At 35.2% G+C, this 71,238-nt stretch overlaps 7 protein-coding genes and 1 long non-coding RNA gene across 13 annotated transcripts in view; 6 read left to right on the top strand and 2 right to left on the bottom strand.

The window, feature by feature from the left end:
* The window catches only part of LOC132630207 (putative late blight resistance protein homolog R1B-14), a 7,463-nt gene extending 7,112 nt beyond the window's left edge, over positions 1–351 (top strand). For all 3 annotated transcript variants that reach the window (XM_060345794.1, XM_060345805.1, XM_060345798.1), the window contains exon 3: positions 1–351. This exon is cut by the window's left edge. The gene's annotated coding sequence lies outside the window, so the exon portion shown is untranslated.
* A 148-nt stretch (positions 352–499) lies between these two features.
* On the top strand, positions 500–5,487 carry LOC132630203 (putative late blight resistance protein homolog R1A-10). Of its 2 annotated transcripts, XM_060345791.1 has the most exons (4): positions 500–1,100; positions 1,768–1,818; positions 1,987–5,324; positions 5,451–5,487. In XM_060345791.1, the coding sequence occupies exons 3-4, from the start codon at positions 2,060–2,062 to the stop codon at positions 5,459–5,461; spliced, it is 3,276 nt and encodes a 1,091-aa protein (XP_060201774.1). In that variant the 5' UTR covers positions 500–1,100; positions 1,768–1,818; positions 1,987–2,059; the 3' UTR covers positions 5,462–5,487. The 2 variants fall into 2 exon arrangements, with proteins under 2 accessions (XP_060201774.1, XP_060201770.1); XM_060345787.1 differs by lacking the exon at positions 1,768–1,818.
* An 11,225-nt stretch (positions 5,488–16,712) lies between these two features.
* LOC132630194 (ADP,ATP carrier protein 1, mitochondrial-like) lies at positions 16,713–21,569 on the bottom strand. 2 transcript variants are annotated; one of them, XM_060345780.1, is made up of 4 exons: positions 21,434–21,569; positions 19,249–19,732; positions 17,830–18,201; positions 16,713–17,294 (listed from the first exon to the last, which is right to left on the bottom strand). In XM_060345780.1, exons 2-4 carry the CDS (start codon positions 19,708–19,710, stop codon positions 16,995–16,997), a joined length of 1,134 nt encoding a protein of 377 aa, XP_060201763.1. In that variant the 5' UTR covers positions 19,711–19,732; positions 21,434–21,569; the 3' UTR covers positions 16,713–16,994. The 2 variants fall into 2 exon arrangements, with proteins under 2 accessions (XP_060201763.1, XP_060201760.1); XM_060345777.1 differs by lacking the exon at positions 21,434–21,569 and adding an exon at positions 20,933–21,086.
* A 664-nt stretch (positions 21,570–22,233) lies between these two features.
* LOC132630183 (protein TPX2-like) lies at positions 22,234–29,499 on the bottom strand. Of its 2 annotated transcripts, none has more exons than XM_060345767.1 (19): positions 29,114–29,499; positions 27,553–27,643; positions 27,057–27,439; positions 26,773–26,950; positions 26,575–26,671; positions 26,387–26,497; positions 26,176–26,289; positions 25,913–26,092; positions 25,514–25,576; positions 25,363–25,440; positions 25,117–25,275; positions 24,723–24,857; positions 24,527–24,607; positions 24,318–24,437; positions 24,047–24,213; positions 23,849–23,957; positions 23,703–23,762; positions 22,820–22,914; positions 22,234–22,703 (listed from the first exon to the last, which is right to left on the bottom strand). In XM_060345767.1, exons 1-19 carry the CDS (start codon positions 29,256–29,258, stop codon positions 22,583–22,585), a joined length of 2,487 nt encoding a protein of 828 aa, XP_060201750.1. In that variant the 5' UTR covers positions 29,259–29,499; the 3' UTR covers positions 22,234–22,582. The 2 variants fall into 2 exon arrangements, with proteins under 2 accessions (XP_060201750.1, XP_060201742.1); XM_060345759.1 differs by having other exon boundaries at positions 22,235–22,703; positions 26,773–26,953.
* A 4,127-nt stretch (positions 29,500–33,626) lies between these two features.
* On the top strand, positions 33,627–34,748 carry LOC132615167 (uncharacterized). Its single transcript, XR_009572689.1, has 2 exons — positions 33,627–33,903; positions 34,573–34,748. It is a non-coding gene; the product is annotated as an uncharacterized LOC132615167 (long non-coding RNA).
* Positions 34,749–39,933: 5,185 nt separating this feature from the next.
* On the top strand, positions 39,934–46,599 carry LOC132614388 (nicotianamine aminotransferase 1-like). The gene is made up of 7 exons (XM_060329150.1): positions 39,934–40,296; positions 43,237–43,576; positions 43,875–44,093; positions 44,659–44,718; positions 44,836–44,991; positions 45,077–45,170; positions 46,145–46,599. The coding sequence occupies exons 1-7, from the start codon at positions 40,028–40,030 to the stop codon at positions 46,258–46,260; spliced, it is 1,254 nt and encodes a 417-aa protein (XP_060185133.1). The 5' UTR covers positions 39,934–40,027; the 3' UTR covers positions 46,261–46,599.
* Positions 46,600–50,598: 3,999 nt separating this feature from the next.
* Positions 50,599–53,772, top strand: LOC132627334 (probable aminotransferase TAT2). The gene is made up of 4 exons (XM_060342621.1): positions 50,599–50,873; positions 52,581–52,920; positions 53,454–53,672; positions 53,764–53,772. Exons 1-4 carry the CDS (start codon positions 50,599–50,601, stop codon positions 53,770–53,772), a joined length of 843 nt encoding a protein of 280 aa, XP_060198604.1.
* Positions 53,773–58,504: 4,732 nt separating this feature from the next.
* On the top strand, positions 58,505–64,009 carry LOC132630174 (uncharacterized protein At4g28440-like). Its single transcript, XM_060345753.1, has 2 exons — positions 58,505–58,856; positions 63,598–64,009. The coding sequence occupies exons 1-2, from the start codon at positions 58,574–58,576 to the stop codon at positions 63,783–63,785; spliced, it is 471 nt and encodes a 156-aa protein (XP_060201736.1). The 5' UTR covers positions 58,505–58,573; the 3' UTR covers positions 63,786–64,009.
* Positions 64,010–71,238: the final 7,229 nt, after the last annotated feature.

Below are 71,238 nucleotides of genomic sequence, written 5' to 3'. Positions count from 1 at the left end.
CCCTTTAGCTCCGCCTTGAGGATAGGGTCGGACATCCTCTTAAACTTGCTAGTCCATTGTTCTTTGCCCATTTTTATATGCTTTGTATTTTCACTATGTCCCGACTTCTTGATGATGCCGTTAATATCCACAAGGTGCAAAACGGAAAAAGATAGAGGAAATTGACTTGGAAAACAACATCAATAAATTTGTAGGGAGACTGTTGATGGACTTCTTTGCAATGTATATACAAGTTGAAGATCATTTTCTTTCCTCACTTTGATTTTATGGTTTAATTGTCCTTATTCCTAAACCTTGTGAACGGATATTTTTCTCCCTTATTTTAGAGTGTGTTTGGAAATTATTGTATAATTACTGGCTGCACATCTTATTAATTACGCAGTATAGTACTCTCTCTATTTCAATTTATGTGGCGCTATTTGACTGGACACAAAGTTTAAGATTGAAAGGAAGACTTTTGAAACTTTGTGGTCTAAAACAAGCTTTAAACATTTGTGAGATATAAGTTATTTCATTACTTGTAAAATAAGAATTTTCAAGTTAAATTATTTCTGAATATAAATAGGTGACATTCATGTTGGAGCATACCAAAAATGATAGTATGCCACATAAATGAAGATAGAGGGAGTAGTTACAAAGACATGGTTATTTGTCACAACGTTATTACAATGTAATTATTGACATCACCTTTCATTGCACAGATATAATTACATAATTAAATATTTTTTAATTTTAAAATGAAATTTAATTATCAGAAATAGAATAAACTTCTTTTAGAGAGAAGAAAGATAACAAAGAAGAAAAAGGAGAATGACTTGCATAGTGTTGCTCAAGTCAAAGGATGAGAAATCTAATATTGTGTGGGGTGGAAATTGAAAGTGATCTTTATCTTTGTTTTTTGTGGAAAGTGATCTCATTTCCTCATCAACTTGAAAGAGAAATAGCAATTATTCATTTCTATCCATCATTTGACTTCATCCTCTTCCGTTTCTCTTTCACAGAATTATTTTTTCTCTGTAACACTTGTTAACTTTAGATCCACAATATACTTTTTTATTCCACTTCATTACAACTTCCACTTGGTGTTCCAAGAACTAATGGTATGTCTCTTCTGAATTTGAAATCTCTGATTTTATATACAAAATGATTGCTATTTTCTCTTTGCTGTTTCTTGAGTGGTTGGATTCTCTTACTTACATAATATTAGTTGCTTGCTGTTTTATGTTCTGCTTAAGAAAAAGTTTTGAAAACAATGTCGAGAGAACGTTTTCTTTCATTTTTCTTTTATTAAGAGAATCCTGTTTTGGCTTGTTATTGGTTTTTAGAGAACATTTCTGATTTAATTTCCTTGAATCGAAAGTTTCTATATTCAACAGCTGTTGTTTTTGTTTTGAAGGTATTTCTCTTTTTCTTCCACATCTTTTTTCTAATCAAAGGGTTTGCTACTAATAAATGAAAACAAATATAGTCACAAAGAGAAGATACCTTAGGCACTCTCAAAGTGTAGTGAGATAAATGAGATCTCGAGTTCGAAGAGATTCCGAATTTGAGCCTTTTGTTTGACTGATATCTATAATTTTGTAGTCAAATTTGGTCCAAAAGGACTAGGATATTCAAGGGGTTATGTATAGATTCATAAGCTAGAGTGAGGCAGCTTTAACTTACCTTTGCTTTTTAAAAGCATTTCTTTTTTATTTATTCCTTCATTTTTGTGTTTTTACTTTTGCTTTTTGCTATTTGTTTGATTTCTCGACTTCTCTTTCTCAGAAGTCCACAATAAATCCCAGCGGGGTTAGCTCCTAGCTTGAATGTCGCAGAGTAAGAGTTTAAACTTGTCCCCTCGCGTGTAATTAGTGGAGATATTTAGCTCTTGTCATCATATATACACTAACATTATGCATGTTAATCTCCTATTTCTTTCTTCCTTTTTTCCTTTACCCTTCCGTTTTTTTTCAACGAAAATCAGTCTAAATTGAACATTTGCAGGGTCAATTTAAAAACAACGTAGAATAATCTCAGACAAACTGAAAAATCAGTGTGTGGGAGGGAAGACGAGTAAATGGCTCACGCTGCCGTCGTATCTCTTCAACAAAAGCTGCAGGAAATGCTGAAAGACTCCAATTCTCGTTACTGTGAACTACGTCAACTACGTCAAATGATCAGTTCCTGGCACGCTTTTCTGGAGGACTCTTTGTCGAAAAGAAATGCTCCAGAAGCAGTGGAATATTTGGAGAAGCAGGTTAATCATTTGGCAACTCAACTTCTAGATAGTATCAACTTATATGAATTGAAAAAGAGATCACCTGGTTCCTATCCAGAAAGTTGGAAAGTGTTCCAGGAAGAGGTAGTGAGAGCAGGTTCCGATAGCATAAAGGAATATTTGATGAAGGTTAAGAATGCTCGGAATGACATTGATGCTCTGCCAACATGGGAACACATCGAGAATGATTCAGAATACCGTCCCCATCTCCAAGCTACTGTGTTAGACCTTGATAATGACTTAATGACTGTTAAATCTCGGCTTTTATGTCCTCCTTCAAAGCTAGACGTCATCTCAATTGTTGGCATGGGAGGAATTGGCAAGACGACTCTTGCTAGGAAAGTTCATGATGATATTTACATGGAGCATCACTTCTATATTCGTGCTTGGATTACTGTATCTCAAATGCATCAACGTAGAGAAATGTTGTTGAGCATTTTGAGGTGTTTATCACTGGTCAATGACAACACCTACCTAAAGAGTAATGAGCAATTAGCAGAACAAGTTTACAAAAGTTTGAAAGGAAGGAGATATCTTATTGCAATGGATGATGTTTGGGACACCAATGCATGGGATGATGTGAAAAGATCTTTTCCAGATGATAAAAATGGAAGCCGTGTCATACTGACTAGTCGGCTAGCAAATGTCGGTAACCATGCTAGCTCAGGCAGCCCTCATTACATGCGGTGCCTAAGTGTGGAACAGAGCTTGAAGTTGTTCAACTTAAAGGTGTTTGGAAGGGAGACTTGCCCCTTTGAGCTGGAGAAAGCTACCAAGCAAATAGTCGAGAAATGTCAAGGACTACCACTAGCAATAGTTGTGGTTGCTGGATTTTGTTCCAAGATCAGCAAGACGGAAAACTGTTGGGAAGATGTAGCACATAAAATTGGTCTGGTTATGAGTAGGAACACAGAAGAATGCCTGGACTTACTCGCCTTGAGTTATAACCATTTGCCACGTCACTTGAAGACATGCTTCCTGTATATGGGAGTTTTTCCAAAAGACTTTGAGATTAGTGTTTCAAGACTAATCAAGCTATGGATCGCTAAGGAATTTGTAGAATGGACACCTGCAAAGGACTTGGAAAGTTATTTCTCAGAAGAAGAAAAGGACCTCGGAGATTATTTCTCAAAAAAAGAAAAGGACTTAGAAGAAGTTGCTGAGGGATACCTGAGAGATCTTATAGATAGAAGTCTAATTATGGTTAGGAAAAAGACCTCAAGTGGCAAGGTCAAAACATGTGAGGTTCATGATCTATTGCATGATTTAATCGTAAGAGAGGCATGGAAGGAGAGATCAATCTACTTTACTAAATCTAATTTGATAGTTTCTCCACCAGTGGCATCTTTTGAGCATCGCATCATTTTCAATTTTCGCATAGCCCCAGAGTTGAAGTATGATTATGGTGGACCTTCACTTCCTTATGCAAGTTCTTTTCTTTGTTTTGGAAAAGATGGAACTCCTGGATCCTGTACTCAGATTGATTCGTTTATCACCTTTACCAACTTCTCATGGTTAACGGTATTGGATATATGTTTTCAGCCATTTGACCATCTACCACGTGAAATATGGCAATTATCCCAACTGAGGTGTCTTGCCCTTGCCAGTTTTAATGTCCTCCCTCCATCAGTGAGCAATCTTTCGCATCTTCAGACACTAATTCGTTACAGTCACCAGGCTAGTATTTGTTTGCCGGCAGAGATATGGGAGTTTAAACAATTAAGGCATCTCTATTTCAGGAAGTGCTGCTACTTTCCTGATAATGCATCATCTGAACCAGAACGATATCTGGACAGGTTACTCTCTAAACTTGAATTAACCGAGCTGCAAGCCCTGTCTTCTTCTCTGGGCAGCTCTAGTCGCTCTAATCTTGCATTAACCAATCTGCAAACCCTTTTAAGGCATCTCTATTTCAGGAAGTGCTTCTACTTTCCTGATAATGCATCTCAACCAGAAAGATATCTGGACAGGATTCTCTCTAATCTTGAATTAACCGAGCTGCAAGCCCTGTCTTCTTCTCTGGGCAGCTCTAGTTGCTCTAATCTTGCATTAACCAATCTGCAAACCGTTTTAAGGCATCTCTATTTCAGGAAGTGCTGCTACTTTCCTGATAATGCATCTGAACCAGAAAGATATCTGGGCAGGTTTCTCTCTAATCTTGAATTTACCAAGCTGCAAGCCCTGTATTCTTCTCTGGTCAGCTCTAGTCGCTCTAATCTTGCATTAACCAATCTGCGAATCCTTTTAAAGCATCTTCGTTTATGGAAGCACTTCGACTGTCATGATAATGCATCTGAACGAGAAAGATATCTGGACAGGTTTCTCTCTAATCTTGAATTAACCGAGCTGCAAGCCCTGTCTTCTTCTCTGGGCAGCTCTATTCGCTCTGGCAGCTCTAGTCGCTCTAATCTTGCATTAACCAATCTGCAAACCCTTTCTTACATTACCTTCGGTAGTATTACATGGGGCGTCTTCATAGGCATGCCTAACCTGAAGAAGTTAGGAATTCGCGAGAGTGAAGAAGAGTGCTTGACTGCTGAAGCAATGTCTGGAAACCTCAAGAAGCTGATTCTGCTGGATCACCTTCAAACACTAAAGTGTTTCTTTATCAAACGTTGGATACTTCAACAATGTGATGTTTTCCCACCAACCCTCAAGAAATTGACACTGCGGGGGTGCCAACTACCATGGAACCAAATGACAATAGTGTGCAAGTTACCCAAACTCGAGGTGCTCAAGCTCAAGGATTATGCTTTCCAAGGATCAGAATGGGAGCCAACTGACGAACATTTTCAGCAGCTAAAATTCCTACTGGTGGATGGGACTGATCTTATCCACTGGAAAGCCAGTTCTATTCAATTCCCTAAGCTTCAGAGTCTGGTCCTGAAAAACTGTTATCGCCTGTCTGAGATTCCCGATGAGGTAGTGGAAATACCTACATTGCAGTTCATTGAATTGTATCACTGTAGCTCTTCTGCAGACGACTCGGCAGATAGGATTCAAGAAGAACAACATAGCATGGGAAATGACGATCTTGTGGTGCGGATCCACAAATTTTTCAACTGTGAGTTTTACATGCATTCATTATATTTTATTTTGCGCTACGATCAACTGATACCATCCTATAGTAGCTTTTTTGCTCTATGTAAACTCAAGTACATACTGTAGAATAATAGTTATTGTGTTGCAGCTGAACCTTAAGGCCTGCGTTCTTTTGAAATTTAGCGCACCCCCTCGACAAGCAATGATGCTAATGCAGAGGTTTTGACTTGTAAACTTCTACCTCTTTTGTGACTGCTGAGGGAATCAAGAGTTAATCAGGTTGCATTGATGATACAATACCTTTTTTTTTTTCTCCAGGGAACTCAAGCTTTCCCCAGGAATGGTTCATCAGCTTGATTTTTTTTGGGGATGTTACTATACACATACAATGGCGGACCTACATATTGAAGAGTGGCGGAACCACCTTTGTGCAAGGTTTGCTGGAAAATTATAATGTGTACATAAGTAAAAATTAATGTATATGTTGAATCCCCCTGACTTTTCCGTGTATGTATATTTTATATTTTGACTTCTCTTAGTGAAATTCTGACTCCGTGGTTATATTGGTTATTTGGTGCTATATAATTTGTTCAGTCTGCACACATAGAATGGGATAGTCTTCTGATGCATTGGGTTAAGAGGACTGATAGAGGGGTGCTAAAACACTTTATCAGGGGATAGAATCCTCTTTGAAACAATCTTGTCATTTGGAGCTTTTGGCTTATTTGTTTGTGTTGAATGTGCTGAGTGATTCCATCATACATTTGTCTTTGTCTAAAAGTTTAAGCTATTATGTATTTAACACGCATGCATCCTTGCTTACGGGCCTAATTCTTTTTCATAATCTAGCACTTGAAAATTCTCTTTGATAATGGTGGTGATAGACTCGAACCCAGAACCTAAAATTCTCTTTGATAATGGTGGTGATAGACTCGAACCCAGAACCTCAGCCTGCTCTATTTTGCCTACAACTTGATGCTATTACCAATACATCTTGACTTCGAAACAGATGGGAACTTGCCAGTCCTAATATGAACTTTTCCTTTCTATTCCGTTCCGAGAGCCAGTGGGCGGAGCATTCCTTGTCCAAGGGGTGTCAATTAACACTATTTCGCTGAAAACTTATGTTGTGTAGATAAATAACTATAGTAAATTTCTTTTATGTCTAGTTATTATCTATTGTTCCGCTTGACTTCTTCATATGTTTACTTCTCTTAATTACAGTAAATAAATAGTTGCTGATTTATTGTTTTCTCTTAACTAGTGTTCGGTACATGCGCGATGCACGGATATTATTAAAGAATATCAATTATGTGAAATTATTATCCTACTGTTTTAGCACATTAAATCATACCGTTTTAACAATAGTACATTGAGATATATAGCTATAGCAAAGCTTTGAAATTAAGTCGAAAATTTGTGATCTTGTACGTTCATGGAGTGAGTAATTCGTACCGAATAATATAAAATAGATACATATCAAACAATAGGTAAACAAAGATTTAGAAAATCATAGTAGTATTTATAGCCAGTGAATGAAATTGGCCTTCTCTCTGTGGGAAAAAGACTCCGTATTACTTTAATAATTTGATCATATATAGATATATGATTACCACACAACATAATAAGACGCTATGTTATATCTATGTTCACTTCTTCGTGGTAGAAATTTCAAAGTACTATTAATGTTGTTGTGTTCTTATGTGGCAGCTAAAATGCAATAATAAAGTTATTTGGAAGCATAAATAAATTAATCAAATGCACAAAAATTAAGTTGTGTAAAGAACCAAATTACGATCTGTTAATTAAAAATGAAGACTTACTAAATGTTTGAAGTGATATTTTTTTGCTTAGGGCAAGCACGCCGATAAAATGAAATTAATACCATACTATATTTGGATCTTCAAATTCATGATGAAATTATACATATAATTTCGCCGTGAATTTAAACCTTACCTCCTGTTCTATCCCTGATTTTATGTAGAATGCACCTTTGCCATTACCATACCATTTAACTACTTTTCTATATGTACTACACAAATAAACACAAAAAGACAACATATATTATCCATACCAGATTTCTTTCGTCGTTTTCATTCCACGCACAACCTTTAACACTTCACCAATCATAAGAAACATGAATAAAAGAGATAAACAAAATAATAAAAAGACAATTAAAAGAAGAGAAGCAAAGAAACTCAATGCTGGACAGTATATGAGATCAATCTATCATGAAATTCATACAGGGAACTCTAATCGGAATATTCTAATCGGTTATACAAATTTCATTCTCCAAAGATGTAGCAATTCCCTTCCTTGAATTTTCTTTTGCCCAATAATTAAAAATAAAAGGGAACTCTAATGCTTTACCGTGTGATATCTCCAAGGAAAGGTCGCAGACCATCGACGTTAGTACTGCTGACCTTAAAAAACTTACTAATCCTATATTCATCTAATCCTGTGACGAAATTCTACACACTATAAGATAATAGATGAACTATGTTATCTGAAACTCAGAATAGAAGATGATATCAGTGTCAGACTTTAAATCCTGAACAATGCTCTACTTGTATGATGTCAAACTTTATCCACGCTTGTTTAGATTAATTAGTTATTAATCTAATACTGCGAGAAAATCTACGCATTATAAGATAATGGACAGAGAATTAAGTTTATTGACATTGTGAAGGTATATAATGTATCATCCATAAACAATTACCGTCTAAATCTAAACTCTTCTCTTACCAAACTACTACTAAGGATAAAGGCTAGTCCCGTTTCAAGAGGTTAAGAAAATCTTATGATTTGAACTCGGTTGTGGCACAAGCAGGAGTACTCACATATTGAATGAGAGTGTCTTTCAAGACTCTTATAATGCACAACTGGGAGATTGACACATACCTGATGGCAAATCTCACAAGTAATATTCCACTTCTCATTGCACAGTGTTGAAGACATGTTCGATGTGTGTACTGCAGTAAATGTTCTCCACCAAAATAATTAGCATAGAGACAGATTGAAAGAAAACAAAGCAAGAGAGATGGGGAAAAAAACAACTCTTAAGTTATCAGGCAATTAAAGAAAATCACATAACTCCTTTTCGGAAATGAAGTTGAGACCAACGGCCTTATTTTTTCCCCTGATCTCTCCACCCTTTGGGTCTCCCACTACAACGTCTTCTCATTTGAGGAGCAACAAAATAATGGACTTGTCGTTAATATTTATTCTCCTGCTACCTCTAAACTCAGAAGAACGTGAACTAAGGATTATCATTCTAAAATTTAGTCAGATGTCCAAAGAATAAAGATCCATCAATTAAGTTTCTATTTTAGAAACATGTACGTGACAGCAGAGCATGGTAAAAGAATAAATGAATATCTTTTAGCAGAATGTGGTGGTGGTTTTTAGTTCATTATGGAGTTAACTGTGAGCGGAAATTCTGGAGAAAACAACTTAGTACTCAATTTAAAATTTAAAATTCAAATATTTATTATAATGATCCACAAAAAACTTAAAACTTGTGTTTTACTTGCTACAAAGAAGGAGACTATTCCAATTTCTTTTTTATTGCTTATATTTTTCTTAAAAATAAAATTTACTACAAAAAAGGAGCCAAGCAACAGGAAACGTATTTTTATTGAATTTTAAAATTTATTGGTTTTAAGAGTTTAAACCGTGCATGTGTGTGTTTGTGAGTTAGAGGGGGCAATGGGGGATATGGGACGTGCAACATTAGTTTTACTTATTTATTTTTTTCTCTAATTATATTTTTGTCTTTCCTCTTTTTTGTTTGTCCTTTAATTGTTATTTTTTAAAATAGAAATTTTTTGGTGATGACACTTGTCATCACAACATTCTTTTGCTTCTCTTATTCTATATAGATTGATGATCGTGAAAAGAACTGAAGTGACAGTTAAAATAACTTTTTTAAAATATTAAATTTTGAGCTTATAATTCAAAAGTCCAATTGGTTTAGTAATGAGAATCTAAAGATTGAGTTTGACCAATGTATCAATGGATGAACGCGTAAATGGTGTTTCATGCACTAATAGTACAAATATTTTAAACTATCAAATTAACTTGACCTACTACAATAATAATAACTTGATAATATAATAATAACCTACTATACCTAGTTCAAATGTCTTATGTATCACCTAGTAGTAGTGGTGCTACTGTTTATGTTATGTTCAAAGTGCTAATTGAACTTACAAAAATGCATTGGCATTTCCCGATCGACAAGAGATAACTCCTACAAACTAGAATGTCCAATATCCAATACTCAACCTGCACAGTGGTATATCGGCTAATACTCAGTAAAAGTAATAGTTGTAGGAGAATGTAGCTTACTGTTACAAATAGAGATACAGGTTAAGTTTTATCATTATAGTTTGACTGCCTTAGTTCTACTATTACAATTTAGTCCCAATTGAAGGTCTATTTTCATTAGTACCGTCTTAGGTTTGCTTGATATATTCTGTAAACAGATGTTCTAGAGGCATCTTGAATGAAAATACTATCTTATTCTAATGAAGATCCAACCATATCGAGTTTGAATGATGCGTCCATGGTTACAAATGGAAATAATTAAACAAAGAAGAAGAAGAATGGAAAAGAAAGAGAAAAGGAAAGAGAAAGAATTTCAGACAATGACTACATGTCTTCCACTTGAAAAAGGAAAAGAAAAAGATGCCTAGACAAAAGTAGCATGCCTTACCTTCCACTTCAACGTGTTCTACAATTTTAGACAAAAGTAACATGTCTCCGACTTCAATGTGTTTTATGTTGGATGCCACATGAAGCAACCACAGCATGCCTTCCTTCACGTGCTAGTCATGTGAAGGAATATTTTCTATTATATCATTGTATAAATCATAAGTAGACAAGTGTATAGGATTTTAATTTTTAGTATTTTTTCTGAGCCTATTTTATTTACAATAACATGTATATATAGGAATGAACAGATTAATAAAATAAGGGGGAAAATCATTAAAATTAGTCTCTTCTTTTATGGTATCAGAGCAGACTTCAGCTCGATCCGAAGCCTTCATCAAAATCACCTTCAATCTCTCAATAAATCAAAATGGCTGATGCAACACCAAATGTACAGTCAAGCAATGTAAACAAAACTATCACCTACGATAACAGTCATCCTTATCATCTGAATAATTCTGATTCACCTGGAATGGCTTTAATCAACAATGTGTTTGATGGCAAAGGATATCCAGGTTGGAGGAGATCTATTCTCCTAGCCTTATCAGCCAAGAGAAAACTTGGATTCATTAATGGAGCTTGTAAGGCTCTAGATCTGAAATCTGAAGAATATGAACAATGGAGTTGTGTTAATGATATGATTATTTGTTGGATCTCAAATGCACTAACAAAGGAAATTGCAGATAGTGTAATGAGTTCTAAAACAACAAAAGGAACTTTGGGACAGCCTAGAGCAAAGGTTTGGCAAGTCAAATGGAGCCAAACTCTATCATTTGCAAAAGGAATTATCGGGACTTCTTCAAGGAAATAATGACATTGCTGGGTATTTTACCAAACTGAAAAGAATATGGGATGAACTAGATGCACTTGATGTTGTCATATGTTGTTCATGTGTATGTGTGTGTCAAGGAAAAGCCAAACTAATGAAGTCTTTTGAGGACCAAAGATTGATACAATTTTTGATGGGGTTAAACGATATATACACACAGGCAAGAGGAAACATTCTCATGATGAACCCATTACCCAGTATGGATCTGGCATACTCTTTGCTTTTACAAGATGAAAATCAAAGAGAAGCATATGCCAATGCTAACCACACTACTGAGTCTGCCTCGTTCATGGTGACTTCACAAGGCAGAAATTATCAGAGAAATGGGAATCAAAACTTTAAAGCATCAAATCAACCACAGCAAAGGTTTGGCAACTACACACCAAGGAACAACAAAAAAATTTCGAAGTATAAACCTAGGAAAAAAAAATACAACCCAACTGTGAGCTGCACATACTGTGGGAGGACAGGTCATACAGAGGATGATTGTCACAGGCTTCATGGTTTTCCTGAGGATTTTGAATTCACAAAGGCTAAACCCTATCAAGCAAAGGCTAATGGAATAGTTACTAAGGAGGACACGATATTTGCTAAAGGAGAGGCATCCAACAACCATCACAATAATCCTATTCCACACATGAGCAAGGATCAATATGCAGATCTGGTTCAGCAAGTGATTAAAGAAGTAAAGATGGGACAAACACGAAGTTCAAACAGTTCAAATGGTGGGTTCAATGCAGGAGCAATTGCTGGTACAATTCTAAAGTATTCAGGCACTTGCTTATCTGTTTTTAACACTTCCACCTGGATTATTGATTCGGGAGCATCAGAACACATGTGTTTTGATTCTAAATCCTTTATTTCTTTGTCTATCCTTCCTGTTCCTATTAGTATCACATTACCTAATTCTTTTAGGATCATTGTTACTCATGCAGGAAGTGTCTCTATTCTTCCTAAAATTACCTTAAAAAATGTCTTCCATGTCCCAGACTTCAAATATAACTTAATATCAGTTCATAAGTTATGCAATCAGTTTAGATGTGATATGTTGTTTACTCTTAGTGTCTGCATATTACAGGACCCTTTAATGAGGAACACTCAAGCTTTTGGTGAGGCAAAAGAAGGACTCTACTTGTTGCAGCCTAGTCCTAAGTCTAAGTCTATTTCATATGACAGTGTAGTTTCATATCAAGAAGTAAGCAATTTCATTCCTCAGTCTAAGTCATTTTCTTTTCCAGATTCAGCAAATATAGTTCCTAGCATAAATCTATGGCATGTAAGATTGGGACATGTCCCTTATTCAGTAATGAGACAGTTTCCTTTTATCAATCTTCCTTCAAATTTCCAACATATTTGTGATGTGTGTCCTAAAGCCAGGCAGACTAGGCTACCCTTTCCCCTAAGTCAAATCCAGTCTAAAAGACACTTTGATCTGATTCATATTGACACATGGGGACCATATAAGACATGTACTCACAATGGATACAAATACTTCCTCACTATAGTAGATGATTTCAGTAGGGGAACTTGGACCTTCTTATTGAGTTCTAAGTGTAATGCTTTTCCTATTTTAAAGGATTTTCTGATCATGGTTGAATTAAAGGCAATTCAATGCTAAGGTAAAAGTTATAAGATCTGATAATGCCCTAGAATTGGGTAAAGGAACACAGGAAGCCCTTTTTCTCAAATCTCAAGGGATAATACACCAAACATCATGTGTAGGGACTCCACAGCAGAATGGAGTAGTTGAAAGAAAACATAGACACCTCCTGGAAATTGCCAGGGGTCTGATGTTTCAGTCTCACTTACCTAGTCCCTTTTGGGGAGAGTGTATATTGACTGCAACACATCTTATCAATAGGTTTCCTTCCAGGGTGTTGAGAGGAAGGACACCATATGAGGTTTTATTTGGAATTAGACCACAGTATGATAGCTTGAGGTGTTTTGGTTGTTTGTGCTATGCCTCAACCTTAGCACAACACAGAACAAAGTTTGATCCTAGGGCAGTAGCTTGTGTTTTCTTGGGGTATCCACAAGGACAAAAGGGGTACAAAGTAATGGATTTATCCACCAAAAGGGTTTTTGTCTCCAGAGATGTTAAATTGTTTGAGCAACAATTCCCTTTTGCATCTAATTTGAATTCTCCATCTACCATTTTTTCCATGCCACAACCTACTCCATCAAATTCAGACTCACCTCAACCTAGTTTATTCCCTTTTCCTACTTTACCTACTAGTCATCATTCCACTACTCTACAACACACCCCACCATCATGTTCTATTGATCAGCCCTCCAATTCCACTGATGACACAGCTACCAATTCCACTCCAATTTCTAACACTCCAACTTCTATTCCTACTCCCATTGTGTCTAACAACCCACAAAATGAAGTCATCACTAGAACATCAGGGAGACTTAGTCAAAGACCAGCATATCTAGATGACTATGTTTGCAATCATGTCATTTTGACTGATCTAACTACTGCCTGTTTCATTCACCCCAATCCTCCTACTGCTTTTTCCTTTGGATCTCTATCACTACATAACCAACAAGTTTTCCTTTGGATCTCTATCACTACATAACCAACAAGTTTTCCTTTCTCTATCCACTATTACTGAACCAAACTCTTTTGCACAAGCTTCTCAACATCCAGGATGGAGCAAAGCTATGCAAGAAGAGCTAGATGCTCTCAAGGTCAATCATACCTGGGATATTGTTGAATTGCCCCCAGGCAAGAAACCACTACCTTGTAAATGGGTTTACAAGGTTAAACACAGATCAGATGGAACAATAGAAAGGTTAAAGGCAAGGTTAGTAGTGAGGGGGGATATCCAGCAGGAAGGTGTGGATTATACAGAGACATTTTCCCCAGTGGTAAAAATGACCACAATCAGATGTCTCTTAACTGTTGCTGTGAAAAAGGGATGGCAAGTACACCAACTTGATGTAAGCAATGCCTTTCTACACGGGGACCTTCAGGAAGAGGTTTACATGAAGTTTCCTGCAGGTATGGACTGTCCTAATCCTAAATTGGTTTGTTTATTGAAGAAGTCATTGTATGGTTTAAAACAAGCATCCAGACAGTGGTATGCTAAGTTGGCTGGTGCTTTAGCTTTTAAAGGGTATTCTAGTTCTCTTAATGATTACTCACTATTTTCAAGAAAAATGCCAATCTTATCTCCATCATAACAATCTATGTGGATGGCATCTTGATTACAGGTAATGATCTTGTTGAAATACGACACATCACTAATTTTTTACACACAGCTTTCAAGGTCAAACATTTAGGTGATATTCATTATTTCCTGGGTATGGAAATCTTAAGAGAAAAACAGGGGTTCATCATAAATCAGAGAAAGTTCACTCTGGACCTTTTACAAGAATTTGATTGTTCAGGTGCTACAGTTTCCTCTCCTCTTGACCCCTATTCCAAACTAAATGCACACGATGGTCCTTTGATATCCAATCCCACTTTATACAGGCACCTAGTGGGAAAACTCAACTATTTGACCCATACTAGACCTGACCTTAGTTTTGCAGTTCTGAGTCTTAGTCAATACATGCAACAACCACGAGAATCACATTTATTAGCTGCTACTAGAGTTTTGAAGTACTTGAAAAATGATCCAAGTCAAGGGATCCTCCTCTCCTCCGATTCATCTTTCGAATTACTTGCTTTCTGCGATGCCGATTAGGCATCTTGTACTGACTCTCGACGGTCAGTCAGTGGTTTTTCATCACCTTTGGTGGAGCACCCATTTCCTGGAAATCAAAGAAACAAATTTCAGTATCATTATCGTCTGCGGAGGCTGAATACCGTTCAATGCGTAGAGTGACAGCAGAAACTACCTGGTTAGTGAGGCTTCTATCAGATCTTGCCGCTCCTCCTAGCTTGCCGGTGACTGTTCAATCCGATAGCCAAGCGGCTATCCATATTGCGAAAAACCCGGTCTTCCACGAAAGGACGAAACATGTTGAATTGGATTGTCATTTTGTACGACAACAATTCGTCTCCGGTCTCATTACTTTGTCCTTCGTCCCTTCAAAGCAGCAGATTGCGGATCTATTCACAAAACCCCTATCTGGGGCATCTCACCGATTTTTGCTAGACAAATTGGGGGTTATTTCACTACCCTCCAATTTGAGGGGGGATAATGAAGATCCAACCATATCGAGTTTGAATGATGCGTCCATGGTTACAAATGGAAATAATCAAACAAAGAAGAAGAAGAATGGAAAAGAAAGAGAAAAGGAAAGAGAAAGAATTTCAGACAATGACTACATGTCTTCCACTTGAAAAAGGAAAAGAAAAAGATGCCTAGACAAAAGTAGCATGCCTTGCCTTCCACTTCAACGTGTTCTACAATTTTAGACAAAAGTAACATGTCTCCGACTTCAATGTGTTTTATGTTGAATGCCACATGAAGCAACCACAACATGCCTTCCTTCACGTGCTAGTCATGTGAAGGAATATTTTCTATTATACCATTGTACAAATCATAAGTAGACAAGTGTATAGGATTTTAATTTTTAGTATTTTTTTTTAGCCTATTTTATTTATAATAACATGTATATATAGGAATGAACAGATTAATAAAATAAGGGGGAAAATCATTAAAATCAGTCTCTTCTTTTATATTCTCTCCCTCTCTTCTTCCTTCTTTCTCTAATTTCAGCTCACCGGAGCTTGTCATGTCATTACACTGAGGTACATACAAATGCATGCAGGCAAAGCATTTAAATTATATTCCTTCGAGTCTTCTTTCTTTGGAAAGATACAAGAAGGTGAAACCTGCATACTACTGACTTGTCACAGAGGAATATAAGAATATTCTAATATGTTGAACGGAGTTGCTATAAGCAAAATGATAGATAATACAATAATTGCAGTCAAAAATGACAGAGGTGCCATGTGATAATGACATTTGTTATGGACATAAGTAATCAAATGAAAAATGCAGGTCCATTTTACTTTCCTCCGATTGCCACAACAAAAAATTTATGAACAATCGACAGTACACATTATTTTTTGTACATTTATGAAGGTGTGGTCAATGAAGTAGGTTGAAAAACATAAAATGTCTGATTCAATTTCTAGTGGACAATAAACACTAGGTGATTTCTTCCGTCTATCCAAACTTTGGTGGATAGAATTATCAGGTACCTATGCTGATGGGAGGTAACAGCAAGTATCCCGAGCAAAAAGTCAAAAATTAAACCATCACAAAAGCTGAGCTTGAGCCTAAATTTGATGCTGATTGGAGTCATTAGAGGGGAACTATTGGCAAAAAGTAAAAAAAAACTATTACTATAATTTTCTTTATCTAACCATTCCTTATTGGCTTAGTCAATACCCACTGGTTCGACCATCCAGAAACAATTACCCCAAGGTCATGCATCTTTTCAATTGCACTTGCTTTTTAACCAATTACTTTGTTTACTCACGTTATACATATGTAAGACCTATAAGTTACGAGTTCAAATTGTGAAATCATTCACAGGCTACTATTTTTTTAAATATTTAATACTGCCAGAGAAAAATTTGAAGTAAGTTGTATTATTGAAGAAACAACCATTTCTTTTATGAAGAAGAATAATATAGATACAGATCGAGATGGAGAAGAAAGAAAGGAAAAGAAATGTTCATCAGACAAGGGAAAACACTTCGACAAACCTACGTTTGGAAAAGACTTGTCCCTCAGCCACGTGGAGAAATCATAGCCTCAGATCATGAATTCACAGATCCAATCTCAACCGTTTGATTGATGGCAGCTGGATAAAATATGAAGTTGATAGGATCCTTGGTCATGTGAAGGAATATAAGTTTGTTATTTTGATTAGCTAGGTGTACAATCATAGACAAGTGTATAAGGACAATCTACTTCTCATTTATTTTTTGCATAGAATACATGTATATATAGAAGTTTACAGATTGAGAAATACAAGCAGAAAATTTCCCAAATCAATATCTTTCTTTCAAGTGATCTCTAAACAAGTGATCTCTAACCAGGAACCACTGAGGATCTCCAGAGTCTATATCCCCAACAACATTGTTCGCGAAAATTATTCAAAAGCCAAACTCGGACAACAGAAAGAATCTATAGTACAACCCTAACGATCATCTTCGTCATCATCACTCGATCTACTTTATTAACTGCCACCACCAGATCCATATTTCTTTCCAAAGACAATGAGCTGCAGTTTATCGTACCCGGCTAGCACACCGGCACCAGCAACAGCACGTAGAATATTAGCTCCAGCACCTTTAAAAAGTGACTTGATGCCTTCTTTCTTCATTATCTGAGAAAATGCATCTAATGAGCCCTTGTACTTGACTGCTTCTCCTGAAGTCATCATCATTCTTCTACGTACTGTATCAATCGGGTAAGACGCTAATCCAGCACCGATAGTGATACCCCATCCGAGCAAAAAACTCGCAAAGAAACTATCCTGTGAATGCCAAAAATTAACAATGTTGTTATTAACCACCAATTTTTTGGATTCAAATACTAATCACGCGTGATTCATACATATGCATCTAAAGAGTTAGTTCTACAATTTCTAAATATGCATGATAAATCTTGAATGGGTGGTTGAAAGCTTTGTCGCTCAAAGTCTTCAAAATTAATGTCGCACCCGTGTCGGATCATCCAAGAAGAATCTGACACGCACCAATCAACATTTTGAAGAGTCCGAGCAACATATTTTGTAAGTGCATTGGAAGGCGGACAAATCCAGCATATAGAGTAATTCACTACTAAAAAAGCAAGAATTAACGATGACAAATTCTGTAGCTAAACAACGAAATCTATCGCTAATCCTATGACGACGAATTACCAAAAAAATTTGTTAGCTACGAGTAACTTAGTGCTGGATTAGCAACGAAGTTCCAGTTTTTTTTTTTTTTGGGTAGTGGCAAGGGAGCATCCATTTAGGACTTCATGAAATAAAAAGTACATACATGCAGAGGTCAGATTCTCCATACCTGCAAGTTACCAACTAGAACCACAGGTTTAAGCGAATCGTATATTCCAAAGTACAAACCACGATAAACAACTATTCCCACACATGAGATGGTGAAGCCACGGTAAAGACCAGGAATACCATCGGATTTGATGGTTTTCCGGTAAACATCGAGCAAGCCGTTAAACTGCCTCTCACCACCCTGTTTCACAGCCTTCGCATCATTAGCGAGCCGTGTTCTGGCATAATCCAGCGAGTACACGAACAAAAGGGATGAGGCACCAGCAGCACCACCAGATGCCAAGTTTCCTCCAAACCACTTCCAGTAGCCATCCCTGTCTTTCTTGAAATTAAACAGACTCTTAAAGTAGTCTTTAAAAGCAAAATTTAAGGCCTGCAAAAACAAATCTTCGGTATTAACAGTAAAGGACTCAAAATGATATGTAGTGATTACAAAGAAAATACCTTTATCAACTCAAAACTACTGATGCAACTCTAGTCCCTTCTTTTCCATTTCCCATCTCTAGAAAGAAACAGTTTTCTTTTGAGAAAAACACAGTAAATAGAACAACATCGAAATGAGACTAAAAAATTATGGTGAAACCTATTCAGACGCAGTGGCGGATCCAGGATTTTCATTCAGGGTGTTCGGAAAAAAGAAAAAGCTAAATATACACTGTAATTTTTTGCTGAGGGTGTTCAAAATTTAATAAATGCACATAAATACAAAAAATTTACCCTATATATACACTGTAATTTTTTACCGAGGGTGTTCGGCTGAACACCCTCGGCTACACGTGCATCCGCCCCTGTTCAAACGTTTGATGGGGAATGCATTAAATATTCGGTGTTGTTGGTAGCATGAAATTTTAGCCATTTCCTTCATTTTTGCAAGGTATAGTACCGTAATTGGCTAAGAAGAAATCAAAAGCATTAAGTATTATGAGGGACAAACATGTTGCTCACACTCTCCAAAAATGTTATAGCACCCACGTTGGATCTTCCAAAAATACACTACTTTTGCATTTTTGAAGAGTCCGAGCAACATAGATACTTGAACAAGAGACCTCATCTATGAAGTAAATTATCGCACCAATGGTCCAACCAATTGGGAGAGAATCAGTAGATTCCTTTTCGTTGTAGTACACAGATTTAATTACGGATCAACCAACAGAAAGTACATCATGAAGTGTGTGACCATTTCATCTAAAAGCTTAAGCTGTTAAAGAAAATACTCTTTTATTTACTTAATTATATGGCCAACAGGTAACATCAAATTTTATCCAATTCCTTTATTTCTGCTAGGTATAGTACCCTCAAATTTGTCTAAGAAAAAATCAAAACAAAGTATTATGAGGAAAAGTTACAGTAACACTCGAATTCAATTATGATAGAAAAATTTAATTATGAATCAACCAACAGAAGGTAAGCGTCAGTTAACCTGAGTTGGGAAATATCTGATGACATTTGCAGTATTGCCTCTCCAAAGAGAAAGGACACCTTCATCCTTGATAGTTCTTGTAAAGCAGTCAGTAATCCCTTTGTACGGTTCAGAAAGTCTACCGGATTTGATCATCTCATCCTGATTCTGAATCAAAAGCTTGACTCTCTCAATCGGAGCAGCAGCTGTCTTAGATACAGCAGCAGAAACCCCTCCCATGAGAAAATCCACAAAAAAACTCGTCGTTTTCTTCTCCAACGGAGCCTGTATAAGAACAGGAGCACGCAATGGATCGAAATGCAGGATAGTAGCTTGGCGATTCATCATAAAAGGACTCTTTATAATCTCATTGACATAAGCACCAGCCATACTGCATGAACCCGTATGCTTAGAATGTGTACCGAACAGCCATGACTGCTCGTGTGTTTTCCGAAGTACTGACTGATGTGATCTATCCGCCATGTTTTGAGATCAATGTAGTGACCTGTAAAGAAGATTAACATATATTACGGCATCTCCCAAGAGCACAAACAAGAGATTAAGAACTTTCAATGAACCAAAACAATGTTAGTTTTAGTTCAACTAGGGAGAAATAAAGTTGCTGTGAAGGTCTTACTACTCTGTTTTATTCAAACGGGTTTTAACTTCTATGCACAGACTGCGTAAAAGATGTCTACACAATCAGACATAGACGGATCTAAAATTTGAAGTTTATGAGTTCCTACAACTTCTTTTAAGTTAACATACAATAATAATTGAGTTCACAATAAATATACTGATATCTAATGCATTTCTTAATATATATACAGTAGGCAAAAGCTACTGTTTCCATGAACCCATATGTTGTACTCTAAAGCCGCCTTTGCAATTAGTTAATCAAAAGGTAACTACAGGTAGTTACTATATGGTAATGGCGTAAAAAGTTTATTACGCTGCCAATGTATATAACTTAAAACACAAACACAAACAGCATCTAGTTGTATGGGATTAGGTTCTTGTGAAAGCTGCTTGATATTAGCAATTTCCTAAAAAAGAGGCAATCCGGTAGTTCACAAACATCTTTCTAACAGTTGATATGAATAAGTTGTCACTACAAAAGAACTATCACCCATAAGAAATTAAAAATAAAAAGCGAAAAGGAATGAATTATTTTAATATTTTCTTGAAGCAAATCAGTAGTTGCTAATACTTCTTTTATTCCAACTTTCTTGAAATTATTCTTCCATTATTTAAATTTTATTTCCAAAAGAGTAGTAACAATAAATTTTAGTCATGTACTTCCAACTCTTTCATTTTTTTCTTTGAACAGAGAAACTATAAAAACCTTAACAGTAACAACTAACAACTCGCGTTAAGACACCAAAGGCGAGCTAGAATTTTGAGATTATGGATTCTAAATTCTAATAAATTATTTTAATTAACTTTTAACACAAATACATTGTTTGTGACAAAACAACTGAGTTTAGCCAACCTGTAAGAAGAACTGTAGCTCTTCAGCTAAGAGGACAACAATAAAATGAACTGAAGTTGATAATCTTGATTTTAAAAAAAAAAAAAAAAAACACACACACACACACTCACCCTCCTTGCAAACAGAGTGATCACTAACAAAAACTAAGCAAGCAAAGTTGATATACATAAATTACATTCAGTTTGTGTGTGTGGAGAAATAGAAAGAACTAACCTTATGAGAAAGTTGGCTACTGAATTTTGAGGAGATGAGAACAGAGTATTTAAGAATAGAGTAGAGAAAATGGGAAAAAGAAAAGGAAAAAACAAAAGGAGAGTTTTCTAGAGGGTGCTAGGTGGAAGACTTTTCTTTATTGACAAATTTGACCCTAGTTTCTCCACAAAAATTTGTCTTTTCGGCTGAAAATTACACTATGTATATAGAGTGGTATATATATATATAGTAGATGTTGAACGTTAAGCTTTTTTGTCATATTTTTAACCTCTTAATGAAAATTTTAATTCCGTCGCCCAATTAAATATTATATATATGGCAACATCATGAACCATATAAACTTCACAACCAATGATCAAATGAAGATGAATGAAGTTGACAAGCAAAAAAAACATGATCACTATTATGCACTAACAAAAACCAAGCAATATGCATAGTTGATACACATAAATTACACATAGTAAAGGTGTTTGTGTGTGTAGAGAGATAGAAAGAACTAACCTTATGAGAAAGTTGGCCACTGAATTTTGAGGAGGACAACACAGCATTTGAGAAATGGGAAAAATAAAAGGAAAAAACAAAAGAAGAGTTTTCTAGAGTGTGCTAGGTGGAAGAGTTTTGTTTATTGACAAAGTTGACACTAATTTCTTTACGAAACTGTTATTGGCAGGATTCATCGAGGAGCTAGAGAGTTCTTTATTGACTGATCAACACTTATTCACTACTTTCTTTTTGCAATTTTATTTATGTGGCACTTTTATTATTTGTAGAGTTAAAAAGGTTTTTTTCTTTTTTCTTTTTTTCCCTTGTCCGGACTCTGCTAATGAGAATGTTTTGTGCATTGGACTGTTTTTTTTTTTTTTTTAAGTTGAAAAGGTTTTTTGTTACTATATTTTTATTGAAATATTTTAAATTATTAAGTAACTATTACTCTGACTTATGATATTTTTAAATATGAAAATTTTATTTTTATCACATAAAATGGAAGCAGCAGAAAACTGAAAACTCATTTATTTTGGATTACTTTTGTTGATGGGTTTCATTGAACTTGTTTTTTTTTTTTTCTAAAAGAAAGCAAAGTAGGTCCACTGATTCAAACGTAGGCTCCATGTCAGATTTTCAGTGCCAGAGAGTGGTTTTTCCGGTTGGAGTTACTTTCAGGAGACACAATTTAAAATAAGTGACTTCGTTAATATAAAAATAAGATTAAGTGACTTTACCATGCATTTCACCAATTGAGTGCCATTTGAGAAATTTACTCAGTTAAACACGTGTATATGTTAAACTGGAGAAGATTAAAAATCCTGAACTGAATCATGAGCTATGTAGTTGTAGTTTGTTTAGCGCAAAGCTAGCTTTCAGTACTTGTTATACAATCCAGACTAGTGTGGATTCTATTGAAGACAAGATATACCAACTGAATACTAGAATATATATACGTGAAAGAACATTGGAGGTGCAATATCTTAGCTCCCATTTTACACAAGTTTTACAGACATTTTATAAATACAACAATGAGCTAATTTGGAGTAAAACAAACTTTAATTTGGAGTGCCTGGAAAGCAAAGCAGTAACCTCTCTCTATGGAATTCAAGGCTTCTTGAACAACTAATTAGCTCTCCAATTTTTGAATTGATCGCGCTGGTACTATCACCTCATTTGGGAGGCAGCACTAGAAACCGGCGCATAGGGGCATGCCGTTGCCCTCCTTTCTTTTCTTTTAACAATCTGTAGCTTTGGTGATTTTGGTTTCGTCACTTGTCTGGAAGACCTGTGATTGTGCGCGAAGGATTTAGAAGAAGTGCAAGAATGTAGAGAAAAACAGGAACAGAAAAAATACTTTTGAGAGAGAAAATAAGCAGAAAACTCCCAACTTTCTTTACATACTTTTGAGGTAGGAAAGGATGATCAAATTTAGGCACAGGTCTTGCATGGGGCACCAAAGTTCTCCGCAATTGTTTCCGCGCCTTCTCTTCTTCCATCTATCCATAAATGAACAAATTAATCTGATATCATCACAAGATTACATTAAACAACACAAAATTGTACATATCAACATAGTGTAAGGCAGTTGGTGGAGCTAGAGATTTTATTAAGGGATTCAACTTTTATTAAAAAAAAAATAGGTTATATCAAGCTTTCACCCTTATATTCAAGTCAAGGGGATTCACCCTTATATTTATCATGGGCTTTTTATTTTTGGCTTATAATATGCATGCATAATAAGTAAATATTTTGAGCAAAGTATTATATATAAATCCCCTTGATTGAATGTGGCTCCACCACTGGCTTAAGTTATTACGCATGTATATCAACATCATATACGTCATGTCAGTGCCAAAACTAGGATGCCATGCTTGTTTTACAGAAATCATGTATTTAAGGCATGTTCTCATATCTCAATAATATCATGTTATAGTCATTAAAGAGTATAACATTGCTGGGTAGGACGAAGGAGCTAGTCTCAAAACATGGCATTTTAACTCAAATTATCATACTAACCAGTACACAGTTTTTTTCCTTTATTAAGCACTAATCAATCAGCAATTTTGGGAAAAATTCATCATTGACGTCCTAGTACACAGTGGCACCACAACATATCATACACGTTCAAGTATGTATGCAAGTTCCAAATGATGCTTTATAGTAAAACCAAGCAATCAGGAGGTTTCAAACTTACTCACAAGCAACCTTGACATAAATGAAATAAGAATAATCCAATATCATCACAAGATTACATTAAATAACATAAAATCAAGAAGTTGCATACCATTCTTGCAGATTCTGCCTCCTCTCTATACCTCTTATGCATCACTTCTTTGTCCTTAACCTGCACAACAAATTTATGACCTGAGCATCGGATGCATAGGACGAAAAAATCTAAATACATGCTTTAGAAGGAAACAAAAAAGTTACCTTCTTAGCAAACTCAGCTCTATCAAGAGAACGGTGATTGACACGCAATTTAAAGTCCTGAACTTCAGTGAGGGGTTTACGTACTTTCTCAGGAACTGGAATTGGGTCTCTGCATTAATGTTGAAAAAGTATAAGCCATCTTTTTTTCTAACCTGAAAAAACGACAATGTATGGAAAGCTTATTCTTTTATATCCTACTCAGTCAAGATAGGTTGCGCTTTAAAAGTCCTCATCTTTGCTTCTTCCTCCTCCATTCGTCGCCTTTCTTCCATTTGCCTCCACGTCTCCTGCTCGTGCTTAACAAGACTTTCCAATTGGAAAGGTTCTGGTCTTGTGCACCGCTTTGGTTCTGGTTTTGGTGGAATCTGGCATAAGAAAAAACAAGGTAATGACGAACGTAAGAACATGATTATGGAAAGGATGGATGTTAGAGTAGATATAAGAAAAAGATTGGTTAGGACTTGCATACCACTGGATAATCAGTGGTGTATGGATATGGAGTTGCTTTGCGAATTCTGGACCTCTCCTCCTCGATTTGTTTATGTAGAAGTTCGGTGAACAATTTCCTCTCTTTCTCCGTCCCTCGTTCCTGAACTCCAATGGAAGGCCAAGCTATGAGGAACTATTTTTACTTAGCTAAAAAACAGAAAAAAAACAAGAACATAAAGAACTACATACCTCTGTGGAGAGACGGAAGGGATCTGGAATAGTATTTCTAGGAATTCTCTTGTCATTTTGCGATTCAGAACCAAGGGAAAGCTGGACAAATAGGGAAAGATACAATGAGAAGAAAGCGATGGTAGGACGTCAAGATGATAGCGAGTAAGAAAGATGAATTATAATAGGACATAAGAAAGATGAATTATAATAGGACCTTGTCAAACGACAGATCAGCTACATTAGCTGGAGGTGGAATCCGTTCATCGGTGGCAAAATGAAATTCTTGAGGCACTGTCACCTGCCTCTTCGTGTTGCAGAACATCCCCAAATCTCCTTTACTTTCAAAAATCTACAATTTGAAGAGGAAAGTCAGCAACAAAGGAAAAACTAGAGAGCAAGAGAGTTTGCCAATACAAGTCAAACCTCTCTATAACTATAGCGAAATGTTGTTATAGAAAACATCGAATATAACTTTAAATGAAAGATCGGTTCCACATAAATATGGTTGTTGCAGTGAAATGTTTATTATAGAGGATGACTGTTATAGAGAGGTCTGACTGTTTAAATGATCACCAAAACCTAGAAAGGCAGTAGGTGTCTGTGGTTACCTTCTTATTCAAAGGCCTTGCCTTAAATTTGGGAACCTTTTCGAGTTCTTCCTTTTCCATTTCTTTGGAGCTTCTAATCCTTGGAGGTCGTGCTCTTAGTGATGTTTTAAGAACAGGTGATTTTGGAGCTGTAAGATGGGACGGGTTCCATTGATGACTCTGCAATGAACGAGTTTGTTATATTCAGTAATTATATTAAGTGAATTTGTTTTTATGCTGAGTGATTACAGGAAGCACTCCTTGTACCTGAGTAGATTCTATCGATGCAACTGTTGATGTTTCCGCATTTTGATTGGCTCGTGCCATAGTTTGCAAATTAAATTCCTGCAGAAATAAAGATAAAAAATTTATTTCGAATTTACACAAAAAATTACAACTTTGACAATCTATACTATACCTTGAATTCTGGAAGTTGAGGTGTACTCTTCGGTAATGCTGGTAGAGTTGGAATTTCCAATATCTGTTGCCAAAATATTGAAGACAGTTTTGGAAGGTAAGATCAAAAGCACTATTAAGGGCACGTTTGGACATGATTTCTTTTTCCTTTTTTCCTGAAAATATCTTCAAACCATTGTTTAGTTACACATCAGAATGATTATGACCAGTTTTTCAAGTGAAATTTTTTTCTGATTCACAAAACCAACATTTTTTCAAGTGAAATGCATATCCAAAGACAACTTCAACTTCCAAATACCATTTTTCAACTTCAACTATTACTTTTTCCTTATATTACTCAATTCATGTCCAAACGCCTACTAAAATCACGAAAGGAGGGAACACGTCTAACATGAGGTACCTTTTTGTTTAACGAGCGAGCCTTAAACTTGGGAATTTGGGCCATCATCTCTTCCTCTAGCTCAGCTGAACTCTTCACTCTTGTTGGACGAACACGTTGAGCTGTTAGAAATTCCGGTTCTTTAGGCCTGGTCAATATAAGCTGCTTCTGCTTCCTCTGCATCAGTCCAGCTGGATCATCCTGGGTAATTAAAAATACTTTAGAAGAAATGTAAAGGGAAAAAAGCTAGTTAGTATTAAGTAAGACTCCATTGATTTATTTACATGTGAAGTAGAACTGCTCATGCGAGACAGCGACATCTCCCTCGTGCTAGATTGGAACTTTTTCATCATTTCTGCTATTGAGACGAAGGGGGCAACTGGTTCCCGAACATACATCTTAAGAGTAGAAATAATGTTAAGTTAGACTCACAAACATCCAAATTTGCATATATATTCCAAAATGCAATAAAAGGAAAATGTTGTCATTAAAAACCTTTCTGTCCAGTTTATGAGTTTTTGCAGCCGAAGCGAATAAGGTGGAACTGCTGCTAGCAACCCCGACTTTTGCTTTGTGTGGAAGATTCTCGGGTTTGATGTTAAGAATCTGAAAGAAGAAGAACAGTCAGATAAAAAGTGAGATATTATGCATGTCGGGAATAAGATATGAAAGATAAAATCCACCTGTCTGGATTTTCCGCCTTCAAGTTTCTGTCTTTTTATAGCTTGGTTTTCTTGAGCAAGATTATGCGTTCCAACAGCACTTTTCGCGATTGGTTGCCTATGCGTCAACAACAATTCATTCTTTCTATCAGAAAAAAACATATTTGGAATGACCAAACAAAAAAGATCAGTGCTGAGAAGATAAAACTGTTAACTTACTTTCTCGCACTAGCTGGATTACTACTCTTCTTCAATTGTGACTGTTGCAGGTGAGCTTTCGACTTTAATGCTGAAGGGTTTCTAAGAAGGCTAGCAATCTTTTTAGCAGTCTGTCGCTTCTTGGAATCAGTCTTTTGATCACTCTTCTGAGATATCGTTGGTGGTGCAGGGGTGCTAACTTCTGTCACAAAAAAGTTTGTATTTAGATGCATTAAGGACTGAACGGGTTAGGGACTTAGTTGCAAGTGACAAAGCCAAATGATAGCGCCTTAAGTATAACCGACCTTCTACATTTGACTGCTGCTGAACAGATACTAAATTAGGAAGACTGCTACCAGATTCTTCAGTAGTCTCATTTGGTGTTACCTCTTCCTTCCTTCCAGAAGAAACAAGCTCAGCTACAGGTTCCTCAATAATCTCATTTGGTGTTACCTCTTCCTTATTTCCAGAAGAAACAAGCTCAGCTGCAGGTTCCTCAATAATCTCATTTGGCGTTACCTCTTCCTTACTTCCAGAAGAAACAAGCTCAGCTGCAGGTTCCTCAATAATCTCATTTGGGATTACCTCTTCCTTATTTGCGGAAGACGTGAGCTCAGCTGCAGGTTCTTCAATCCCATTTGGCCTTACTTCTTCCTTATTTCCAGAAGAAGAGGGCTCAGCTACAGGCCTGTTTAGATGAACAACCAGTATATTAAGAAGAGGAGGAACTTGATGTAAATGAAAGAACTATGAACTCCCATCAATCTAACTAAAAGTTTGTTGCAATATAAATCAGTAGACCTTGCATTATCCTGCAACTCCTCGTCTTTGGTAAAATCACATAGGCTCTCAAGTTGAATCATCCTACCACTCTTAATTCTTTGCATAAAAGCTGCAAAAGACAACACATGAATAACCAATCAACATTCCGTCTGTCAGTTGCAATGGACAATTACAATCCATATTGACTGTGTATTGAATGATACAAGAACTTTTAACAGTTCTACCGAATCTAGTGACAGTGCCTATGGACCACCTAAATATCAATGGCCATGCCTTTGAACTGAAAGGAAATTATCTAACAGATTACTAAATTGTGTTGCTACTTTCTCTTCATGTTCATCTCTGGTTGCATATCTATGGTCTCAAATTAGTAAACTTCTCTTCATATTTACAATTTCACAAATCCCATACAAGTACCATCTCTTTCCCCCTTCTCTCCTAAGGCTAAACAATGGAAAGAAAAGTCTTAAGTTTTAGCATAAAGCCTGCATAAGCCAACACAGAATAATAACCAAATATCAACCTGACATTGCAATCAGGGGTGGAGCCTCAGTGGTTCGGCAGAACCTTGTATTTGTGTTAAAAGAATCATTTCATAGGTAAAACTAAGTAACTTGGTTCCGTCTCTGATTGCAATTAATACACTTTTTAGAATAGCACTAAACATCAGCTACAGAAACCCCTGCAATTGCAGTGGACACAATTACCAATCTACATTATTCTTATAGAAAGTAAATTAAACATTTTCACAGGATATAGTGACAATCCCTTGAAAAGAAACAAAATATCCCACAGATAAACAAAAACAAAAAAATGCAACTAAGTTGTCTTACACTCTCCATCATCTTGATCTTTGGTTACATAATTGAGGCCTTAATTAATTAGTATATTATTTTTTTAACTCATATTTACTTAGAGAATTGATTAGGGGTTTACGTGAACCCAGTAACTTTTACCCAAATCTTGTATATATATTAAGAAACCTACAAAATATCTATAAACGTTTAATTGTGAACACTATTACTACTGTAATATTAACTTAAAGTCGTTGTAGCAACTCATAAACTTCAATCCTGGATCCGCCTTTGTTAGAAAAGCATGTCCAAACCCAATTTCCACTAGAGCCTGTCTAAATTTCCCTGTGTATCATTCAAAACTATTGCCCTAAATTTTGAAATTCAGTAAAGCTGGGGCATTTTACAGGAAATGATACAGGTATGAAAGGTAAAAAAAAAAAAAAAAAAAGTCATCTTTTTTAAGTTTTTAAGTAAAAAGTGTGAAACCCAAAAAATCACAACCCTCCGTCCCAATTTGACTGTTACTTTCGTTTTTGGTTTGTCCCAAAAAGAGGGCATCTATCTATAATTAGTAAGTTAAAGAATTCAAACATCCTACATGACAAGTTTAAAAACAACAAGATTGAACATTTTAGTACATTACACACATCTTTAATTCAGGATCACAAGATTCAAAGGTTTCTTTTTATTCCTTAAACTTCGTGTCTAGTCAAACTAAGACACTTAAATAAGTAATCGATTGAAAGCAGCAAAAGGGAACGAAATTAAAAGTATAGACATACGAGAAGGTGCATAGCTGATTGTATTATCGAACCAAAGCTCAGCGTTACGCATATCCTCCTGAGTCTCTCCATTAATAAAATCGTAGAATCTTGGCGCGGAGAACTCATAATCCTCATCCATTACACGCGTGTTTAAATCTGTCATTTTCTTTCCAGTTTTACAACGTTGGTGCACGAAAATTGTGTGAATTTTTTTTCCTGGATTTGATTGATGTCTGTGAAAGAGAGGATATTTTTTGCTGTTTTTTTGTTCGTGTGTTGATGGAAGAAAAGAGTTGAAATTTGGGATTTACGTAGTGATTTGAGTCTAACGGTCGAATTTTTTTGAAAAAGGGGGAGGAGCTTATGTGACTTTTCAAGAATGGGCACTTTGTATAACGGCTATAAACGACCATTCAAGTAGAAGACAAATTTATATCCTAATAATTAGGGATATTAGCACTTTTGGTCCCTTAAGTTATTTCATAGTTGTAAATTTTATTTCTAGTCTTTGTGATATATGCCTTACTATGTATACATATACGAGGGCCCGTGCTAAGCTCCGGCCCAAATTCAAGATAAAGAATTATGCCTGAGTATGTATATATATACTAGTTATGTGAGGGCCAAACTCAAGATAAAGAATTACATTATATGGTAATTAGGGTAACAACGTTATCAAAATTGACCCACTTTTTTAAATCTTACAAAAAAGGACCTACTCCATCTTCCTCCTCCTTCTTCGCTCTCTCTCTCTCTCTCTCTCCGCCTCCTTTCTCTTGCCTACTCTCTCTCACTATCGCTCTCTCAGCCGCACATCCTCTCTCTCGATCATTGGAAAATCCACTCAGATCTGGTAGTGGTGAGCGAGTTGGTGTGGGTGGTTTTCGCTGGAGCTTCGGCATGATCTCGTCGAGGGAGAGATAGAGATGAATAGAGGGAGAAAACTGTTGCTGTTCGTCAGACTTTGTTGGTGGTTTTGCAGTTCCCTTGAGAATGGAACTTCAACGATGGCTACTGCTACTTCGTCGTTGGTGGTGTTAGAGTTAGTTTATGTATAATAGTGGATAATATTGTATAATAGTGAATAAGAGGTGTGCACACACCCATATACACACCTCTTATACACTATTATACATTTTTATACACCTATATACATAATATATTTGTCTTGTATAAAAGTGCAATTCTTATTCAAAATCAGTTCAAATATATGTTTATACCCATATATACAATATTGTATAAATGTGTATAAGTGCGTATTTTCGTGTCTAATATTGTATAATTATATCTTTTGGTGTATATACCTACACATTATACACTTTCATACACCGATTTACATAATGTACTATCTTTTGTATATAAGTGTACAACATTGTATAAAAGTGTTTTTGGGCTATATTTTTGCAATATAAGTTTTGGCTATACTTTTGCAATGTAAGTCAGCGAATTCTACATTTATGACATCTCCCCTATAAAAATAGATAACTTAATTAAAGAAATATAATTTATTTTGCACTTTTTAATGTATAATAATTAAAATTTCAAATGAGTATATTTCCAATATATAAAAGCAAATTTTTCATTTCACTCCTTTAATATCTTAACTTTCATTTTGATGAAATTATTTACTTCAAATCAGATGTGGCGTCAGAATTGAAGTTTATGACTTCTGATCCTAATTTTTTTTAACCTAAACTAATAATATATGCATACTCAATGAGTTTTTAAGATTAATACAGAATTTGAACCAAAGCGCTATCGAATCAGACCAAATTGACCAAATTCGTAGCTAACACACCAACTCCATCCTGCTTCAAATTCATTTTATGTTTATTTTGAACTCACTTAAAATTTTAATTATGTAATTTATTTTCACCCATATTAGACAAAATCGTGTTTTCATCTTCTAGAATCAACTAAGGCAACAAATTTTTCCAATAACTCCAAATTCATACAGCCATATTTATAGTCTTAGTTTCGAGTTTTTACACAAATAAACCTAATGATCTTATACGAATATTAATAAATAATAATTAAAATACATTAATAAAGTAAAAATTCTTAAAATTATACCTAAAAATAATTTTAGGACAGATCTTACACACATATGTGAGCTCACTAAAGAAGCAAAATATTGGAGGTTTAATAAAGGATATAGTAAGACCTAATAAATGCTCCGGTTGTAAAAGAAAATTTGGCTCCAACGCTGTCTAAATTTTTGCCCGAATGTAGAAGGACAAATAATATACTTCATCTATCCCAGAATATTTTTCACATTTCAATTTTTTGAAAGGCAATTTGATTAATCTTCGGAGCTAAATTAGATTAGATTAATCTAATATTTTAAAATTTAGATACTCAATAATTATATAAAAATATTTTGAGATGAAGAAGTAAAAAGTAATTTAATAAGGAGCAAAAAAGACCAGTTTCAAGTGCCACGTATGCAAAAGTGGGAGTGTGCAAAAGAGAGAATTTGAAAAAGGGTGAGCAACACAACCAATAATGCAATTTTACTACCTTGTGGGTCCCTATGGTATGTGTGAAGACTACAAAAGTTTCGGATCAGAGCTTATACATAACAGTAATATACAGAGAGTTGACTATTTATATAACTATATAATTACCGTTTAGTACGAAGTAACAATAAATTTTACATATAAAGTGAGCAATTAAATGGTACAGTTTGGGTTATTTGGGATACTGGAGCTTATACTGTTACTGAACTCATGTTTGATGCTCAATTTATACATTGCCTTATCCCTCAGTTATTGATAAATTTTAAATTTGATTCTTGTGATATCCGACTAAGTACATTTAATCTTTAATTAATAAATGTACATTATCGATTCCTTATGAATATTCACAAATTTACCATAATCATTAGTTGTTCTATCACTTAATTACTTATGTTTTATGTTAAGGTTATATTGTTACTCTATATTTGACGGTAATGTAGTTCAAATATAATATTATACTTCTTGCATAAAGGGACTAAAAACACACATTTCTAATAATTAAAAGTTAAATGTGCTTTGTCATATATCACAAGGACCAAAATCAGATTATACTTATAATTTAGGGACCAAAAATACAGCATTGCATCTATTTGACTATTTGTACAACTATATTACCGTCAAACATGAAGTAACACATAACAATTAAGTGGTAAAACAATTAATAATTATGGATAAAAAATGCATAATTCAATTAATTGAAGGTTAATGTGCTTAATCAAATCAAAATTTATGAATAAAATTGAAAGGATGTTGAGGATTTGAGGTAAAGACAGTGGATAATAATGTCAAACGAGTCTTAGTAGAGAAAATACATCATTATCTCTCTAAACTTGGATCATATTTTCAAAACGATACTTTAACTTTGTGGGGTCCTATTATCCTCCCGTTCAAACTAAAATAAATAGGCCCTTCCGACCCAGTTTGGCAGCTGCTTATAGGTCAAGGGCAGCTCGTGTGTGTCACCCCTAATAAAAAGAATTATATTCCATCTTTTTGGACATGTTTAATACGAGTCGGATTTTTACACCCAAATATTTTTTATCCGATAACTATTAACCCTTTTCCCAATTTTCAGTAGACTCATAAAGGAATTTAGCAATGGAACTCCAAAATTTAAACGACCCACCAAACAATTCTTCACCAATGTGCATATTGCGAACTTAGAAAATATACAAGAAGAAAAAAAAGGCACTGAACATAATACGAAAAGCAAGATTTTAAAAAATTAAACTATAAGAGACCAAAGAGATTGAGTAAGAAGAAGTTAAACACTAAATTTCTTCTATGTTTTTTTCTTATAATAATAGTGAAGGGGTTGTCTAGGTTGCTTGGTTCTGTGTTTTCTTGTTCTTCTATGTTGGGCTATCTATTATGTTACATTCTTACCTTTTGAATCTGATTTTTAGTTGAGAAGAAATAAATTTAATGGTGGATGATTTCATTTGGGGAAGATGGATTTCTTTACAAATTAATATGAACTTAATAATTTGAAAATTCCACATGGCATTTTTAGATTGGTCTGGGCTGTTTTATTAAGCCCCCACGCGCTCCTCTATCGTGTACTCACAGCAGGTGCCAAAGTGGGTCGGAAGGGCCTATTTATTTTAGTTCGAACAGGTTCAGGGGCAAACGCCCCCCCCCCCCCCCCCCCCTTCTCCCCCCGCAAAGTTAAAGTGTGTTTTTGCAAATATGATCCAAGTTCAAAGGGTAATGATGTATTTTCTGAGTCTTAATATCATATTAACTTTCACCAACTAGCTATTTTAGGAAAAACTTGTTATTGGATACAGCTCATTTTCTTGTAATCTCAATTTTTTTATCAAGTTGTAAACGAACTTTTACACAATTTCAGTAACCTCTTTTTAATTTTACTATAACAGAAAATTCCTTCATAACTAAGCAAATTGATAACCTTATTAATGCCATTCAACATATAGTATTTGTGATTCATTTTTGTGCAATAGATTCCCGACATTCAAGCCACAACGAGATTAATGAAATCAGTTTGCAGTTACTACGCATTAAGTATATACTCATCCAAATTGAATGATCACAGAATTAATTAATAACTGCAAATGAAATCTCCTCCAAAATCATCATATAAATCTCCACTAGCAAAGTTTACTTATAATAAGTTCCATCATAGCCATAAAAGATCCACAAGAATTAAACTAAATGGTAGTCAAGAATCTAGCAGTTGTTTTTCTTATGCTCGTCCTGGCAGTGGAATTAAACAAAGTGTAACATTCATCGTAGTTTCCCTATCTCCGAGCACATGGACTGCACAAAGTACGTACATTCAATCACTCTCAATTTCTCTCCTCCCGATAACTTTTGTATATGTACACAGGGGCGGATTTAAGTGGAGGTGAGGGTATTCACCCGAATATCCTCTGCAAAAAGTTACAGTGTATATATAGAATGAATTTTCTGTGTTTTTGTACATATATTAGCTTTTGAACATCCTGAACATATGCAAAAGGTTAGCTCAAGCGGTCCAGAGTGTTTAAAATTGTCTCTAGCATCCTAGGTTTGATTCCCGTCAACAACATTATTTTTTATATTTATCTTTTATTGTTTTTTTCGAACCCCTTGAGTGAAAATTCTGGATCCAATACTGTACTGTTTCAATTTGTGCAACTCTATATGAACGAAAGGAAGATTTTTTAAATTTATAGTCAATGTTAAACATAGCGTAACACTTGTGTCTATAAAATTTTCAAAACTAGTAGTTTTAAACATGACGCAACATTATTGGTGCGGTCATGATCTAAGGTTCTCATTGAAGGCAAATAAAAGTTTAAATTTATTTTTCTTTCAAGTATAAGAATGTATCATTGATCATTTTAGAATGGATTAATAAAGAAAAGGTGTCCATATGAATTGGAATGTATGTAATATTTCTTATGATTATGTTATAGTAGTAATTAACTTTTTTGTTTTTGTTTTTGGGTGCAGTGTTTAGTAAGAGAATATTCAGTTCTGCGGATGGCTAAAGCAGTTCTCTAGACTGTTATGTTAGGAAAAATAATGTATATGTATATATCTATGAATATGAATTGGATAAATAATGAATTTATGCATATATAGGCTGTGTTAACTGAACATGTTACATTTGACAATCTGTACCTTTATTATTCCGCAATACCATGACTCCTGAGTTCTTTTTGTGGTTAATCATGAGAAGATTGCTACATTTTTAACAAATCCTCTACTATACTCTATAGTACAATAACAATTCCTACCCGGAACGAGGCTCCTAGCGTAGGGGTGTCAAATGGGCTGTTTTGAGTATATAAAAATGAGTTGAGTTAATAAATTGGCGGATCAGGGTCAAAGTAAGCTGAGCTAATAAATGGGCGGATCAAATGACCAGTTCAAAGTTACTTAGACTGAAATGGGCTAAAAAACGAGTCACAACACACTCCGTCCAACTCTTGCTAAGTTTTTTATTTTTTGTTTGTTTTCTTTATTATTTGTTTATGTACTTACTAAAACTTTCTTCCTTATATTATGGTTATATATAACATTCCAAATATAAAAATGTCTTCTTAAAAATTTATACAAAGTTTTATCATGGGTCAATTTGCGTTGTATATCAACTCAGTGTTTAAATGGGCTGATTATTAATTGGGCGGGTCAAAATAGACTAAGATGATTGGGAATCGAAAAAGCGTGGGCTGACTCGGAGACCTAAGACCTTGGCTTAGTAATGAATGAAGGGAAGCTCTTCGAGCTTTCTCCGCTAGCTGCTTATGTAGTGGTTGGCCTTATAAAGCTCGCTAAGGTTCGCTTCCTTCTCCCCTTCACTTATGTTGTGGAAAATCGTCGTCGGCATTCTATAAGCGACTTGACCGAGTCTACGAAGCTTTGCTTTTCTTGTAGCCGGCCATTTCAATAAATAAATAGGGTCTTTAACCCGTCCAATATTAAATAGGTTGAGCAAGTCATAATTTTATGGGCTGATTTTGCCACCTCTCCGGCAAGTGAAGTTGGTGAGTTGTATGATGCGCAACCATCTCCTACGATTAGTGATGCATGCAGAACTTTTTATAAGCGATATCAATATTTAAACAAGTAAACGAATGAAAAATCAATGTATTATTCTACGAGTTCTCTTTATATGTATTCATAGTAATATTACTAAAATACAATTATATAAGACACCAAACAATAAGTTAAAAACTTATTATATGATAAGTGAGGGATGACTCAGTGGTTAAGCACCTCCACCCACGACCGGTAGGTCCTGGGTTCGAGTCACACTGGAGGGGAAGTGTGGAAACACTATAAATCCTCCTAAAATGGGAGGGGGAAAAAAATTATTATATTAATGTGTGTCGCGAACATATTCTTGGATTTCATTAATTATATTTTTCTTGCTTTGAACAAAGGAAAATCCAATCTTACGAGTTGGGGTCTGCCCTCTCTAACAACGTGATTTATCAGTAGGGGAATCTGCTAATCTCGGGTCGCATGCCAATTTAATTGTCATCATACTATCAGACAAAAATTAATTAATTAACAGATTGTTTGGATATATGGTTGTTACATAAAATTATGTATCGTATTATATGATACAATATTTGCATTATACTGAGTATTATTTTGATGAATAAACAATTGAATAATTATATTATTTTTCGTCGTTTTATAATGTCACGCACGCACCACTGATATGAAGAATAAACCTAATCTCCTACGGACTATATTGTATGGTGCTTTTAGCTTGAGCCTACCCTTAAAAAAGTCACCCACCCTAAAATGTAGAAGGTGTTTTCACTAAATTACTCTTAATTAAATAATACATATTAATGTGATTTCGGTGTTTTCACTAAATTACAACAACAACAACAACAACAACAACAACCCAGTGAAATCCCACATTGTGGGGTCTGGGGAGGGTAGAGTGTACGCAGACCTTACTCCTACCAAGGTAGGATGGTTGTTTCCGAAAGACCCTCGGTTAAATTACTCTTAATTAAATAATTAATACATACTTAATGTGATTTCTTGGTTATGTAAAAGCTCACTTATCTAAATAAGGATAAGTTTAAAAAATATAATTAATAGTACATTCTTGATTATGTAAGAAATGTTTTATTTTGAACTAAATGAAAAGTTAAAAATAAAATATGGACCGAATAGATTAATATTATATTAAAAGAAAAGTATGATAAAAGATAAATAGGATTGCTAAATAAAAAGTAAGGCAAAGAGGAGGAAGAAAATGGCAAGCACACCAAATCAATTTTTATATGAAATGACACTTTTCATCACTACATAATAACATATTTAATAATTTAATATACTCATTTTGTCACAATTCATGTCATACTTTTTAATTTACGAGATTCAAACTATATGTATTAATATTTTAAAATGTATACTTTCCTTCTTATTGATATGAGAATAGTTATAGCTTAAAGTACTTTTCATATAACTTTTAGATATCTTAATTTTAATTTTAAGATATTAAGCTGATCAAATTTTATTTAGCTTCAAAAAGGGAAAAGGGTCAGATTTGCCCTTGTACTCTCACAAATAAGTTATATTTGTCCTTAATTATACTTTTTTGATATATTAGTTTTTGTCATCCAACTTCAGAATCATATTTACCCGTATCATTTAATTTTAAGGTCATATTTACCCCTCATCAGTTAAATCCAATGTCGCCACCCTCATTAGTTAAATATCCCCACCTAAATTTGTCTATGTGACCCCTACATGGCACATTTTTTTCGAACTTTAAATTATTCCACCTCTTCTTGAGCAGCCAAACGTAAATTCAATCAGCAATCAGCCAGACATCACTATATTACTCGCACTAATAAATTCATTTCAATAAACCATGTCTGATTCGCTCTTATTACTTTCTAGAACTAGAACAACACTGTAGAACTAAGTGAAGCTTCAACTTCATAAATAAAATAGACATTTTTCACAATCTTTTTCGTTGATGCCACTAAAAAGAATCTCAATATATTTCCTTGGAGGGGAAATAACTTGGTCTGAATTCACCCAATCGAAGGTACATTTGTTAATTCAATAGACAAATGTGAAAATTTGCTTCACTAAATAAATAGGAGTAATGAGTAATGCTGATGATAGTATTAATAAAAATACAGTATATATATAGAGAGAGAGGAATTTGTAGTTTATTTTTCCCCTAAATTTTAAACTATCCTACAATTTTCTGAGCTGCCAAATTAACCGTTGATCTTACAACCATACAAAAAATGAGAAACTTTAGAATTTACGTGTCACGTGGGCGTTATGTAGAAAAATTTAGATGGGGATATTGGAGTTAACTGATGAGGGATATAAATAATCCTAAAATTGGATGATAAGGGTAAATATAACCTTAAAATTGGATAGCCCTACCATAGAAACTATTACCTCGACTTGGATTGAAAGGAAGAACTTAGAACTTTGGGACTTGGAGAGGGGCTGTTGCTGTGCTGCAGTTTCTAGCTTGCTTAGCACAAAGTTTAGCTTGCTTGCTGCAACTACTAAGAAAGTAATCTCTTAAGTAATATCCAGTTTCAGTTCTGCTTCCAACTACCGATGGGAGAAGGCTTGGACGTCCGGATCGGGATACCCCGGCACGACGAAGACTGGCCCCTTTGTTTCGGGGTACCGTAGGACTTCTTGTTCGAGTAGGAATATTTCGGTTTTTCCGGCCGGAGATTGATTGAAAAGGCAGGCCCAGCCGACCCTCTCCCCCCCTAACCGCCAGAGATGCAGAAGAAGATGTCCTCCTCAACGGGTCAAGCCCTCGCTCAGAACTAAAGGATCCTTAACATCGAGTAAAGGGGGAATCCAATCGCAACTGGGCCCCACGCAGGCCGCAGAGAAAGAGACAAGGAGGAAGAAGGGGGTGGCCATAGGGTGGGGTAAGCGCAGCAGAATAAGGAGGTATTAGCTCGAATACCCCTGGTTCTGGAAGGCACATGAGTTGTTCATGGATAGACAGACATTCCATTGATTCTTCGTTTTTGGGCTGAAAAAGCTCGTCGATCCAAATGAATCATTCTTCTGGTCTCTCTTCGCTCCCCATCCCGAAACTGACCCACGGCACAGCGCCCTGAGACAGCTCATAAAAGTCGTTTCAGGTTCAAGGGCTAAAGCTTCTCTTAGTTCAATGACCCTAGAGGGAATGAACGCATTAAGCTTGAAAGCATGAAAAAGTTATGTAGTTGGACCATCTGTTCTATCCGTTCGAGTTTTGCTGGTAAGGCGTAAGTCATCGGTTCAAATCCGATAAGGGGCCGCTCCTGGATTGAAAAGAAGCTGGTGGGCCAAGGTCGTACCTTCTCTTTTCAGCAAAAAAAGAATCAAGTCCCAATTTCGAGAGCAGCTACAGTTCTACAATTTCCAGTTGACCCAATGACCTATAACGCTAGTCACTACTCTCACTGGGGGGAATGACGCTACAAGAAGAACGCGGCGGTCCCGTTATCGGCAGCGGCTGACACCCTTACTAAAAAAGAAGGAAAGATTTTTGGCAATAGTGGATGATGGCCCTTTACTTCCGTCTGTCTTCATCGTGCCCTATTGGTCTAATTCCTGCTTCCCCTTGGTCAACTTCGCGACAACGGTATATTGTTTTTCTGCTTGTTCCCTCACGCTGGCAAGGAAAGTGCTACGGCAATGGGTATAGATCTCTTCCCTCCGCTGCTTACCCAATGGACCAGGGGAAATTGAAGACTGAGAACATACGAGGTCGGCACTAGTTCCTATAAAGATTCCCCTTGGTCTAATTGTAATTTGCCCCGCCCCGAGATTCTAACGATGACTGAAGCCTCTATCTTGGGCCTTTGGAGAGGAGAGGGCAGAGAAGAAAACGTGGAGATAGTGGTCGGCCTTTCGAATGCCTTCTTCCTTACTTTTCTGAGAAGCCCAACCCACTAGCTTTTTTAGTTGCTTATTTTTGCAGTTTGCTTTTGAGTAAGTAAGATGGATGGATTTAGGGTAAATATATCAAAAAAAAAAAATATAACGAAGAACAAATATAACTTATTTGTGAGGTTACACGTGTAAATCCAACCGTTTTTCCGCTTCAAAATTCATCTCTTGATAGATGAATAGTGTCAATAATGTCAGATTCGAGTCTTGAGTATGAATTTTTTTTTTGATAGGGAGCATTTCCCCAAATGAGACTCTATGCGACGTGAATCTGGATATAGTTAGAATTCTACCGAACACCCATGAAAACTAAAAAAAAGTGTCAATAACGTGAGACAAACAAAAGTGTCACATGTCATCCAAACAAAAGGGTTAAACTTTTACACCAGTCTCTTTCTTTGTATAAATGTGCATGTCCTCGAAGAAAAACAACTGAACTGCATTTTGCCGTTAACTCCCATAAAATCTCCAAGAAAAAAAAAACACAATTGAAAGAAACTACGAAATGGAGAATAAATTGTGCAAATGGGGTTTCAAGAATGGCGATGATATTAAGGAAAAATCTTTATTCTCAATTCGATCAGTTCTTGAAACAATTATGGAAAATCTTAACGAAGAAGATGGGAGAGTACTGATTCATTTGGGTCGTGGTGACCCTTCATCAATCCCATGTTTTCGAACTTCTCCGGTAACTGAAGATGCTATTTTTGGTGCAGTTCGATCTGCTAAGTTCAATGGTTATGCACCTGCTGTTGGCCTTTATTCAACCAGGAGGTAAAGCTTTTAGGATTATTTGTTACTAATGATTTAATTACTGGGTGGCGTATAAATTTCATGTCTTGCATGAATGCAAAAGCTTGTTCCTTTTTACTTTTTTTCCTATTTAGTACAGTCAAAGCCAGAGGCGTATGTAGCCTATAAGGTTGAACCCCAAACTTTGGACGCGGAGCCTAAATTTATGTGTAAAAAATTATTAAAATTGCAATAAATAGTCGATATGAACCCTTAACTTTAAAAATATAATGGGTTCAATGCTAAAAATCTATAGATTGAACCCATAAAATTTAAATCTTGGATCCGCCTCTGGTCAAAGCTCTCTATGACGGAATCACAGAGACATGGATATTTTTTACCTGTTAATAGCGAAATATTATTATAGAGAACATATAATATAATAACATAGCATGAAAAATCGGTTCCAAAAAGAACTTTGTTGTCATGTTACACTCAACCCTCACTCTACCCTCCTCGGACCCCACATATGGATTACACTGGATTTTTGTTTTCCTGAATTTATACCACTAGACAGAGTGTCTAGGGGTCTTTTATTAAATGGAAAAGGCTCAAATATGTCATCGGACTACTGGAAATGACTTATTTATGCTATCGCCGTTACCAAAATGACTCATCCATGCCATTTTCATTAACGCCGGTTTTATAATACCAGCTATGACACGTTGCGTCCAATTAGAAGTCTACATCGTTTAATTAAATCAGCCCAATTTTAAATCCCAAATTAATAAAAAATTCAACTCATACACCCGACCCACCTACAACCATCTAGTTGGAAGTCACGTATCATATCTGGTATTGTAAAACCGGCGTTAATGAAAAATGGCATGGATGAGTCATTTTGATAATGACGATGGCATAAATGAGTCAAACCATTGATGAGTCATGAGTGGCATAAATGAGTCATTTCCGATAGTTCGATGGCATAAATGAGCCAAACTATTGGCTGGTGGCATAAATGAGTCATTTCCGATAGTTCGATGGCATAAATGAGCCATTTCCGATAGTTCGATGGCATAAATGAGCCAAACTATTGACTAGTGGCATAAATGAGTCATTCCCGATAGTTTAAGCAAGGGGGCATATTTGAACCATTTTCGATGACATATTTGAGCCTTTTCTGTTTATTAAATATAAAAAGCCTCAATAGGGTTAAGTACAAGCAAGGGGGCTAGGCATTAACTTATCAATCTCAATGAGGTAACGAACCTCTACTAATTAACAAGCATGAAGAAAATAAGAGTTGGATATGTTGTTGTTTGTTATAGTAAAATGTAATTGGTCTTTATTCAAGAGGTAAGGTTTTAGGATTATTTGTTACTGATATTTTAATGGGTGGTGCTGGAATTTTCTCTTGTGTGGAAGTAAACGCTTGTACCTTTTTATTTTTTCTGATTTATTGCAGTCAAATCTCTCTATGATGGCGTCGGTTGTCTGGATATTTTGGCTGATATAGGGAAATGACATTATAGAAAATATATAATATGCATAACATGAAAAATTGGTTCCAAAAAGACTTACTTGTTATAGTGAAATGTTGTTATGAAGTATAATGACTCTTATCTTTATAGAGAAGGTCTGACTGTACATTGCAATTTAGAATTGGTCTTTATTCATCAAGGAGTAATATTTTAATGGGTGGTGCTGTAATTTTCTGTGGCAAGGATGTAAAAGCTTGTTCCTTTTTATATTTTCTGATTTGTTAAGGTCAAGTCTCCCTATAACGGCCTCATTTGTCTGAATATTTTTTGGTTGTTACAACGAAATGCTTATAACATAACATAACATGAAAAATCGGTTTTAAAAAACATAGTCATTATAGTGAAATATTGTTGCAGATGATGACTATTATAGAGAGGTATGACTGAGCATTGCAGTTTAGAATTGGTCTTTATTCAGCAAGGAGGTAAGTTTGTAGGATAATGGGATATTGATATCTTAATGGGTGGTGCAGAAATTTTCTCCTTGCATGGATGTAAAAGCTTGTTGCTTTCTATTTTTCTGATTTACTATATTGCTGTTGAGAGTTGGTCTTTATTCAGCAAGGAGGTAAAAGTGTAGGATATTGGGTTATTGATATTTTAATGGGTGGTGCAGCTTGCATGGATATAAAAGTTTTTTTTGTTTCCCCTTGTCTGATTTATCACATTCAATTAAGAATTTGGGTTTATTCAGTAAGGAGGCTAGTATATTATGTTATTTATAGTTGATGGGTGGTACAGCAACTTTCCTTGCATGGATATAATATTTTTTTTTCTTTGGTGGGGTGGGGGGTGTGGATGAGTATTTCTAGCTGTGTACTCATTCTAATGAAAAACCTCTAGCCAATTTTCACTTCACATGTGTCTTTTTATTTTCAAAACTGTGGTATACGAGTCAGCTTGCGTACACCTTGACTAATTTCACGGGGTATTTGTTATATTTCACCCAGCACAGATACAAGGTAACTCTGTCTACAAAGACTTGGACATAAGGGAAGAAATTAATCACCTAGGGTTCCCTTTCCATGTGTCTGTTCTGAGAGCCTCAAATGGGTTTTTACTTGCAATATCTACATTATTAAGTATATTTGACTGGTAAGTCCAAAGACAACAATAATCTTTTAAAGACTGAAGGGGAAGTGAGCATGAGTGGGAAATTCTCTTGTCGTCGTGTTGTAGACTTCTTGTCATTTTTTTTATAACCGTGGTATCCAAGTCAGTTTGCGAGAACCTCTACTAATTCAAATACCTGCTACCTACCACTGATACCTCCCATTAGCATAGCTACTTGGTCTTCTTGTCATTTCTGTTGGCCTAATCATCCTGAATGAGGATGATTAGGTCTCATCAAGGTTATTCTCTAATGTTAAAGAAACAAAGCTGTTTGCTGATGCCAAAGACATACTCTAATAGATGCCTATTTTTTCATCTATTGTAATAGGGCGGTAGCGGAGTATCTCTCTCATGATCTTCCTCACCAACTATCACCAGACGATATTTTCCTTACACCTGGTGCTAATCAAGGGATTGAAGTTGTAACAGCAGTTCTTGCTCGCCCTGGTGCCAACATATTGCTTCCTAAACCAGGGTATCCATTTTACGAAGCTCGTGCTGCGTGTAGTAATCTTGAGGTCCGCCATTTTGACCTTCTCCCTGAAAAGGGCTGGGAGGTTGATCTTGAAAGCATACAAGCCCTTGTTGATGATAACACCATTGCCATAGTTATCATTAATCCTGGAAATCCTTGTGGAAACGTTTTTACTTCCGAACACTTGCAAGAGGTAGGATTGACCTTTATATTACTGACCATTTGTTTATTCCAATGCTTTTAGGGATAATTACCTTTTTGGACCGTCCAAAAAAATATTAGCCAGAAAATGTATGTCATGTATATTAAGAATATACATATTGTATACATATAATATATATAAATTATACATAATCAGTGTATATGTACTGTATATTTTGGCTAGCACCCGTAACTAATTTGGGCTGACGGCCAGAAGTTAAAGAAAAACCCTTGTTTTTATTGAATAAATCTTTCCTCAGTTTTGTCCCTTCTTTGTTTTCATCATGTAGATTGCGGAGACGGCAAAAAAGCTAGGAATCCCAGTGATTGCAGATGAAGTTTATAGCCACCTATGTTTCGGTAGCAAGCCTTTTGTTCCAATGGGAGTATTTGGATCGATAACTCCAATTTTAACTCTGGGGTCGATATCAAAAAGATGGATTATTCCTGGTTGGCGACTTGGTTGGATAGCAATGGTTGATCCTAGTGGCCTCCTTAAGAAGTCTGGGGTTTGTATCCTACCATTTTTCTTCTCTTTATTCCTCGTCTTCGCTCTCTTTTGTTTATCTTTTAGTACTCTTATTTCAACTTTCTGAATCAAAAAAAGTGATTGACCAAGAGAAGGTCTGTGACTCATGAGAAAATATTCAAAGGATGCTTCGTAGAAAAATTATGAGGAGCAAAATTTTAAATTACTGCAATCTGCCGATCGGAAAATATGTAAAAACAGGAATACTGATCCACTGATGACATGAGATATTCTCATATAGATCTCTGCAAAACTAGAAACTAATAGAGTTGCATAATCACTCCACTAAACAAACAAACAAAAAATGGAATTAGTTACGAGCTTCGTCTCTAATCCGTCGCCAAACTGCTTTTAGCTAACAACATTTTATGATAATTTTGGTATTTAGCAACGGTTTTGTCCATCGCTAATTCTTGTTTTTTAAGTAGTGCTCGTATAGATATCTACAAAATTAAAAGAACATTTGCCTGCGGATTAGCATGTCGATGCCTTCTAAAGGCCGTTCTACAATATGACTGAGTTTCCTGTTGCTTTTCTCTTTTCAGATTGCTGAATGCCTTCAAAGTTACCTTGAATACAGTGCTAATCCAGCAACTATTGTTCAGGTATTGCCTATTTGTGGTTTGCTACGATCAAAGGTCAATTCATACACATAATTAAGTCTATAACATGCTATTTTGCTGTAAGGAATCTCTGATTTTGGTGTGTTTGATAATGTACAGGGAGCAGTACCTCACATCCTCGAGAAAACGACAAAGGAATTCTTTTCGAACATCAACAACGTATTGAAGGAAGCGGTTGATGTATTTTATGCCAAAGTTCAGGAGATACCTTGCTTTACCTGCCCGTACAAACCAGATGGAGCAATGTCCGTGATGGTGAGGACTTATAGAGAACTTCGATTTTAGTCCCTCTTAATCTAATGATGAAGATCTCAATTTTTAATTTCTTCATGCCTTGTAGATTAAATTGAACCTGTCATTTCTGGAAGGCATAAATGATGATATGGATTTCTGCACTAAGCTAGCCCATGAAGAATCAGTTATCATCCTGCCAGGTAAAATAGCTCATTCTTAATATGGTTGCTCAAGTAGAAATCTGTACCCACTCTTGAATTATATAATGGCAAGAAGCTTAAAAACGTTTAATCACCCTTTTCCACGGGCCCTGCGCATAGCGAGAGCTTAGTGCACCGGGTTGCCCTTTTACCCTTTTTTCTGTCCAACAATAGCTACACCTCAATCCCAAACAAGTCGGGGTCAGTTATATTAATCCCAGTTCTTTTTTTGTTTGTTTGTTTGATAATTGTGGTGTCTGGACAAGCTTGCGCACACCTTGACTAATACCACAGGATACCTGTCACCTACCACCAACAACAGGTACTAGGTAATTTTGTCTACCAAGGCTAGGACAGAAGACAAGAAATCACCTAGTGTTTTTGTCTTTGCTGAGATTTGAACCTACCTCATGGTTCTCAACCCACTTTATTGACCACTAGGTCATATCCTTGGTCCGCACTTCTTTATTCAAGCTTATTTCATATGGAATAAACAAGAGTAAAAAGGTAACTTTAAGTCTATTAGAATTTAGAAGTTCTCCAACAAGTCTAAAACCTATCCTCAACTAGTAGATATCGCCTATATTGTTCTTTTTCTTCCATTGTGCTAGGAGTTAGTCTGTCCGCATTTATACTAAAGATTTGTAGAGTCTTTCGAAACAATTGGCAAGTTTTACATTTTCAGCCTACAGCAACCCCCTCCTTTTTTCAGGCCTGGGACCGGTAATGCTCACACAGGCGGAGTTTTACCCTTTTCTTGTCCAACAGAAAAAGAAAAAATAGTTGCCTTAGGATCTTGAGTTATTTCACTATTTGTCTTAAGGTTTCCGGTTTCTTTCACATCCACCAACTCCCTACCCCCATGAAAATAGAAGAGGAGAAGTGAACAAGATAGGTTGATTTTTTATTTTATTTTTTTGGTTTTACTCTGGACATTCTGGACTGAAAGATGAAATGTTTGTAAAATATTGCAGGAATGATTGTGGGACTAAAGAATTGGTTGAGGTTAACTTTTGCCATGGAGCCAGCCATTCTTGAAGAAGGACTTGAGAGGATAAAAGCCTTCTGCTTGAGGCATACAAGTAGCTAAATATTTAGTTACCATTTGATAAACTGTTGTGAAGCAAATCTTCCTTTAGCAAAGTTGTAAAATAGACTATCCGAATAGGCTGACTAATTAATCGAGTGAGGCAAAAGATTTGAAAACACACAAAGGGTTTTTTAGAAGGGTAATGAGGCGGATTCATTATCCTCGAGTTTGGAAGGTTGCGATTGGTCCTAAGAATTGACTCCGACAAATTTCTTGGTCATAAGAAAAACTATCCGAGATGAGGACATTATAGAATTGTGACGAAGCATAGGAAATTATATCCAATGACCTTGGAAATGGGCGGTCTTGAACATTTGATCCGCGCTTGCCACATGGGTAAACTTTCAAGGTCAAAAATCTTGTTAAACTTCAAGTTTTGTCCATGGGGCAAGTGGGATCAAAAGTTCAACACTGCGATTACTCTTGTAAATCACCCTATGAAACATTAGCTCCATGTATGGGGGCAAGTTAAAGGCATGTAGTCTTCACTGTTGCATTCTATGTAACCACATTATATTTTTTAAAAAACACGCACAATACAAATTATCGAACAAAACATAATTATTACGTCTAACTCAACTCTGCTACAGTGCTACTCCCTCAGTCTCAATTTATAAGGCACACTTTTCTTTTTAATCAATCCAAAAAAGAATGACACATTTTTTTATTTGAGAATAATTTAACTTTAAACTTTATCTTTTACACTCAACGAGATGATTTATAACATACAAATATCTTTATTTTATTTTAGATCGCAAGATTCAAAAGTCTTCCTTTATTTCTTAAACTCTGTGTTCAGTCAAATTACATCACATAAATTATGACGGAGGGCAGTAGTCAAATGGAAGTATAAAATAGCAGTATGTCAATCCTGAAAATTTCAAGTTTAACAAGTTTTGATTTTCGACATTGAAAGTTTGCTCATGGAGCAAGTGGCATCAAAAATTCAAATCATCCATTTTTAAGATCATATGTTGTAATTTCCTGAACTCAGCTGATTATGCAACACTTGATGAACTGGAAGGTCGGAGATAATATAATTCTAAAAGAATATATAGATAGTCCCTTAAGTTATCACCAATTGTAAGTTAAATATTTTTACTTTTCAAGTGTCCAAGTAAATATTCTTTCTTGGCAAAGGTAGGTCTTTTGAATACCGCGCGCTGACATGTCAAATCAGTTGTATTTCACTTAATTCTAAGCGTATGAGGACTTTAATTATATAATAATCAGTTACAACTTAAATATTAAAAATAATTTTATAAACTTATTTATAGATCTCTTATGTTATATTTACTAATTTAAAGCCAAATAAACATTTGTAACTATCATAAAACCGATCTCCTCAATTATACTGTAACATAAAACTATAAGAATGGATTGATATTTGTGCTTGAGCTTATTAATGAGAATAATATTTCTTGGACTTCATTAATTATCTTTTTCTTGCTTTGAACAAAGAAAAAACCCATCTTTCGAGTCGGGTCCTTTCCTCTCTAACAACGTGACTATCAGTCAGGGAATCTGCTAATCTTGGGTCTAATGCCAATTCAATTGTCATTATAATTCAAAGCGTGTTTATAATTATTTTTTGAATTATTTACAAATTTGATAAATTGATCATCCTGAACTTATGACTTTTCAGTTTATAAACACTTTTAAGTTGACCAAATTTTTATTATTTTTCTAATTCTCAAATTATCTTTTTCAAAAGAAAATCTCCAACTTTCTTTTCCATCGGTATCCATTATTCCTCCCTTCCTTTGCAAAGATACCTTTATATTTATAATTTTGGTAAAACTTTAAGGGTATTTAATCATTTTAACTAATTAACAACTTGTGGATATATTTACTAAACACATGATCAGCAATTTATTATCAGTTTCTATATTTTTGTCCAAACGTGTAACTGCATATTTTTAAATTAGTTTCAGCACTTGAAAATACTTTTCGATTCTTAAAGCTTATCAGCTATTTACAGTCAGTTAACCCAAATAAGTATACTCCAGCTATATAAATAGTTTTTACACCATCAATTCATCTTTGTTTATTGTAGTACTCCCTCCAATTCGAAATAAGTGTCTACTTAACCTTTTTCACACCCCTTAAAAAAACATTAACTCATATAAAAACATTAACTCCTACAAGAAAAAAAAAAAGGTATTGTGATTAAGCTACCCTTAATTAATAAAACTCTTCAAATTTATTGGTAAATAGGGCAAATCTGGAAAAATAAAGTTAATTCCTTCTTGACTATGTAAGTAGACACTGATTTTGGACAAAAATAAAAAAGACTAAGTGGACACTTATTTTGAGCCAGAGGGAGTAGTAACATCTTTTATTTTCAAAATTTCAAATTTCATATTTTATGGATACTTATTGTAGATATTTTTATTAACTGTATAAAAAACTTAATAAAGTTTTAACTTCACCAATCTCTTTCTTTCTATTACTCTCTTTGTTTCAATTTATGTGGCACCTTTCAAATTTTGAGATTCAAAAAAGTTTTTTTTTTTTAAATCGTGATTCATATATTTTTCAAGTATTTTTGAATTGTCAATTATTGTGATTTATAGTACTTTTGACATAGTTTCAAAATATGTAAATTTTATTTCAAAAAACTTAAAGATTCAATTCCTGAAATCACTGTTAAAATTAAACTATTTGATTGTCGAAATCCGAACTAGACCACACCGAGGGAGTAATATGCATGTCCTCGAAGGAAAACAAAACTGAGCTGCTTTGCCGTTGACTCCCATAAATTTCGAGGAAAAAAACAACTGAAGAGAGTAGTAGATGAAGAACAAATTGAGCAAATGGGGTTTCAACAAAAGCTATATCAAGAGGAAATCATTGCTTTCAATTCGATCAGTTCTCAAAACAATAATGGAAAATATCAAAGAAGATGATGATGGATCGAAGCCACTCATACGCTATTTTATATGACATAGTGGTAAAAAATTGGTTGTATATGTATCTTAGGGTGTTTGGTATGCTTAACAAGCATAGATATAAAAATTTAGTCCTGTCTTTATCTCTTATTTGGTTACTAGTCCTGAAATAAGTTATATGAAGGTTAGAAATAATATCAAAATAAGTTGTCCGTGCCGGATGGTGAAATAATAGTGCTACTATTAATATCTCTAGATAAAACAATAAAAATGATAAGAATACTCCTAAGGTCCCTAAACTCTTTTTCTACTAAACTAAATAAGATGGAGCGTACTTTTGTAAACAAACAACTTCTTCTTAAAAATTACGCAACGCATGTTATTTTTAATACTTTCAGAATAAATAATCTCAGCATAACTAATCTCTCTGCGTATCTTGTCTTCAATCCAAACGACCCTTTCAACACTTAAATAAATTATAGTAGTAACTGAGGGGTTAAATATCTCAAAATGTCATTGAACTTTGAGAAATTATATAGTAAAGTCATTGAACTTTGCTACATATCAATAAAATCACTCAACTTTGGCCTATTATCTCATAAAATCGCTCAACTACATATGTCATCAAAAAAAATTTGACTTGACAATATTAATTAATTATTTTATGTCATGTAAACGTGGGCATCACAATAAAATAAAATAAATCCATATCTTTATTTTTTATTCACAAGGAACCAAATGAAGAACCAATAATAGCTATTCAAACTGATGTATTGGCTGCTCAAGGTGTTGATGAAGTTGCAATAGAAGGTGTTGAAACTGCTAGACCATCTGATACTTCTAAGAGAGGCAGGCTATTTAAGAGAAAAGTTATGGAGGAGTATATTGTTGAAGTTCATAAGAAGAAGACTAGAACTCATAGCAAAGTATAGGAACTATCTTTGTAATTTTTTGTGGTTATGTCAAACACCTATTATGACAGAGTATGTTGCGTCTTCTTTTTTTTTTGTTGGCAACCATGGTGCTCATAATAGCCAAAGTTATATGTATTTATTTTGGACGAAGGGTTGGAGAGTGGGTGTGAGTATAAAGATTTGAATTTATTTTATTTTATTTTATTGTAGGGCTCATGTCTACATGGTATAAAATAATTAATTAATATTGTCAAGTCAGATTTTTTTTATGACATATGTAGTTGAGTAATTTTATAAGATAATAAATCAAAGTTGAGTAATTTTAGTAATATGTAATAAAATTCAATAACTTTACTACATAATTCGTAGAAGTTCCAAGACCTTTTGAGATATTTTAACTTTTCAACAATCTCTTTCTTTTCTATTAATATAAATAAATGAATGTGCATGCCTCGAAGGAAAACAACTGAGCTGCATTTGCCGTTGACTCCCATATTTCCAGCAAAAAATAACAATTGAAGTGAAACTAGAAAATGGAGAACAAATTGAGCAAATGGGATTTCAAGAATGGGAATATCAAAGAGAAATCTTTGCTTTCAATACGACCAGCTCTCAAAACAATAATGGAAAATCTCAAAGAAGAAGAAGAAGAGGGGTCAAAGCCACTCATTCATCTTGGTCGTGGTGACCCTTCATCAATCCCTTGTTTTCGAACTTCTCCAGTAACTGAAGATGCTATTTTTAGTGCAGTTCGATCTGCTAAGTTCAATGGTTACCCCCCTGCTGTTGGCCTTCCTTCAACAAGAAGGTAAGCTTTTAGGACTATTTGTTACTACTAATATTTTAGTGGGTTGTTCATACATTTTCTCTTGCATGGATGTAAAAGCTTGTACAGTCAAACCTCTTTATAACAACATCTTTGGTTTCAAGATCTTTTGGTTGTCTATTATATACATATAACAACATTTGACATTTAAATAATATTCCGTTGTTATAAGCAAGATGGTTAATTATTATATTACCAAAAAAGAAAGATAGCTGTTATAGATGAATAATTTTACAAAGAGCATACTGTTATAAAGATGATTGTTGCTGTTATAGGATAAAAAATATTATAGCGAGATAAAATATAACATAAAAAATCGGTTCCCAACAAAATTTGATTGTTATAGTAAGATGTTATAGAGAGAGCTCTTACTGTACTTCTTTATTTTATTTTATTTTATTTTATTTATTAGAGTCAATTCGCTCCATAATGGCATCGGTAGTCTGGATCTTTTGGCTGCTATATAGCAAATGTTATTGTCAGAGGCGGAGTCAGGAGTTAAACTTTATGGATTCTAAATTTTAGGATAGCAACATTAGGTGTTAGTAACTGTGTTTTGAATTTATTTTTGTACATGTTTAGTGAATTTGTTAATACAAATACAAGGTTTGAACTAAAGCTAGTTCGGTCGAACCTGTATGTCGACTTTTAGCTCTGCCCTAGCTGTTATAGAAAGCATATAATATAACATAACATGAAAAATCGGTTTAAAAAAACTTAGCTATTATAGTGAAATATTGTTATAGAGGATGACTGCTATAGAAATGTCTGACTATGCATTGCAGTTTAGAATTGGTCTTTACTCAGCAAGGAGGTAAGTGTGTAGGATAATGGGTTATCGATATTTTAAAGGGTGGTGTAGAAATTTTCTCTTGCATGGATGTAAAAGTTTGTTGCTTTCTATTTTTCCGATTTATTAAATTGCTTTTGAGAAATGGTCTTTATTCAGCGATTAGGTAAGTTTGTAGGATAAGGGGGTTATTGATATTTGATGGGTGGTGCAGTAATTTTTCTTGTATGAATATACAAGTTTATCTTTTCTTCTTCATCTTATTTTTTTGGGATGATTTATCACATTGCAATTTACTAGAAGTTAGCTGATTCTTTAAGATTCCCTTTTCCATGTGTCTCTTCTGGTTGCCTCTCTGTTTTTAGTAGACTTGGAGCACTGATCCTCCATTTTCTCAATCGGGACACTGGTCATATCAAATGAGTTTTTACTTGCATTGTCTGCATCAAGTATACATTTTCTTTGGAGAATGATGTTTGCATCAAGTATACATGACTGATAACTCGAGTTAGTTCCTCGAATGGTCATCAGACTTACAATTTTTCTTGTAAAAAATTGCTTAATTTTTTCACCATAGTTACTCAATTTGTAGATAGTCTCTCAGAAACTAACTATGCCGGGAAACCACATAAGCAAGGCAGATTACCATGTTATCTCAAATTACCTCAAACCCATTTTTTTTTCTCTCATAATTTTCATGCTAATTCATGACTTATAACGATTTCACCTCAATATAGGGAAGGGGACGTGAGCATGAGAGGAAATTTTTCTTGCCGTCGTGTTGTAGACTTTTTGTCATTTATTTCAGCCTAATCATGATGTATGAGGACGATTAGGTCTCATTTATCTCAGCGAAAGACATACTCTAATAGATGCCTATTCTTTCGTTTGTTTAACAGGTCGATAGCGGAATATCTCTCTCATGATCTTCCTCACCAACTATCACCAGATGATATTTTCCTTACAGCTGGTGCTAATCAAGCAATTGAAGTTGTAACGGCAGTCCTTGCTCGCCCTGGTGCCAACATATTGCTTCCTAAACCAGGGTATCCATTTTACGAAGCTCGTGCTGCATGTAGTAATGTTGAGGTCCGCCATTTTGACCTTCTCCCTGAAAAGAGCTGGGAGGTTGATCTTGAAAGCGTAAAAGCCCTTGTTGATGATCACACCATTGCCATAGTTATCATTAATCCTGGAAATCCTTGCGGAAATGTTTTTACATCTGAACACTTGCAAGAGGTAGGATTGGTGTATATATTGCTGATTATTTGTTTCAACGTTTCCAATTTCCCATGTTCGGTTGGTCAAATTTTTTTTTAAAATATTTTCTCTAGGAAAACAAGTTTCTTAAAAATGAGGAAAATGATTTTCCTAGTATAAATTGATAAAACAAGTTCAACAAGTAGCATTCCACAATGATTATGTCCTCCCTACCCTTCAACACACCTCCCCAGCACTCCACACCCCTACCCCTACCCCTACCCCCACCCTCCCACACACCATATCTTCACCTGACCCCCATAGCCCCCATACTCCCACCCCCACCCCTACCCCCCACCCCCACCTCCTATAGTATTTGTCCAAATTATATACAAATATAGGACAATATGTTTTGCTCACGTACTGAACACAAAAAAATAAATTAGAAATTCACTTATTTTTCTAAAAAAATTCTTAGTACTACACAATATCTTAGTACCACACACACCCTAAATCTCAATGTTTTTATTGATAAATCATTATCCAATTTTGTCCCTTTTTTCATCATGTAGATTGCGGAAACAGCAAAAAAGCTAGGAATCCTAGTGATTGCAGATGAAGTCTATAGCCACCTATGTTTTGGTAGCAAGCCTTTTGTGCCAATGGGAGTATTTGGATCGATAACTCCGATTTTAACTCTGGGATCAATATCAAAAAGATGGATAATTCCTGGTTGGCGACTTGGTTGGATAGCAATGGTTGATCCTAGTGGTGTCCTTGAGAAGTCTGGGGTTTGTATCATCCATTTTTCTTCTCTTTATTCGTTGGCTTCGGTCTGTTTTGTTTATCTTTTAGTACTCTTATTTCAACTTTCTAAACCAGAAAAAGTGATGGACCAAGATAAGGTCAGGGGCGGAGCCACAGTGCAAATTATGGATTCGGCATAATCCAGTTTCTTTGGCTCAAACCTTGTATTTGTATTAAAAAATTTATTTAATATGTGTTACTCCATCCGTCCCAATTTATATGATATAGTTTGACTAGGCACAAAATTTAAGAAATAAAAGAAAACTTTTGAATCTTGCGGTCTAAAATAAGTCAAATATATTTGTGTGATTATAGATCATCTCGATAAGCGTAAAAGGTAAAGTTTCAAGTTAAATTATTGTCAAATAAGGAAATATATCATTCCTTTTGAGACAGAGTAAAAAGAAAAGTGTATCACATAAATTGGGACATAGAGAGTAGAATCTTTTCAAAACCAATAAGTAAAATGAATTATTCTCAGAACCCATAAACTAAAAATCCTCACTTTGCCTCTGGATAAGATCCGTGACTTGTGAAAAAATAATTAAGGATGCTTCATGGAAGAATTATGAGGAGCAAAATGTTAAATTACAGCAGTTTGCCAGTGAGAGATATATCATGGACAGAAAGGAATACTAATCCGCTGATGACATGCAATATCTCTGATATAGATCTCTGCAAAACTAGAAAAAGATAAGAGTTGTATAATCCCGCTATAAATATCTGCAAAGTTAATAAGAACATGCCTGCAGATTAAGCTTGAACATCTCGAGCACTTTAATGCCTTCTAAGGCTGTTCGACAATGTGACTGATTCTTCTATTGCTTTTGCTTTTCAGATTGCTGAATGCCTTCAAAGTTATCTTGAATACGTAGCTAATCCTGCAACTATCGTTCAGGTATTGCTTATATGTAGTTTCCTATGATCAAATCGGTCATACACATAATTAAGCTGGTCAAACTGGCTTCTAAGCACTTTTTGACTTATCTAGGTGTTTGGTAAATATTCAAAGTACTTATATGCCAAAATCAGCCAAAAGTCCCCAACTTATGATTTTTTAGCTTATAAGCACTTTTGATTTGATCAAGTATTTTACTATTTTATCCTTAATATTTTTACTAATTCTTATTATACCCTTCCCAAAATAAAATTCTGAACTTCCTCTTCACCCCATATCCATCTTTGCTCCTTTTCTTTACAAAGATACTTTTAAAACATTTATTTTTGATAAGAATATTTTGATCCTTTTAACAGAAGCACAACTTATCCGCACCGTTTTTTACCAAACGCATTAACGATTAACCGCTTATTGTCAGTTTCAATACTTTTATCCAAACACGTAATTGCTTATTTATAAAATCAGTTTCATCACATAAAATTCTTTTCAGCACTTAAGCTAATCAGCTATTTACAATCAGGTTGCCCAAACACGCCATGGGAAGAAGCTCTAGCTTTTGCATATGCTTACTGATTTAGATCTACTAAGGGGAATAATTACATCCTATTATGCTGTAAATAAGTTCTGATAGGGCGTATTTGACAATGTACAGGGAGCAGTACCTCACATCCTCGAGAAAACGACCAAGGAATTCTTTTCAAATATCAATAACATACTGAAGGAAGCGGTCGATGCATTTTATACCAAAGTTCAGGAGATACCTTGCTTTACCTGCCCGTACAAACCAGAGGGAGCAATGTCTGTGATGGTGAGGACTTATCAAACAATTCGATTTTGGTCCTCTAAATCTAATGCTGAAGATTCTCAATTATCAATTTGATGCCTTGTAGATTAAATTGAACGTGTCATTTCTGGAAGGCATAAATGATGATATGGATTTCTGCACTAAGCTAGCCCATGAAGAATCAGTTATCATCTTGCCAGGTAAAATAGCTCAATATATAATGTCAGAGTTGATTTCCTAAATGGTCACTCGACTATTGAAAATAGGTTAGCAAAGTCATTTTTCTTTCTTTTGTATCAGAAAAGTCACTTATCTTTTGTTATTTCTCTCAAAAGGTCATTTCTCTCTCTTTTGTATTAGAGAAGTCACTTATCTTTTGCTACTTCACTCAAAATGTCACTCAAGTCCGAAAGTAATATATTCATTCAGTAAAAATGACGTGGCACCTGATTTTTAAGTCAAAGAATAGAAACACTAAACGCAGCCTATTTTTTTAACTAACAACCTCCAACGTGACTGGGTACTCGACCCATAAAATTTCTTTGTATGCTAAACAATTGCTGAAACGGTTAAGTTTCCTTTTTGTCCAACCGGAAAATAAACATAGTTGCCTTAGGTTATTTCACTCATTGTCTTAAGGTTTTCAGTTATGCTCTGGTTCTTTCACATCCACCAAGTCCCTACCCCCATGAAAATAGAAGAGAAGAAGTGAACAAGATAGGTTGATTTTCTTATTCTTCTTTTGGTTTTACTCTGGTGATTCTGGATTGAGTGATTAAATGTTTGTAAATATTTGCAGGAATGATTGTGGGACTAAAGAATTGGTTGAGGTTAACTTTTGCCATGGAGCCAACAATTCTTGAACAAGGACTTGAGAGGATAAAAGCTTTCTGCTTGAGGCATACAAGTAGCTAAATATTTAGTTACCATTTGATAAACTATTGTGAATCAAATCTTCCATTAGCAAAGTGTTAAAATAGACTATCCGAATTGGCTGACCCACTTATCGAGTGAGGCAAAAGATTTGAAATATGCAAAGGAAGTTTAGAAGGTTAAAGAGGCGGACCCATTGTCCCCAAGTTTGGAAGGTTGCGATTGGTCGTAAGAATCGACTCCAGACAAATTTCTTGGTCATAAGAAAAACTAGCCGAGATGAGGACAATATTTTTATGAACCTTTTCAAAAGCCATCAGCTGTGACGAAACATAGGACCTTGGAAATAAGCGGTCTTGAACATTTGATCCGCGCTTGCCCCAAGAGTAAGCTTTCAAGGTTAAAAATCAAAATTTGTTAAACTTGAAGTTTTGCTCATGAAGCAAGCGGGATCAAAAGTTTAAGAACACCCATCTCGAAGGTCACTCTCTTAAAACACCTGATAAAACATTAGCTCCATGTATGGGGAGCAAAGTTAAAGGACATGTGGTCCTCAATGGTTGCATTCTATTTTAGCCATTGTTTCATGCATGGACATATCAGAGGAAGTGGTCTACTACGAGCATTGACAAAGACACCCTATAATAAAGTTGACAAATAAACAAAATTAACAATTTACTTACTTTATTAGATTAGTATTAGTATTTAAAGGAAATTTAAATGGGGCGTGGCCAGCGGTAAGACAACGGGTTTTTGCAATTGTGACGATAGACTGAAATTGTTTGTGCAAGATCAAATCATTTTTTCCTCATCTTAATCACAATAATTTAGTCAATTTGGTTTATGATATACTCGAAATCGAAATTAAACTTAATTAATTTGGACAGTGAAATGAGGGTTCAATTACGTTAGTAGTAGAAATCAATTACCCTACTTATGATGACTAAAAAAATCCTAATAAGCAAGATATTAGTAGCCTATAGCATTTTTCGATTTTCCCTATATTAGCGTTTATAATTTTCAATATAACTGTGCAATATAATTTCTAGAGTTAATACCTTGCTCTCGAAATTTATAGAAAGTAATAATCCAACAATCCTAACTAAGTAACATAAATTCTTAATCACATATATCCAATAATATAACAATTATATAATTCTTAATCACATTACCAAATAAGTCCATTTTTCCATTTCAACTAATATTAGTTTAATATATCCATATTCTTAAAAATGTATTTAATTTTTCTCTAAGTTCAAGATACTTTCAATATATTACATTACACAATTGGACAAGTACTGAGTATCTTTTTAATTTTTTTAACATACACTTTATTACAATGAAAAGTTTTACTAAAGTAGAACATATACGTATCTAGCGATATAAATGGCACGGATCAAATTTTGAAAAGCTAAAATTTTGACCCGCCCTACCCCGTTTAGCTTTGCTTTCAAATTTTGTCCTGCCCCATCTCGTGAAGAATTAATCTAAATTACCGCTCAACCAATCGCTTAAATAGCCGGTGAATGTATAATATAAGTATAATTCACATATATTAAGTGTATAATTACGTATAATCAATAATTAATCTATGTATACTAGCTAGAAAAGATAAACAGTGAATCTCGCTCTATGAAGAATTAATCTAAATTACCGCTCAACCAACCGCTTAAATAGCCGGTGAATGTATAATATAAGTATAATTCATGCATATTAAGTGTATAATTACGTATAATCAATAATTAATCTATGTATACTAGCTAGAAAAGATAAACAGTGAATTCGGCCAGCTATTTGTGTAAAATTCCCCCGCTCTATTTGCATTTCTATAATTACCAAACATTCTAAATCTTTTTTATTTTATTTTATGTTTTGCCATTTCTATTTTTTAAATTTATTTCCAAATTTCATGTCATTTAATTTTCAAGGAAATAAAACTCAAAAAAAAAAAAGAGGTCCCCTTCAAAACCCTAAGGGTCGTTTGGTACGCGGACTAAATTATCTCGGGATTAGAATCCCGGGACTAATTTATCCCATTTAAGAGATGGGATAAAATAATCCCAAGGTTAGTGGAATAAGGTGGGATATCACATTCTTAAGATTGCGCTTCATTTTATACTCTGTTTGATAGAAGGTATAAATTTCTCCCCAGCTACATTTATACCTTCTACCAAATATGGTACAAAAAATTAGTGTTGGAATATCCAAGCTTATACCATGGTGCCCTAATATCTTTTGTTTTTTTATTCACTCTTCACTCTTCCCCCATACACTGACATTTCTTATTTTCTTATAATTCTTAAAAAAATTACCTAGGGTTAGGGTTTATAATGTCTACCACTACTAATACTCCGGCGGCGGCGGCGGCGGCAACAACATCAGAGAAGAAGAAACCTGTGTTTGTGAAAGTGGAAACCCTAAAACCTGGTACACATGGTCATAATTTGACTGTTAAGGTTGTTAATTCGAATACTGTTAAGGCTACCGGTGGTGGCGGCGGCGGGCGTGGTAGAGGATTAGCGTCGTTGAATTCTAGGGTTCCGCCAAGGATATCTGAGTGTCTTATTGGTGATGAAACTGGCTCTATACTATTCACTGCTCGTAACGAACAAGGTGTGTGTGTATATATATGTGTGTGTGTTTAGATGTAAATTTGGATTTTATTGAGGAAATGAAAGGGGAAAATGATTAATTCTTTTGTTACCAACGCGTGTGTGTATATATGTATGTATGTGTATATGTATGTATGTGTGTTTATGTATGTATGTGTGTGTGTGTATATATGTGTATGTGTGTGTATGTATGTATGTGTATATGTATGTGTGTGTATGTGTGTGTATACGTATGTATGTGTATGTGTGTGTGTGTTTAGCATTGAAGTTTTGTTTTTCTATTTCTAGACATTAAATTTGAATTTTATTGAGGAAATGAAAGGGTAAATGAGTAATTATCAAATGTGTATGTATGTATGTATTTGCGTTTCTGCGTTTTTGTTTAGTGTTAAATTTGATTGTCTGTTTTTAGATATTATATTTGGTTTTTATTGAGGAAGTGAAAGGGAAACTGATTAATTCTATTGATTTTTAGATATACGAATTGTATATTTTGGCTAGCAAACGTAATTAATTTGGGCCAATTGGCCAGAAATGAAAAAATCCCATGCTTTTATTGAATAAATCTTTCCTAAGTTTTGTCCCTTCTTTATTTCTATCATTGTATGTATAGTTTTACGAACAAGGGGTGTGTGTGTGTATATATGTATGTGTATATATGTATGTATGTATGTGTGTGTATTTGCGTTTCTGCGTTTGTGTTCAGCCTTGGAGTTTTGTTTTCTATATCTAGATATTAAATTTGGATTTTATTGAGGAAATGAAAGGGTAAATGAGTAATTATTAAATATTTGTGTGTGTGTGTGTGTATTATATTATATTATATTTGCATTTCTGAGTTTTTGTTTAGTGTTAGATTTTATTGTCTGTTTTTAGATATTATAATTGGTTTTTATTGAGGAAATGAAATGGAAAATGATTAATTTGTTTGATTTCCCTGTGTATGTTGTTTCAATTTTGATGTTTTTTCTTTGATGATCTAGTTTAGTGATAAATATATGCAGTTTTGCATTTTTGTTTAGCCTTAGGATTTGATATCTGTTTCTAGATATTATATTTCGCTTTTATTGAGAAAATGATTAATTCTATTGATTTCTGTCAGTATGTTGTTTCAATTTTGATATTTTACTGCTCATAACGAATAGAGAAGTGTGTGTGTGTGTGTATTTGCATTTCTGTGTTTTTGTTTAGGGTTAGAATTTTGTTATCTGTTTTTAGATATTATATTTGGCTTTTATCGAGGAAACGAAAGGGGAAATGAGGGAAAATGGTTAATATCTAAAGAAGAAGAAACCAGTGCTTGTGAAAGTGGAAACCCTAAGACCTGGTACACATGGTCATAATTTGACTGTTAACGTTGTTAATTCCAACACTGTTAAGGCTACCGGCGGCCACGGCCGTGGTGGTGGTAGAGGATTGGTGTCGTTGAATTCTAGGGTTCCGCCAAGGATATCTAAGTGTCTTATTGGTGATGAAACTGGGTCTATCTATATATATATATACTAGTTATGTGAGGCCCGGGCTTACTCAAGATATAAAAGTAGATATTTTAACTAAAGAAATATAATTTGTGTTAGTACAAGTGTACAACAACAACAACAACAACCATATACCCATTGTAGTCCCACAAGTGGGTAGTTATATGAAAGCAAAATTTTCATTCCACTCCTTTAATATTTTAACTTCCATTTTGATAAAATTATTTACTTCAAATCAAATGTGGAGCAAGAATTTGACATTTATAACTTATGTATCCTAATTTTCTGAAGTTATTTAGTTCTAAATAAATAATCTATACATAGTTAATGAAATTTTAAGACAAATACATAATTTAACTTGTGCAGCGGATGGAGCTACTCCTCTCTTAATTAGGGATTAGGGGTTCGAACATGGATATGGAAAAAATCTTTGGAGGAAGCGCTCCCCCCGAATAGGCGTGATACAGTGCGAATTATCTGGATTAATTGGGCTCAAATGCGGATATCGAGCACCAACCAGAAAACCAAAGAACATGAAAAATGAGGTAGGAGGTTCGATAGCTTTTCAAAAGTAGACCTTAAAAACGAAAAACAAAAAAATTGACTTAAATAAATAAGATTAGGACCTAAAAGTAATTAATTAAAAAGTTTTAAAAAAATTTGGAAATTATTGTGAGGACTACAAAAGTCTCCAGGTTCGATAGCTTTTGAAAAGTAGACCTTAAAAACAAAAAACAAAAAAATTGACTTAAATAAATAAGATTAGGACCTAAAAGTAATTAATTAAAAAGTTTTAAAAAAATTGGGAAATTATTGTGAGGACTACAAAAGTCCCCACATTTGCTCTTATATATATATATATATATATATATATATATGTGTGTGTGTGTGTGTGTGTGTGTGTGTGTTTGCATTTCTGCGTTTTTTGTTTACGGTTAGAATAATGTTATCTGTTTTTAGATAATTAAATCTGGCCTTTTATTGAGAATGAAAGGTGAAATGAGGGAAAATGATTAATTCTATTGGTTTCTGCCTTTATGTTTTTTCAATTTGTATTTTACTGCCTTTATGTTGTGTATTGGAATCGAACATGCTGAAATAGTGCAAAATATATAGATGATTCATATAGCCAATTCTAACTAATTGCAAAACTGCGTTTTTGTTTAGCCTTAGAATGTTCTTATCTATTTCTAGATATTAAATTTGGCTTTTATTGAGAAAATGAAAGGGGAAATGATTAATTTCTTTTGATTTCCCTGTTTATGTTGTTTCAATTTTAAATATTTTTCTTTTGATGATCTAGTTTAGAGATAGACTATTGTGTGTTGGAATCGAACATACTGAAATAGCGCGAAATATGTAGAGGATTCCTATAGCCAACTATAACTAATTGCATTTCTGCGTTTTTGTTTAGCCTTGAAATGTTCTTATTTATTTCTACATATTAAATTTGGACTTTATTGAGAAAATGAAAGGGGAATTGATTAATTTCTTTTGATGTCCCTGTTTATGTTGTTTCAATTTTAAATATTTTTGCTTTGATGATCCAGTTTAGAGATAGATTATTGCGTATTGGAATGATCATGCTGAAATAGCGGAAATATGTAGAGGATTCGTCTAGCCAACTATAACTAATTGCATTTCTGCATTTTTGTTTAGCCTTGAACTGTTCTGATCTATCTCTAGATATTAAATTTGGATTTTATCGAGAAAATAAATGGAGAAATGAGGAAGAATGCTTAATTTCTTTTGATTCCCTGGTTATGTTGTTTCAATTTTGAATATTTTTCCTTTGATAATCCAGTTTAGAGATTGATTATTGTGTGTTGGAATGGGATATGCTGAAATAGCACAAAATAATCGAGGATTCGTATAGCCAAATCTAACTAATTTTGGCTTGATATGCGACCGTTGCTATGTTGTGAACTTGTCATGGATGGAGAGTAGGGTTTTAGAATCATTGGCCCTCAAGGACCTATTGGACATTCACTTCTACATTTTTCATCATAAAGCAAAGTACATAATAGTATAATTGATAAAGCTTATAATTAAAGAGATGGAAGTTACATTTGCTAAGATAAAATGGAAAAAGTAAATGAAACCGGGAAATCAGACTTTTGTGTTAATGTAGCATTGGAATTGAAGAACTTGGAGAAATATGAATTATTGAGTTTGTATTTTCATGTTTGATAGAGCGGAAGCCATACATGTTTTGAAGTGTGAGTGTTGCTATTATTCTTTCAGCAAGTTCCACTCATCTAACAAAAAAAATCTGTTTTATTTTCTGCTAAAGAAATATTATAAGTATCTCTTTGCTTTGTAGAGTAATTTCTTTACGAATTCTAGTAGCTTGCTTATTTATTGGAATTCAGGGTTTTGTTTCTGTGTCTAACTGCTAGTATCTCATGCTGCCGCTCACAAAGGTTTAACCGCATTGTGCTTTGGAATAACTTGCTCATCTCATCTTCTTAGGAAATTATGAAGTTGAAACTTTTACCAATGATGACCTGGACGATGACTCTACATTGGTTATGTTAACCTCTGTATATTCCAACTAGTTGTATTTTTATTCATTTCATGGAGACATGGAGATTTGATGACTATGTTCAGGTTGCTGGCAAATTGTGGTGTGTTTTCATGTTAGCTTTTTTCCTACCTGATAACCATGGTGTAGGCTAGCTCGATACCTGCTAGTCCCACCAGCATTATTACCGGGTAATTTTGTCCACCAAGGCTTTGACAGCCGGGAAGAAATCACGTAGTGTTTTTGCTTCGCTGGGATTTGAACATGAGGCATCATGGTTCTCAAAACACTTCATTGACCACTAGGCCACACCCTTGAGTGCATTTTCATGTTATATTTCGTAGACTCATTACAGGAATAGGAAGCTTTATGGAGGAACCCCCTTTCTTTTTGTTTTTGTATAGAAGGGTCAATGTTGTAACCTTGCTGGCATGTCTTAGTGCCAGGTAACACATTACCATCACCTGTTAAAAAAAATACGTATGTGGTTTGTTTTTTGCTGGCAAATTCTTTAGAACACTTGTAATCGTGTTTCAGAAACGTCAATAAAATGATTCTTGATATGCGTTCAGAGAAAGGGGATGCTTTTGGTGTTGTGTTTGGATAAATCTGCTCTTTTAGACACTTGTATTGTGATTTGGTACCGAAAGACAAAAGATCTCCTTGATTGATAAGCAATGAGAGAGGTGATCCTATTAATGTTGTGTTTGAGATTTTTACTCCTTTAATTTTATATGCAGTTGATTTAATGAAGCCAGGTGCTACTGTGATTCTGCGGAATGCGAAGATTGACATGTTCAAGGGTTCCATGCGACTTGCAGTAGACAAATGGGGCCGCGTTGAGGTTACTGAACCAGCTGATATTGCTGTTAACGAAACAAACAACCTTTCGTTAGTTGAGTATGAATTGGTGAATGTTGAAGAGTAGATGAACTAATTAGCAGCGCGGTAGTTTTAAGTCGTCGAGTCCAATTCTTGTTTTTATTGTTAATTATTGCATTCCTTGAATTCTATGGAATTTTATGTGCGAGAATGCCAGCATTTCGGCCCTCCTTATTCTCTGGGTTTTGCTCTTATGTTTCTCTGTTGCATGAATATTCAAACTTGTTCTTTTCAGTAAATAGAGAATGAGGCAAGTGATCAGTTTCTCAAGCTTTATCTCCTTATTCTTCTTCTACTCTTTTTTTTGGCTTCGGACCTTATTCTTCTACTTAGCTACCTAGTGTCAGATTATGATGTTAATTAGTTCCATGTGGATCATGAGATGTAGGCATCGAATTTAGTGGTTGTTTTCCCGGTATAAAATTTTGGATTACATTTGTTTCGTGTTAGGTTATTGGTATAAATTTTGTACCAAAATTTCGATATTATCTTATTTCATGTAGGATGTTGTGATTATAATCCCAGGGTATCCTTGTCCCAACCAAATGACTTTTTGTTGTTACTTTTACAATTTCAATTGGATAGCATCTAAATCCTCGCTTCCCACTGTTAATCCAAGTTTGAACAATGCATACACAAGCTTAATACTATGTGAAGTTCTGATAATTGTAATAAAGCAGTTGAATAGTATGTTTCAACCATACGACTATCCTTTGATGTCCTTTCCCTTGTTTTACGACTTTGTAAGTTTTCCTTTGAATTTGTTAAACATATCCGGTGAATCGGCGTAATAGCTTTTGTGCTATAAAATTTATTTCATCTTTAACAAGGCTTCCATGAAAAGATTCCTAGCTATGGATTTGAGTTTGGCTGGTCAGCATGGTTGCTCCTTTTCTCCTGATACACTGGAAAATGGTCAAATAGTAACTGAATTTCCAGAAATAAGATAAGTGTTACTTTGGCCCACAGATTTCATAGAAGTAAGGCCAAAAATTAAAGACCAGCGATTGAGGGATAAAAATTAAAGACCAGTTCGTATGAAGGGCAATCCGCACAAAAAAAGTGAAAAATTAAAGACCAGTCCATATGAAGGACGATCCACGCAAAAAATTGAAAATTTGTCATCGAAGAATAGCCATCTTTGTTACAGCATCCGCAATTAAATATTTATACAAATTTAATGATTTTGCTAATGTACACAATAAAATCTAGTATAAAATTATAAAGCTCATCCGAACACGTAAATAATACTCTACGTCCTTCCCCAATTAATAAGGGCAAGCTAGAATTAGTCGGATCAATGCATATCAAATATATCACAAAAATTTATGAAAATTTTAGAGTACATCAACTCAACAAAGCACAAAAATATTAATGCGACACTTATTTTGGAACGAAGAGATTAAATAACACCACAAAAATTCTCTTTTTTTTTTTTTGGGTAATAAAATCATTTTATTAACCAAAGAGATGTTTCTGTACAATGCTCAAAAGAAAACTGGTTCATGACACGGTCCCATGGTCCAGCAACATAAACAGCTAATAACTAAACTACTCTTTCACCAAAAACAAGTGAAACACTAATCTAGTTTCTCAAGGGTAGAAATTTAGATCATGCAGCCTGCTAGCTAGTCGAGGCTTCAGGCTTGCTCTTTGCACTGCTTCTTGTATGATCAATCGTATAAGCAGCTCAGGAGTCTTCTTTTTCCCTTTGAAGATGTGCCATATGAAGTAAACACACCCAACCACCACAACTCTGAACATTTTAGCAGTAGCATTCCTTCCATTCACATGGTGTATCATCCATTGTAATTCCTCAGCCCAGTTCATGGTAATTCTCTGAAAGTTCTACCAGATCAGTAGTTTCCCCCAGATAGCAGCTGAGAAGGGGCATTGAAAGAACAAATGATCCACAGATTCTGCAGTAGCTTCACAGAGAGGACAAATATTTTCATCTATAAGACCCCATTTCAACAGTCTGTCCCTAGTGTATAGTCTCCTTTGAATAGCCAAATAGAGGATAAAAACCCATTTAGATGCACCAGCATTGTCACATGTAAATCTCTTCCAAGGTACCTTTTGAAAGGAGCCTCTCAAGGCTTTATGGACCTGCTTAATTGAGAAAGTACATGAAGCCTGCACCTGTTGGTAGTCCATTCCAGCATCAGTCAAAGTTTTGGTAGCCTTAAAAATCTTTTTCAACACCCAAGAAGCTTGTTTGGGCATGAAATCCCATAGATACTGTCCTTTTATGTAGTATACATGCACCCATTTTACCCACAACTTATCTTCCTTTTTACACAAATTCCATAGCATTTTACCTATGGCTGCTTTGTTCCAAGTTTGAGCATGTAAAATGTTTAGTCCCCGAACTACTTTTGGTAGGCAAAGTTGCTCCCAAGCCACCGAAGCTTTCCTAGACCTCACATCACTCCCAGTCCATAAAAAGATCCTACATATTGATTCAACTTTCTTCATGATCTTCTTTGGTAAAATAAAAACTTGAGCCCAGAAAGTTTGTACAGCAAATAATACTGATCTGATAAGCTGTAACCTCCCAGCATAAGAGAGCAATTTTGATGTCCAATGTGTCACTCTACCAGTCATTTTATCAAGCAAAGGAATACATTGGGTTGCTGATAATCTCTTGGTGCTAAGTGGCACTCCAAGGTACCTGACTGGCAAGCAACCCTCAAAAAACTGGAACAGGCTCAGAATACTATCCTTTGTAGCCTGCTCAATGCCCCCAAAGTACACAGAGCTTTTGCTAGTGTTGGCAATGAGACCAGAAGCTTCAGAGAATTTTTGGAAACAAGCAAACAACCTTATCACAGAACTTTCATCTCCTCTACAGAACGACAAAAGATCATTAGCAAAACCTAGTTGAATGATGTTCACCTTCTCACATTTTGGGAGAAAATTAAAATCAGGGTCTCTTCTCAAAGTTTTTAACAGTCTTGTAAGGAATTCCATGCATAGTACAAACAAAAAGGGTGCAAGGGGGTCACCCTGTCTCAATCCTTTTTTAGCAGGAAAGGATTTTGTGAGTTTTCCATTCACCACAATACCATATGAGACAGTAGTAACACAAGTCATGACCCATCTGACAAACCCATCAGGGAAGTTTAACCCAATCAAAACTTGCTCTAGGAAAGCCCATTCAATGGAATCATAGGCTTTTTGTATATCCACCTTAAGCGTGCATCTTGGGGAGATACCTTTCCTGCCATAAACTTTTACCAATTCTTGACTTAAAATGATGTTATCATTAATTAGTCTACCAAGAACAAAAGCAGCTTGGGAATTATCTACCAACTTGTCTATCACTGATTGCAGCATCTTGGTTAAAATTTTGGAGATAATTTTAGATAACACAGTACAACAAGGCCTGTATTCTCTGATTGAAGTGGGATGTGGTACTTTTGGAATTAGAGTCACACTGTTACAATTAACAACTTTGGAAAGGTTCATAGTATCAAAGAAATTCAGCACAACCAAAGTTATGTCATTACCAATCACCTGCCATAATTTCTTAAAAAAACAAGAGTTAAAGCCATCATGGCCAGGTGCTTTTAGATCATCAATGTCATGTACTGCTTTAAGAACTTCATCAGGTGTAACAAGGGTTATTAGCATTAATTGATGAGTTCTATCTAAAATATTCCCATCCTCCATTACTCCAGCCTGTATAGCTGGTAGAGAACTAGCACTAGTACCAAGCAACTATTGATAAAAGTGACACACCTCTTGTTCAATATCATTCTTAGCATGAATTTGGATACCATCCACAGAATTCTGGCAGGAAATTCTATTTTGTGCTATCCTACTCTTCATGTTTGCAAAGAAATATCTTGAGTTGGAATCTCCCAGTTTGAGCCATTGAATTCTGGATTTTTGCTAAACCACCCTTTCCTCAATTGATGACCACTTTTCAAACTATTTCCTGAGCTCTTTTTCAGTCTCCATTAAATCTTGATGTTGCCCATCAGCCATCTGTTTTTGTACCTCTAGTAGATCCCCTTTGACAATGCTGAGTTTTTCTGCAATACCTGAAAACTCATTTTTCCTAAGCTGCTTCAGCCCCTCCTTCACACCCATTAGTTGTTTCCATACAGTAGCTAGAGATCCTCTATGAGTAGGCTTGTTCCAGTGGTCTGTCACAGTGCTTAGGAACTCCTGGTGCTCAGCCATGTAGTTAAAGAATTTAAAGGGCTTAGGAGTTCTTCCTCTTGGCTCCACAATAGCTAAACACATAGATGAGTGGTCTGAAAATAGTGATTCTTTGGCAGTAACACTTGTAATGTCTAGCTTGACCATCCACTCAGAGTTTACCAAAGTCCTATCTATTCTACTCAGGACATGCCCATTACTCCAAGTATACTTGCATCCAATAGTTTGCAGTTCAGTCAAGCCAGTATCCTGCAAAAAATCTCTGAAATCCTTAACCTCAAGTTCTTGTATTTCAGTCCCATGGGCTCTATCTGTCACGTCCCAACCCCGTGGGCCGTGACTAGTGCCCGAGCTGGGCACCCATACACACCTACTTACCAAATTGACATATCCGTAACTTATCCGTACCCAACATATATTAGTTTATACAGATACTGAGAACAGACGTCGTCTTAAGCGGTCACCTATAACATACATATCATACAGAAGCCACCAAGGCTGTCGTGGAACATATCATCCAAAACACATATATATATGTATACATACGTACAAGCCGTTAAGGCTATCATAGTGAATGGAACCGCTTAGGCGTACGCCACACAGACATAACTGAACCACAACGACCCATGACCCACATACATGTCTACAGGCCTCTAACAAACACAACAGAATCATATGACGGGACAGGGCCCCGCCGTACCCCTGAATATATACATACGTACATATACACAACAGAAGAGTCTGTACCAAAATGTGGGCTCCAGGATAAGGGAACACTCCCAAGCAGCAGAATAGATGACCTAAGTTGTCGGGTCACTCGCGTGAACGTCTGTACCTGCGGGCATGAAACGCAGCCCCCCGAAGAAAGGGGGGTCAGTACGGAATATGTACTGAGCATGTAAGGCATGAAATATAGAAAAGAAGATCATGTCTGAAACGGAGATTTACCAGAATAAAGTATGAATGTTTAAAACATCAAAGCACTTGCCTTTTAAAACGAAACTCATGTATGTCGTCAGCATAAATCATAAATGAAAGTCATGTATCAACATAATGTCATGGAACGTACGGCCCGATCCATGTATCATAATGTATCAATATAATGCCGTGGAACGTACGACCCGGTCCATATATCATAATGCATCAATATAAAGCCGTGGAACATACGGCCCGATCCATATATCATAATATATCATGTATGCATAACGTGTCCCGGCCCTCTAATGAGGGACTCGGTGGATAAAATCATCATATGCCAAATCATATATCATATATGCATGTAACAGATCCCGGCCCTTTAGGGGACGCGGTGAACAAATCATGTATGCCGAAATCATATGTCCGAAGGAGTACAGAAAGTAAGTAGCTTATTTAGAACATCAAAATGCTTACTTTTGAAACACAAATGATGCATATCAAAATCATGCATAGGGCACAGGAACGTGGTCGCCACTCCTGCCTTTGGCGCCACAACACATCATACTCCAGAAGATTTCATATCTCCGAACATCTCCGTCACACATCATATCATATACACGGTACCCGGGGACGGACAAATATACACGGTACCCCGGGACCGGACACATCATACTTCGTATCATATACACGGTACTCCGGGACCGGACACATATACACGGTACCCGGGAACTGGACACATCATACTCCGGAATTTATATGTATATGGAACCTGGCCCTCAAGCAAGGGACCCGGCGAACCATACACACGATTCATACCGGCCCGGGACTCGGTGAAGGAGGCAATGCACATGCACGAGCAGAGTAGTGCGAAACCACATGCACATAAATCAAGACTCGATAGATACGTACACTTACCGACATCTGAAGGCTCAGAAACAAGTTTCAGATCAATCGAATTTAGTATAAGAAAGTTATGAACGTTTGAAGTACATAACCTTCTACGAACGTTTCAGAAGCCGTTTTTGGAAAATCAAAGTAACAACCATATCAAGTACCTTTCGGATATCGTTATGGATCAAATCAAATATAACTTTTGGAACCATATGTACGTGAAAGTTACGGACATTTTTACCACAGGACTTTTACGAACATTTCAAAGCAGATCCGAGATCTTTTACGGAAGTTAGGGACATTAAAACTTACAGAGCTCTTTTAGAAACACAATTCTTTATGCTTATCTCGTTATTCAATCATATAATAAGCTCGATCATATCAGACATACTTATTTCAGAAGTGAATCAGAATCATAGACAACCTCGGAACATATCAAACAAAGTTTTGGAATCACGGATACATATCAGACCATATGAAGTAGCTTATTTATTTGTTAATTATACAATAGACTCAGCCATACGAAACATGCTCATGACAAAAGGGAATAAGAATCATAACCGAGTTCGGAATCAAAGAGTGGAGTTACCCCAAGGCGCGTGTCATATCATACCTTACTTAGCTCTAGGGCATGCCAAAAGAAAGAAGGGGTAAGCCTTACATACCTTGCCCGCTTTCTATGCTAATCCGAACTTAAGTCTTTCGCTCCGCAAGATCTACAACAATATTCATATATACCAAACATTAGCCATAACACTTAAGAGTCCAATTCTAAACCAACACTTTATCTACAGAAATTCCGGCAGCATTTTCCCTGTAAATACAACAACCCCGAGAATTCAACTCGGCCAAAAATACAAAAACAAATCCGAAAATTTAACTCGGCCAAAATATCAATAACAATACCAACAATTATTCTAACAATATCCACAATCGATTCAAAACGCATACTAACATTAGCAACTTCTTCTTACAAACTCCAACGGCGTCTCATTTATATTCAATTCATATTTGCTCACATATTCAAGTATTAATCCGAAGCCATTCAAACAATATTCAAGAACACTTCAACAATCCGCTTTGCATTCCAAACGGCCAAACCAACATACTACCCGAAACCTTTCAAATTCAACAAGAACCACAACAATACATTTTCTTCTTCCTTTCAAATTCATGAACTACACCAACAATTCACACACTAACAACATTGTTTTCCAGAATTACAAGGAGGCTATATTCAAATCGCATTAACTTCTAAAACAACTCTCCAACCATTACAACTTCACTAGAATCATTAAAATTTCATTTTCATCATGGAATTCACAACAACACAACTAACATACTAAGTAAAATTAATTCATCTCTTCTCCACCATACATCACCTACACGGCCACAATTCCACACACACCCACACGGCCACACACACAACACACATTATTTCCATGATTTTCATTCATTTCTATATACTACAACATACATAAACCTTCCATAACATATAAAAGAATATGAATTCTTACCTT

The sequence above is a fragment of the Lycium barbarum genome, chromosome 1 (genome assembly GCF_019175385.1).
Source record: "Lycium barbarum isolate Lr01 chromosome 1, ASM1917538v2, whole genome shotgun sequence".
Classification (NCBI taxonomy): Eukaryota; Viridiplantae; Streptophyta; class Magnoliopsida; order Solanales; family Solanaceae; genus Lycium; species Lycium barbarum.
This window is presented reverse-complemented; position numbering and strand designations above follow the sequence as displayed.

Coding starts and splice junctions, on each gene's coding strand:
- LOC132630203 (XM_060345787.1), top strand. CDS start 2,060: ATGGCTCACGCTGCCGTCGTATCTCTTCAACAAAAGCTGCAGGAAATG.
- LOC132630194 (XM_060345780.1), bottom strand. CDS start 19,710: ATGGCGGATAGATCACATCAGTCAGTACTTCGGAAAACACACGAGCAG. Junction 18,202..19,248: donor TCAGATATTTCCCAACTCAG/GTTAACTGACGC, acceptor TTGTTTTTGCAG/GCCTTAAATTTTGCTTTTAA. Junction 17,295..17,829: donor TTCTAGTTGGTAACTTGCAG/GTATGGAGAATC, acceptor TGGCATTCACAG/GATAGTTTCTTTGCGAGTTT.
- LOC132630183 (XM_060345759.1), bottom strand. CDS start 29,258: ATGACAGATTTAAACACGCGTGTAATGGATGAGGATTATGAGTTCTCC. Junction 24,214..24,317: donor ACACCACTGATTATCCAGTG/GTATGCAAGTCC, acceptor TTCTTATGCCAG/ATTCCACCAAAACCAGAACC. Junction 22,915..23,702: donor AGGCAGAATCTGCAAGAATG/GTATGCAACTTC, acceptor ATTTATGGATAG/ATGGAAGAAGAGAAGGCGCG.
- LOC132614388 (XM_060329150.1), top strand. CDS start 40,028: ATGGAGAATAAATTGTGCAAATGGGGTTTCAAGAATGGCGATGATATT. Junction 44,719..44,835: donor ATCCAGCAACTATTGTTCAG/GTATTGCCTATT, acceptor GATAATGTACAG/GGAGCAGTACCTCACATCCT. Junction 45,171..46,144: donor ATCAGTTATCATCCTGCCAG/GTAAAATAGCTC, acceptor AAAATATTGCAG/GAATGATTGTGGGACTAAAG.
- LOC132627334 (XM_060342621.1), top strand. CDS start 50,599: ATGGAGAACAAATTGAGCAAATGGGATTTCAAGAATGGGAATATCAAA. Junction 50,874..52,580: donor GGCCTTCCTTCAACAAGAAG/GTAAGCTTTTAG, acceptor TTTGTTTAACAG/GTCGATAGCGGAATATCTCT. Junction 52,921..53,453: donor CATCTGAACACTTGCAAGAG/GTAGGATTGGTG, acceptor TTCATCATGTAG/ATTGCGGAAACAGCAAAAAA.
- LOC132630174 (XM_060345753.1), top strand. CDS start 58,574: ATGTCTACCACTACTAATACTCCGGCGGCGGCGGCGGCGGCAACAACA. Junction 58,857..63,597: donor CACTGCTCGTAACGAACAAG/GTGTGTGTGTAT, acceptor TTTTATATGCAG/TTGATTTAATGAAGCCAGGT.